The sequence below is a fragment of the Musca autumnalis genome, unplaced genomic scaffold (genome assembly GCF_047663935.1).
Source record: "Musca autumnalis isolate F117 unplaced genomic scaffold, ASM4766393v1 scaffold_2, whole genome shotgun sequence".
NCBI classification, from domain to species: domain Eukaryota; kingdom Metazoa; phylum Arthropoda; class Insecta; order Diptera; family Muscidae; genus Musca; species Musca autumnalis.
Genome location: NW_027411755.1, coordinates 128,456,434 through 128,519,594, shown reverse-complemented (window position 1 = coordinate 128,519,594; position 63,161 = coordinate 128,456,434). Strand labels below are relative to the sequence as shown.

At 34.8% G+C, this 63,161-nt stretch overlaps 1 protein-coding gene across 1 annotated transcript; it reads left to right on the top strand.

Annotated features, from left to right (window-relative positions):
• Nucleotides 1-8,201: 8,201 nt before the first annotated feature.
• On the top strand, nt 8,202-54,605 carry LOC141394634 (sodium- and chloride-dependent neutral and basic amino acid transporter B(0+)-like). The gene is made up of 10 exons (XM_073969357.1): nt 8,202-8,712; nt 18,793-18,927; nt 18,988-19,157; nt 19,233-19,351; nt 47,059-47,194; nt 47,269-47,596; nt 47,672-47,820; nt 47,885-48,013; nt 48,078-48,284; nt 54,058-54,605. The coding sequence occupies exons 1-10, from the start codon at nt 8,550-8,552 to the stop codon at nt 54,340-54,342; spliced, it is 1,821 nt and encodes a 606-aa protein (XP_073825458.1). The 5' UTR covers nt 8,202-8,549; the 3' UTR covers nt 54,343-54,605.
• The last annotated feature ends 8,556 nt before the right edge of the window (nt 54,606-63,161 follow it).

The window sequence follows — 63,161 nt, the reverse complement described above, 5'->3', positions numbered from 1 at the left end:
TTGATAACCGTCGCTGCACCGCAAGAAAATTTACTTCCTCCGAAACTGATTTTGTTTTATCTTACAAAATGTTTTTTATATTATCTTCTAATCAGATCTCTTCATGGACTCCAACTGCACTCCATTAAGATTTTTTTGTGAATTAATTTTAGTTTGTAATTTTGTTATTTTATAACTTGTTTCGCTACTTGTGGGGGTCTACAAATCGAATTGCTTTTAGGGGTCTTTAGAGAAAAAATATGTATTTGCTCCTAAAATCCTAGAACAGACAAGGAAACTTTTATAATATCAAAGAGTGGAGTCCGATTATATCTTTTGCTTGACGACTATCTAGTATATTGTTTTAATAATAAACCAAGACAAATGGATAAGGTAGTGGTATCGACACATTTGAATATATTATCTCAAAAACGTTATTTATGTTGTTGGAGAAATTACAACAATAACATTTTACTACCAAGGAGTTTGACTTTTCATATTCAATCTGGTGGTTTCATACCAGTCCCTTTTAATCTTGACTTGTAAAAAACATTATTTCATGAGTCCAAATAAATTGATAAGTAACCATACCACATTGGGGCAAGATTCAAAAAAACCGAGATTAATTCAGGGAAGCATTTGGGTGATCTAATGTTAATATTTTTCGAATGTCTACACCTCAATCAATATAACGGAAAACAGTTTTGGTGCAAATTAAGGGATCGGAGAGGTATATTCGAAGCCCTCCTAAATAGGTACCATAAAAACTATGAAGTGTTTTTACGGTTTTGCCTACATTTCTTATTCGAATAATCTAAAATCTTCTAATATGATAAATTATTAGTTAAGTTAATATTTGGCTAAAAATTATTAAGTTAGGACAATATTTTAGTTTAGCTCCCATACTAGGGTATCTACCGATTTTTTGTATTTCGTGGGTCTTGACCACATTTTTTACTATATTTATCTGTAAATTAGGATTTATAGTTCTGAATACCTAGGAATTCATCGTGCGAAAATTTTTCAATATAGATCAATATTTTGGTATAGCCCCCATATATAGGTAAGGCAAATTTGGGGGTTTTCGAACATTTAGGCATATATTGCCACTAAACTGGCTCAAATTGTGAATTGTGCATTTTGAAGTGATTGAAAATATTTTTATCAAACATCATCTACATATATTCTCGTTTTGGAATAACCCCCATATAAAATATTCCGCTACTTTTTAACTCTAAATACTTTTCAATAATAGTGAAAAAATGGATACATTTTAAATTAATTTGCAATAAATATATTTTTCTAAGATTCAGATATCTACCTGAAGTTGTCGATTCCATTCTGAAATGGCTACTTTTTGTGCTTAAAAAATATTACATTTTATACACGTGTACACATTGTCTTATGTAGGGTGAACACAGACATTAAGCCAAAACGCGACACATGCAAAAAAAATCTCACGACCTTCTCGACACTCTTTTTTGTTACACTATGCAACACTGAAAATGCAAACAACTTCTAGTATGCATTTTTTGAAAGTACATATTTAGACTACAAAAACCCTAGTAGGGTTTTGTCCTGTCAGATCCAGTTCGGATTTTATGGCCTTTTATGGCCGGGCTAAAACTACACTTTTATGCATTTATGAGGCCTTTATCTTAGAAAGGAATAGGAATTTGGCCTTGCTTGATACGGTGCGAAATGTATAAAAATTGTAGCATTTTTGCATATATTTTGAAATTTGAGGCAATAAATGTAGCTTTTCGAGTTCATTATTTCTCCAAATATTTTATTCTTGTCCTTATCTACAAATTTGCTTCAGAGATCAGAAGAAGATTCGCATTGGTTTCAGAGATATAGCCCCGAATTTCTTTAAAAACTCAATATTTAACCATGTTTAGATGGGGCCATAATATCCGAGCTGGATCTGACACAACAAAACCCAACTAGGGATTCTTGTCGTTTGGGTCTGTACTTTCAAAAAATCCTCAGTTCGAATTGTTTGCACAAGATCACCTTAAAAATGTTGCACAGTGTTATACTCCAATACATATCAAAATTATGTAAAATCTGGACACATTTTGACGATTTTTTTAAACAGATTTCTATAACACTTTTGCCAAAACAATTTTATTCTAAAATATTGGGAACTACCTCTATTTTATATATCCATACTAAAAATCGCAATTTCATATCATAAAAACTACGTTATCACGGTTCACAAAAACTTGAAAAGATTCTCAGCTTTAACACAGTGCAACAAGAAACATACGATATTGCTGTTTTGTGCGTACAATAAATAAATACCCGAATAATTGTTTACTTGCAAAAGTAATTGTTAAAATGAAAATAAAACTCAGATGAAAGGGATCGAAAATGTACATATTGTAATTACGAATACTATGCAAATTGTTATAAAGCAAAAGAAAATATGTTTTCTATTTGGAAACCTGTTTCTTTATGTGGATATTAACGTGAAGTATAAATGAGACCTGGTCGTATGAATCACGAGCTGTACCAGCCGACCAATATAGATATAGCGCCGCCTGTTCCAAAACCTGCAAGAAGCTACTAATCTTTACTAGGAAATTTGTCCTTTGTGCAGTACGTGAGCAGACCAACAGTCTGGATAAAGATGCCCCCGCCAGAAAAGCATATGAATACGAGACATTTGACGGGAAGTCCAAAACTCTGAAAGAACAAGTTGAAGATGACATCACAAAACATGGCACCCAAAGTTGGAGAAGCAAAGTAGAAGATCGGTGAGCTTGGAAATCTGTTCTTAGTTGGGCTTTTGGAACAAAACGTTCTGTATATAAAAGACATCTAAGTACAAATGAGAAACGGCAAAACATGTTAACTATTACAGAATAAGTTGTTTAAAGATAACATAACAGAATTCCAATTATTACTAGATTTCCCAAATGACGAGTCTAGCGCGGAGATTGGCACATAATTGTTCCACAAACATCCCAGATGGGACAACCGAATATTGGAAACGCAAGTTGAAGGAAATATCTTGCAGAGGTCGAAGGAGACCATTATGGTTTTGGCAAACCAATATAAAATACAATCTTGAAAATTAAATAAAAAATAAAAAACAAGTAAGAACGGCGTTAAGTTCGGCCGGGCCGAACTTGTTTTACCCTCCACCACGAGTTGTATTGCAGCAAAATGGTTAGTTTCTTTTCGTTTATGAAGAAGACTAAATGCCAAATTTCAGCAATTTCGATAAATGTTTCATTCACGAAGGATACAAAATGAATCGTTTGCAAACAATTGTTCTGTGACACGTTCAGACACACACATTTGATTTTTTAACAATGCACTAAGCTAACATCAACATACTTGGAACATACTACGGTGGAGGATTTAATCAAGCAGCAAACGATTGAAATATGTATTGTACGGTTTCGTTTTCTATGATTCGTTCTTCAGTTGAGAACTTTTCGCTTTTCGTTTCTATGTTCTTGTCCCTATGGAAAATACGAAACGAAACTATTGCAAACGTCTCATAAAGCTGCTAGTTCCTTTCGGAATAACACAACTGTAACAGTTTGTGTGAATGGAAAACAGAAACATAATAAATAACAACGTCGATCCAATAAATTAGGGCATTGGTTAACTGTTACATACATACATACAGTGCCGGCCAGCTAATTAGGGACAATAAATTCATTTTAATATATTATTCGATTTCATTTAAAAATTTGAAGATTTTAATTAAATAAGGTTTCTATATAAAGTACTGCTACTATCGAGTGATGTCAAAACATGCTGAGATTCCTCATATGCGGGGGAAGGACATTCCGCTTTTCTAAACATGGTCCATATTAGCCAGCTAATTAGGGACATAATTAGTAAAAACAACTTTCATGTTAACTGATGCACATTTTTGTACAACAATTGCTTGTATTAGTTAGTTTATAGTGTATTCAACTGATTTCATGCTTTACACCCACCGCAAGTTCTTTAAGGGGCAGAAGTATTCCTATAATCCCTTATAATGTGATTTAGGCCTTATTTTCCGTAATGCAGCAAAAAAATGATATTTATTTGGCTCTTAATAACAAAAATTATATTTTTAATAACCGCAAACATCATTCCGACCCATACACTGGAATTATCGCTCCATACTGAATGTAGATTTCTTTGGTTTGGATGAGTCATTAGATTGAAAATCCTATTTGAAGGATGAGTTATGAGGCATTTTTAAGACAACAAAATATGGTAATATGGTCATTAGCATGCCGACATAATGTAAAAAAAATATTTTGCCTCTACCTATAAAATGGAGCAAAATTTACAAAGGCTGAAAAACACCCAATATTGATGGAAGCCCCAATGTAGCCAATGTACACCCAGTATGGAGCGGTAATTGCAGTTTATGGTTCGGAATGATGTCTGGGGTTACTAGAAGTATAATTTTTGTTTAAAGAGCCAAAAATATGCATATTCGTGGTGCATTAATGGAAAATAAGGCCAAAAGCACATTATTATAGATTATAATAATACGTCGGCCCTTTAAAGGACTTGCGGTTAACTAACTAAATACAAACAATTCTGGTATAAAAGTGTGTTCCAATAAAAGTAAAGTTGATTTTATTACGAATGTCCATATTTAGCTGGCCAGACTAATATGGACCATTTTTAGAAAAGTGGGATGTCCTTCCCTCACATATTGGGAATCTCAGAATGTTTTGACATCACTCGATAGTGCTTATACCAATACCTTATATACAAAATTTATTTCATAGAACTCTTCACATATTCGAATCAAATCGAGTAATCTATTAAACTGAATTTATTGTCCCTAATTAGCTGGCCACCACTGTATGTTCCCACAACATCACTGAAAGTACAAGGAAGACTTCTGATTGTTAAATAAAGAAATAAAATCCAATATCAATAATATCTTCTTATTATAAAAAAGAGCTAGTGATGACTGAGTGAGTGAGTGACTGACTGGCATATCATCGCCCAGACGTAACCGCTGGAACTAGAACGTAGAAACTTTGAGTGTGGAGTGCTATTGGTGTGTAGTGGTGAGATAAGGCTGGGTTTTTGGAAATTCGAACTTGAAGGGTACGAAAAGTACTAAATATGGTACCCTTTGTATTCGGTAAACGGAAAGAGCTAGATATTTGGAATGAGGGTCACTGATGGAGAGTTAGGAAGATGCACCAAATGGTTTTTCGAAATTCGACCTACAAGTGTACGAAAAGTACTAAAATTTACTAAATTTGGTACCTATTTCATATTTTGAACGGATGTTGCTAGAATCTTGCAATTTAGTATGGGAATCAAGGTTGGGAAGTGGTGTTGGAATAAGGAAATGGTTTTGGAAACTCGTACTTATGTGTATGAAGAGTATGAAATAGTTCTAAATTTAGTATAACTTGGATTTGGGTGAGCGGATAGAGCTAGAAACCTGTAGTGCGATTCTCTAATAATTTTTTGAGTTACCGACAAAAAGCGGTAAAATTAAAATGCAAAATTATGAATGAAAAGTTCAAATAAAAGTTGACAACTCTCTTGCTATCGGTAGAACTTTACGACTGCTTTTTATTCGTCGCTTACTTACCGAAAAACATCGGTAACTACCGAAATTATAAGCATTTTACAGACAATTGTCGGTAACTCAAAAAATGAGTTAGAGAATCACACTACTGAAAATTGGAATTAAAATTACTGTTGGAGTGTAGGATTGAGAAAGTTTTGGAAATTCGTACTCATTGTTTATAAAAAGTACTAAATGGTTCAAAATTTGGTACAATTTGGATTTGGGTGAACAGATAGAGAAGGAATCCTGAGATTAGGAATTAAGATTTCAGTTGGTGATGGCTTTGTAAATGCATACTATGAAAAGTACTAAATGGTACAGACTTTGGTACAATTTCTTATTAAGTAAGTGGGTTAGCAGGAATTCTGATATAGTGGGAGGAGATTTCGGAAATTCGTACATATGTATTTATATGTATGTATATAATTGGTTTTGAAGGAACTGATAGGGTTGAAAATGAGAATCGCGGTTGGTATATTGGGTTGATATAAAAGTAAATTTTTTGAGGGTATACGAAAAGTACTAAATTTCGTACCATTTTTGTATTGCATGAACGATAATTAGACAGCGGAATCCTATGCAAATGCATATATGGTTAGGATGGTCGTAGAGAAAATCTGATTAGAAAAAAACTCGTTTTATCACAAAATAAAACGAATTAGGCCCAGACATTTTTGCATATTTTGCATATCGTGAATATTTTGACATACTTTCACATATTTGCATAAAATGAGCATATGCAAAACAATATGCAAAAATATATACAAGGATTTGTGGTCTAAAAATCCCACTGAAATTGCTGAAATGTGGTATTAAGTCTTCGTTAGGGGTATGAAACTTTACACCTTAAATTTGTCCGCTTGGGTCCACGTCTTCATATAGCCCCCATAGAACGGTACCTCCCGATTTTCGGTATTTTGATAGTTGTAGCCTCAATGTCCCCTTGGGTGCCACCGTGGTACAATGGTATGCACGCCCGCCTTGCACGCAGAAGGTCGTGCGTTCGATACCCCGGCCAGGCAACATCAAAAATTTTCAACGGTGGCAAAATACCCCTTAGTAATGTCGGCGACATTTTCTGAGTATTTCAGCCTTGAAAAACTTCTCCACAAGTGGTGTCTTATGACACGATGTTCGAACTCGGCGATATGAATCGGGGTGCACTTATTGATATGAGAGAAGTCTCCCTTGTCCCGTATGGGTTGGTGTGGAACAATGTGTTGTAATGTAGCCTCAATATCCCACCGAAATGGCTGAAATTTTGTATTAAGTCTTCCTTGAGGGTTTAAAACTTTCAACCTGAAATTTCTCGGTATAGATCCACGTCTTCATATAGCCCCCATAGAACGGTACCTCCCGATTTCCGGTATTTTGAAGGTTTTTGCCTCAATATCCCGACAAAATAGCTGAAAGTTGGTATTAAGTCTTCCTTGGGGGTAAACAACTTTCCACCTAAAATTTGTCTGTTTAGGTTCAGGCCTTCATTTAGTCCCCATAGAACGATACCTCCCGATTTTCGGTATTTTGAAGGTTGAGGCTGTGGTTATACATTTCTCTATTTTATTGACTTGTCTGAAAAGAATTTTAAACAGAAAACATTGTACATATAAACATTTTTGTACCTATTATTGAAATCTTTGTTGCATAATTTTGCATATGTCATATGTTTCGATTGCAATTGAATCAGAAGCCAAAAATATGTCCAGTCCCAAAATTTGACATGAATCGGACCAAAAATAGGGGTTGCGTAAAATTCCGCTGTCTAACGATAATATAAGAAGTTTTTTAAACCCGTATTGGAAATACCTAATATAAAGCTACGAAAGGGTACTAAATGGTACTAAAATTAGTCTTGCGTGTATTTTTTGGAAGAATATTATAACTTCTGAGGACAGAAATCCTTTAATTAAAATACCTCAAAAAATGTGTCTCGATGTTGATGTTTTTTTTAATCGAACTATTGTGGTACTAACAGAACTTATATAAAAATAAATATAATTAACGGTCGTGTTACATATACCAAGGATAAAGAGTTGTAAAACACTTATATGTGGCAATGATTTTGCGAAATTATGAATGGAAATCAATGATGTTACCACATGTTTTCAAAAATTACACGCCTGGGTAAGTGGCACGTAGAAATTACCAAACGTATAGGTAAAGATTACTAATCGGTTACCTACCTGTTTACCTAGACGTTGAAATGACGGGCATTAGTACAACAACATTTTCAGTGTTCATCATTTCCATATTAAATATTGTTTATTTGTCTATTATATCCTTTCCGCATACGACGTAGCGGGCACTTTGCTAGTTTCGTTATATTCACACTTATTTCTGAATGCTTTATTCATAATTGCATTAATAAGAATTTCTCGACTTTCTAACGAAATTGGCAAAAACAAAAACAGAGTACATAAATTAGAAATAAAAATGACTTAAAAAGAATAATTGTATAATTTCCAATGCCATAAAGAAAAATCACGGCCAAAGTGATATGAATTTGCATCCTGATAATGAAGGCGATAACGGTGATCATGATTGAAACCCATCTTCAGATACACAGACATGCATACATATGTATGACATACACGCGCTCTTTCCCAGTAATACAGTGACAATAACATCCATTCTAGCAGCTGATAATAATTACATTGTCGTAGTCGTTGTTTTATATTTGGTCAGTAAATTTAGTGTTTAGGAAATTTGCTCATCAGTTGTTTGCCAGAGCTTCGGCCAATTGTTAGTGCGGAATAAAATTATTAATTGCTTATACCTATCAAGCGTGTCCAGAAAAAAAAAAAAACAAACAAAAAACACGAAACACACAATAAACCCCCGAAACATGAATTTTTCATTTAAACAATGATATCAATTAAGTAAATTTTAATTTTTTTATTAATTTATATACGTGCAATAAAGTGCAAGTGTGGTAGTTTTGAATGTTTTATTTTATTGCGCTGCAATATCAATTTGTGAAAAATAACGTTTGGGAAAAACCAGGAACATGGCCTATGAATCGTCATATGAAACTGGCCGACAGCCGTTTTTGCCGGACCCCAAACGTGGAAATTGGTTAAATCCACAGGATTTCATATACGCCGGCATAAGTTTGGTATTTCGTATTGACATTATTTCAATGTCATTGCTGTCAACATTCGACGTGGGAAGTGAGTTGAATTTAACTTTAATAAAACATGAAATTCATTTATAAAGAATAGAATCAAATAGAATAGTGCTGGTGAAAAATTCAAAGCACAGTGATTAAAAAATAATTAATCTGTATTCTACTAATATTGAACAAATTCAACATTTTTTAGAACTAGTCACATCTATTGATTTCATATATACTATATACTATAATTTATTTGAAAGCTGGTCTTATCCCAAAAAAACTTGGAAACTTAGCAGACCCGATCCGGGTTGCTGGTCCATCGTTGTGAGTTTTAATGACAACTTTGAATGGATTTTATCCTAAAGCGATCTTATTATAAAATTAAATTAAAAAATAATTAAAAAATTAAGTTTCAGTGTTTTATTTATAAATGCACTTACAACTAGAAAATAATTTTTCATGATGGAATCTATCAAATAAAACGCTTGCATTTTAATTAAAAATGGTGCCAAATTTAAACGGCAAGGGCTTTATGTAAGAGATTCCATCATGAAAAGTTACTTTCTAGTTCTAAGTGCATTTATAAATAAAACACTGAAGCTTATTATACCCTACACCACTATGTGGGGAGGGTATTATAAGTTGGTTTTGGCCAAAAAGTTTGTAACGCATCGAAATAATGGTCGTAGACCCATACTTATATATATCAAAATGAATGTCTCGACGAGCTGAGACGATCTGGCTATGTGTGTCCGTCCGTCAGTCCGTCCGTCCGTCCGTCCGTCTGTCCATCTAAATCTTGTAATCACGCTACAGGTCGCAATTTTGATCGGATCGTCACGAAATTTTGGGGGTTCATGGGGGTCCCGGAGGGAAAGAAGCCTATTGATTTTGGTGATGGTCGGATAATATTTAGGGGTCGGAATGGGCAAAAAACTTATGTGGATAAAAAGACAACGTTTTTTTTCCAAAGCGAATATCTCAGCTTCTATATGGGGTATACCAAAAGCAAAACCTGACAATGAAAGCAGAAAATATCGCCTTTCTAACGATGTAAAGTAGGTTCTCGTGGGTGATCAAACAACGAAGATATCACAATAGTCGCAAATTAAACCCAAATTTTCATTTTTGCGATTTAAGTTATAATGACGAATATCACAGCTGTGGTTGGATACTTTGCAAAAGCAAAGCCTTACTAGGAAAGTAGAAGATCCCATCTTTACAATGATGCAAACTAGGTCGGCGTAGGTGACCAAATAGTGGAGATATCACAATAGTCGGTAATTCATCCCATTTTTCCATTTTTTTGGAAATCACGCTACAGGCCGCAATTTTGATCGGATCGTCACGAAATTTCAAGAGTTAATGGGGATCTCAAAGAGGAAGAAGCCTATTGATTTTGGTGAGGCTCGGATAATATTTAGGGGTCGGAAAGGGCAAAAAACTTAGGTGGATAAAAATACAACGTTTTTTTCCAAAGCCAATATCTCAGCTTCTATAAGAGGTATACCAAAAGCAAAACCTGACAATGAAAGCAGAAAATATCACCTTTCTAATAATGTAAAGTAGGTGCTCGTAGGTGATCAAACAACGAAGATATCGCAATAGTAGCAAATAAAACCCCAATTTTCATTTTTGCGATTTTAATTATATTGACAAATATCACAGCTTTGGTTGGGGACTTTCCAAAAGCAAAGCCTGACTATGAAAGTAGAAGATCCCATCTTTATAATGATGCAAACTAGGTCGGCGTAAGTGACCTACCAACGGAGATATCGCAATAGTCGATAATACATCCCATTTTTCCATTTTTTTTTGGAAATCACACTACAGGTCGCAATTTTGATCGGATCGTCACGAAAATTTGAGAGGTTATGGGTTTTTTTTCACAGATGAAGAAGCATATTGATTTTGATGATGGTCGGATAATATTCAGGGGTCGGAATGGGCAAACACTTATTTCGAGAAAGGTCAACGTTTTATTTCAAAGCCAATATCTCTGTTTCTTTAAGAGTTATATGAAAAACAAAACCTGGCAAGGAAAGTAGAAAATATCACCTTTACAACGATGTAAATTAGGTTGTCATAGGTGGTCAAATAGCAGAGATATGGCAATAGTCGATAATGCATCCCATTTTCCGATTTTTTTGTAATCACGCCACTGGTCGCAATTTTGATCGGATCGTCACGATATTTTAGGGGTTAATGGGGGTCCCACAGAGGAAGAAGCCTGCTGATTTTAATGATGGTCGGATAATATTCAGGGGTCGGAATGGGCAAAAACTTATTTGGAGAAAAGGTCTACGTTTTATTTCAAAGCCAATATCTCTGTTTCTTTAAGAGGTATATCAAAAGCAAAACCTGGCAAGGAAAGTAGAAAACATCACCTTTACAACGATGTAAAGTAGGTTGTCGTAGCTGCTCAAACAACAGAGATATCGCAATAGTCGGTAATGCATCCCATTTCCCGATTTGTTTGTAATCACGCTACAGGTCGTAATTTTGATCGGATCGTCAAGAATTTTTTGGGAGTTGATGCTGGTCCCACATAGAAAGAAGCCTATTGATTTTGGTGATAGTCGGATAATATTTAGGGGTCGGAATGGGGAAAAACTCATTTGGAGACAAATTCAAAGTTTTATTCTTTGTGAATATATTGGCTTCTAGTAGGGGTATTCCAACGGCAAAGCCTGTCAATGGAAGAAGAAAATATTACCTTTACATTGGTGCAAAGCAGGTTGGCGAAGGTGGTCGAACAGGGGAGATACCACAATAGTCGGTAATGCATCCAATTCTTCCATTTTTTGCAATCAAGTTACAGGTCGTAATTTTGATTGGATGGTTACGAAATTTTGGTTGCTTATGGGGGTCCCAGAGACAAAGAGGCATGTTATTTTTGGTTGTAGTCGGTTTATATTCCCTAAAAGAAATGTTTACCAGTGAAAAGCTTATGCACAGGGGTAGTGGTGTAGGTATCACATGGTCGGCCCCGTCCCGACTATAGCCTTTGCTCACTTGTTGTACTTGAATTGTAACGACGAATATCCCAGCTTTGGTCAGGTGCATTTCAACAAAAGAACAATCATGACATTCTGAGGTTTAAATTGATCCCAATTGTGTTGCCAAAGTGGTCAAATACTTGAAATATAGACAAAGACGCACAGATATCCCAATTTCTAATTTGTGGAATTGTATTTCCAATGCGGATATCTGGGTTGCCATTGATGGTAAAATATCAGTGTTATTTCAAAATGCACTAAGCTATCCCTATTTTGATATTTTGAAGTATTTTTTTAATGAAAAATACTTCTGTTTCTCTTCTCTTTCTCTTCTTCAAAGCTCTCAATCAGTACCTAGTACAATATCGAAAGTAGTCAAATATAAAATTATTAATTATTTTGGTTCAGTTTCAGTTTCATCTATATATATAAAAGAGTAGTGAGGTGAGTGACTGACTGACTGACTGACTGATTGACTGACTGATTCATCAGCGCCCAGACGAAACCGCTGGAGCTAGAAAGTTGAAATTTTGGGTGTAGGTTGCTGTTGGTGTGTAGGGGTGAGATAAGGCTGGGTTTTTGGAAATTCGACCTAGAAGTGTACGAAAAGTACTAAAAGGTACTAAATATGGTACCCTTTGTATTAGGCAAACGGTAAGGGCTAGAATTCTGAAATTTGGAATGAGGGTAACTGATGGAGAGCTAGAAAGATGTACCAAAGGGTTTTTGGAAATTCGAACTACAAGGGTACGAAAAGTACTAAATGGTACTAAATTTAGTACAATTTTGATTTGGGTGAACGGATTGAACTGGAATAATGACATTTGAAACGAGGGTCACTGATGAAGAGTAACAATGAAAGGTTTTTGTAAATTCGAACTATAAGGGTACGAAAAGTACTAAATGGTACTAAATTTAGTACAACTCGGATATGGGTGAACGGATGGAGCTAGAATCCTGAAATTTGAAATTAGGGTCACTGGTGGAGAGTAACAAAGAAAGGTTTTTGGAAATTCGAACTATAAGTGCACGAAAAGTACTAAATGGTACTAAATTTAGTACAATTCGGATTTGGGTGAACGGATATAGCTGGAATCCTGAAATTTGGAATGAGGGTCACTGATGGAGAGTAGCAAAGAAAGGTTTTTAGAAATTCGAACCATAAGTGCACGAAAAGTAATAAATGGTACTAAATTTAGTACAATTTGGGTTTGGGTGAACGAATAGAGCTGGAATCCTGAAATTTCGAATGAAGGTCACTGATGGAGAGTAAAAAAGAAAGGTTTTTGGAAATTCGAATTACAAGGGCACGGAAAGTTCTAAATGGTACTAAATTTAGTACAATTTGGATTTGGGTGAACGGATTGAGCTGGAATCCTGAAATTTGTAATGAGGGTCACTGATGGAGAGTAGCAAAGAAAGATTTTTAGAAATTCGAACCATAAGTGCACGAAAAGTACTAAATGGTACTAAATTTAGTACAATTCGGTTTTGGGTGAACGGATCGAGCTGGAATCCTGAAATTCGGAATAAGGATCACTGATGAAGAGTAAAAATGAAAGGTTTTTGAAATTCGAACTATAATATACGAAAAGTAATAAAATAAATTTAGTACAATTTGGGTTTGGGTGAACGAATAGAGCTGGACTCCTGAAATTTGGAACGAAGGTCACTGATGGAGAGTAAAAAAGAAAGGTTTTTGGAAATTCGAATTACAAGGGTACGAAAAGTACTAAATGGTACTAAATTTAGTACAATTTTGATTTGGGTGAACGGATTGAGCTGCAATACAGACATTTGGAATGAGGGTCAGTGATGAAGAGTAACAATGAAAGGTTTTTGTAAATACGAAAAGTACTAAATGGTACTAAATTTAGTACAATTTGGATTTGGGTGAACCAATAGAGCTGGAATCCTGAAATTTGGAATGAAGTTCACTGATAGAGAGTAAAAAAGAACGTTTTTTGGAAATTCGAATTAAAAGTATACGAAAAATACTAAATGGTACTAAATATAGTACAATTTGGCTATGGGTTAACGAATAGGGCCGGAATCCTGAAATTTGGAATGGGGGTCACTGTTGAAGAGTACTGAGTTTAGTATGATTTGGATTTGAAGAGCTGGAATCCTGAAATTTGGAATTAAGATTACTGTTGGAATATAGAATTGAGATATGTAGGTAGCTTTGGAAAATCGTACTAATGTGCACGAAGTAGTACTAAATGGTACGAAATTCGCTATAATTTGTATTTGCGTGAACAGATTATTGTTGGACTGTAGGATTGAGGTAGTTTTGGAAATTCGTACTTATGGAAAAGTGCTAAATGGAACTACATTGGAAATCGTGTACGAAAAGTGCTAAATGGTAAAAAATTTGGTACCTTTTGGTATTTGCTATATGGTATAGAATTTTCTACAATTTGTGATTTTGTAAAGGGTAGAACTGGAATTTTGGAATTCGGTATTAGATTAGCAATTGGTGTTTAGAGTGGCGGTAGGGAGGTAGGGAGGAGGTTTTGAAAATTCGTACTTATTTATACAAAAACTACTAAATAGACCCCAAATGGGTTTCAGGGGAACTGGTAAAACTGGAAAAGTGAATTGGGGTTAGGATATATGTTGAATATAAGGAAGTAATTTTTAAAACGTTTACCTATGTGTACGATAATTTGGCTAACATGTTGGTACCAAAACCATTTTAAATAGTTAAGGTACTAAATTTGGTGTTGCGTGTAGGGACAAAACTGGGATTATATAATTTGGAAATATGCTATTTGTACAAAAAATACGAAATGGAAAAAAAATTGTTATGAAGATCGCTCTTCTTTTAAAAAACACTTAGTCGAGAGGTACGTTATATGGGGATATATGAAAACGTGGATTTTTATGGCCATTTTCAATGCCGAACATTTAACGGACCTATTCGGGTTCTGGGAGAAACCGCTAAAGCTAGAAGCTTGCATTGTAAATGTGCGTGATTGTTGTTATGAAGGGGTGAGATAAAATTTAGTGTTTGGAAATACGTGCTGGAAGGGAATGCTGTGTTAGTGAAGGGTTAAAACCAGGAGTCAAATTTGCAATATGGTACGTAGTTTTGGAAATTCGAAATAAAAAATATAGTAGTTGTGTAGGGACGCGATACGGCATTTTTTTTTTTTTTTTTTTTTTTGTAAATTCAGACTACAGTCGAAAAAAATATTGGTAATAAAAATAGGTTTTAGTACACCAGAATCTCCAATATTCACCATTCCCGTATTAAATATTGTTTGTGTATATTTTGTTCCCTTTCCGCATACGAAGTAGCGGGCATTTGCTAGTTTGGTATAAAAGCTCCCTAAAACATGTTTCCATTGAAAAGCTTATGCACAGGGGTAGTGTAGGTCATTACATAGTCGGCCCAGTCCCGACTATAGCTTTTACTCACTTTTTTTTAATTTACGACGTTTACAACATTTTATGCGTTTTATGACGGTATATAACGTTAACGACGTTAACAACTTTTTGACCTACGATAGGTCGACCGACGATAGGACTCGACGCCAAGATCGTACAATCATCTCAATACATTACAATTTCTATGCCGTCTAGTGGGTATGGAACCTCAGGAAGAAAGTCTTCTCTATGTCCTCGAAAAGCTTGGTTGACGGTATTGAAGACCTTCGATTAGTCAAGGGCCACCATGATTTTTCGGTTGCATGGCGTGTTCTGGTCCTTAACTGATGTGTGTTTGTGGATATGGAGTTTTATTTTGTTGTGGTACATTGCATTTTTTTGGAATACGCGCTGTTGTTGGGCAACTGGAAAAGACATTCTTATCATGCGGAGGAGAAGTGCCTTTAGAATCTTCGCTACTGGCTACAGGGGAGAAATCGGACTGATAGCGGGGCAATCCTGCTAATTTGTTAGGTTTCTGAAACAACGTGGATAGCTAACGACAAATTGTGGACACTTGTCAGTTGCTCAACTCCAGGTTGGTTACGATTTCGGGTGAATCCTTATTTTCCGGATTCGAAAAAGATTTATCCGTTGGCCACAATTTAATCAATCCTATACCAATATTATATTACTTCAGGCGATTTCCGTGATCTCCGACACATAAAGTCCACAATTTCGCTGACTTTTTGTGGAGACCGTTGCAATTCACTTGCAGAAATATTGGATATCCGGGGATTTCAACAAGAAAATGGGCATTAGGATGTTCACTTTTTTGCTGTCAGAGAGACTACGGTATGTTTCGTATTCCGACGACAACGGAGCTCAACACAACCAGGAAAATGTTCTGGAGCAGCAAGCCAACATAACATTTATCGCAGCTGCGCTGGAGGCGGACATATGGTGGATGCAGATAACGCAAACGTTACAGATTTATGGAAAGGGGCTCTTCTCCATTCTAGCGCGAATCAAAAAAAAAACTAGAAGCAGGCATTCCGGGATATATTGCAACTCTCATAGTGACAAAATACCCGAACGGCCCCTGGTCGAAGATTCCCCCGAGTCAACCATCCGCCGTTGTATTGAAAGTGAGAGGTAGTTGAATGCTTTACCCAACAGACCTCAAGAAGAAGAATGATTTGTGAATCTATTGGAAGAAGAATTCCACAAATATGCTTATAAACTCTCGTAATCCTACATTAATAATGCCAAATTCAGGCATGCACGAGACATGGCAGACTGCGGTTTCCCTCATTGTGTTCTTCCTCCACATGAGTTAGCCAAATTTTGCTGACCAGCTCAGAAGTATCTTAGCATGTCACCATCGGTCTTGAACAGTGTATCGGGTGACCTTTCAGCTCCAGCTGCCTTATTATTCTTCAGCCGAATAATTACTGTATAGTAGTGTGATTTTATTGGCCTTACAACCTATTGTTGGTGGTTATAAAGGAAGACAGAAAGAAGGTTGGAAGGTTGCTCAATATATTTAGCAAACTCGGCAGACATGACATCAAAATCCCATTATCGTAACCACACAAAGTTATGTCAGCATACAAATCATTTGCTTAATGTTTGAATCGTTGATAGAACTTATTTTATATTCATTTATATCGGAATAACCCTGAATCTCCTCACTCAGCCACCATAATATAGACCGTATAATAAAATTTGTCATTCCGTTTCGAAATATTCGTCGGAGACTCTATAAAGTATATATATATCTTTGATCGGTATAAAATTCTAAGTGTATATAACCATAATATTGATATAAAGATTCAGCTCGCAATATAGAGCCTAATAATTTGGTACATATGTTTCTATTACTCCTAGGATTTTCAGTACTGAAAATGGGCCATATCGGCCTACGTTTTGATATAACCCACATGGACGTGTATTTTATTTACTTTCCCCAAAAAATAAAACTAACCCCCCCCCCCCCCCACCCATTATTTGTCTGTTTAGGTATATTTGTTGATATAGCCCCCATAGAACGGTACCGCTCGATTTTCGGTATTTTAAAGGTTTTAGCCAAATTATCTCACGGAAATGGCTGCAATTTAGTATTTATTCTTCTTTGGAGTTACACGACTTTTCACCAACAAATTTGTTAATATAGGTCTACATATAGCCCTGAAATTTGCCATTTAGTCTTCTTTGGTTGCTACAAAACGTTCTCCCCGAAATTTGTCAGTATAGGGCCACGTGTTGATACAGCCCCCATCAAGCGGTACCTTCCGCTATTCGGTACTTTGAAGGTTTTAGCCACATTATCTTACCAAAATGGCTGAGTTATTTTGTCTTTTTTTGTTGTTACAAAACTTTCCACTAGAAATGTGTATATGTACATATAAGTCCATGTGTTGATATATCCCCCCATTGTACGGTTCCTTCCGATTTTCAGTATTTTGAATGTTTAACAAGGCGAAATGACTGAAATTTGGTATTTAGTATTCGGTATGTTATATGTATACATGACTACTGAGAATTGTGGGTATAGTTGCACGTTTTAATATAGCCCACATCGAGGTTCCCAAATTGGAAAGTACTACGATACCGCTCGATGTGATTTCGTCTAAAGATAAGTTTACTGTGGTGAATGTAACTTGGTATTTCGGATTCTCAATGGGTAGAAAAGCTTCACGAAGAAAATGATCAGTATAGGTTCATAGTTTGGTATATTCCCAATATGAAGGTAGTTCCAGATTTGACATGTTTTGAAGGTTGTACACGCATCTTGCAAATGGTATTTTACATTCTGAATGGGTAGAAAATGTCGATGTTCCATTGGTAAGCGGAAGAGCTTAGTAGTTTCATAAACGAAAGGAAACTAATTGTTTCTGTTTACTTCTATACAACTCGTGGTAGAGGCTGTAAAAAACTCGGCCCGGCCGAACTTAAAGCCTTTCTTATTGTTTTTTTTTAATAGACTATTTTGAGTAATTTGCCCACAAATGTCTTATAATCTGCCTGCAAAAATTCTGCATTCAAAAAGTAGCTACGAAAGAGGGTGCCAACTTTAATATACTCTTGGTATTATGGCATGGGGTATAGACCGTATAATTAATTCACACGCCCTTGGTAACACGTTTACGTCAGTAATCAACTTATTGTTCACTCCAATAGTTGTAGTTGTTAACACCTAAATCGATTTTACAGTTTTACAGTGTCATGGTGTGAACAACACTAATCCAATTTAATTTGTATTTTAATTAATTATCACAACTTGTAATTTTGTAAACACTTGAAATTATTATTAAAAAATAGGGGAGTGAGCATACATACATATATACATATGTAGTTTGCTTAATGTGTTAATATAAACATATAGACGTAATTGTTTTTATCACGCAAATTGATTTGATTGATGTTGAAATTCTTTTAGCTTTGACATATTCATTGAGTGTTGGATTGAGATTTCACTAATGTGAAATCTTCGAAACAAATGCATGTATGAATTGGTGTGTAGTTTTCCACGTACATACATATGCTGTGATAAAACAATTTTGTAAATCTTAGATTACTGAATATCAAATATTATTTGTTTTTGCTATTATCTTCATTGAATCATGCCATAAATCGTTTCTTTATTTTTCTATTTATTTCATTGTGTATTTTGGGGGCGTTTCACTACCATATTATCACAAACCATAAAGGCTGTCTGCATTAAATTAAATTAACTCCCCATAATTACTCTTTTTTTACAGTTCTCATTTTTATTCCCATTTACCTCTTGGGCATGGCAATATACACCGTACCTTTAATGGTACTGCAATCGTATATGGGTCAATTCTCCAGCAGTGGATTTATATCAGCATTTCGATTGTCGCCAATATTTAAAGGTATAAATTCAAAATCTTTCCGTCTTACAAAAAACAAATTAAATCAAATTATCTTTGTAGGCATCGGTTTTGTTTCGCTTCTAACAAACATTTTAATTTTGGCCTATCACAGCTTATTTGCAATGGTACCTCTGCTCTATATGTTTGCCTCATTAAATCCCACCTTACCATGGAGTTGTGATGGATTCAAGTCATGGGCCCACAATATAACCGAAGATGAAGAAAAAAACGTATGTTTGATTTATGTTTTGCTGAAAGTTGGAAAATGTCCCTTTTCTGTTTTTTTTTTTTTTGTCTGTTTCTAGCTCTGTAATGTTTACATTCACAATGAAACCGAACCACAAATTGACACAAATTATACAAGTAGCAATGAAACATCTTTTCAATTTATCAATCATCATATACCCTCGGTATTGTATTTTCAGTAAGTACAGCTTTTTTGAATATACATACATAGTATAAGTAATTTGTTATGAAACTAGTTTGTTGTTGACCATTAAGGGGAAACCCCCAGTTGTAATGCTCAATAAAAATCATTTTTCATGAATTTTTCCAATAAAACTACGAAACTTTTTTGGTATTTTAAGCAGCATTATCCTACCGAAATGGCTGAAATTTGGTATTTGGTCTCCTTTGGTGCTACAAAACTTTTTCCCAGAAATTTGTCAGTATGGGTCCATTATCTGATATAGCTCCCATAGAACGGTACATCCCATTTTTGATATTTTTATAGTTTTAGCCTCATTACCTACAGAAATTGGTAAAATTCGGGCATTTTGAATGTGTTAACCACATTATCTTACCAAAATGGCTGATATTTGGTAATGTGGTCTCTATAACGATACCTTCCGATTTTGGGTATTTTCAAGGTTTTAGCCACATTATCTAACCGAGATGACTGATATTCGGTATTAAGTTGTCGATATAGGTATAAAACATTCCTACAGAAAATGTATCATAGAAGAGGTATTGCGGATTCTTAGATTGGAAGGTACATCGATACTGATCAATGTCTTTAAAAACGTTCGCGAACCCAAAACAAATCTGAGAAGTGCAAAAATTACACCCAAATACTTCAAAATTAGTTACATTGCATTTGTGTATTAATTATAAATATTTTGTGCTTATTAATTAATTTAAATTAATATTTTTTTTTTTTTTATCGAACGTTCCCACGCCTCACTTTCCCACCCCTGCCGACCGAGGGGGCGTCCTCCCCTTTCGTGGGGATCGCGTACACACCATGATCCGCATCATGGTGGCGTATACGAAGGAAATTCGAAAACCAGCTACAGAATCTACTTCATCAGCCAGTTATATATTAAACCATACAAACTACTAGTTATTTAAAGATAAAATTATATTAGATTTTATGACTTCGAAACTCATGCAAAAGTCCACATTATAGTACATGGAATTAAAATCAGTACACATTTTGCTAAGTGGTTCACCCATCGAATAATTGGTTCGGTGAAAATCTATATATAAGAATTGATAATATCTACTAGGTCTAAAAGGAACATTTATTCTAATAGACGATATTAAGAAATCAGACGGCACACTACCATTCAATACTTTTAAAACAAACATAGTATTCAACATAATACGTCTACTTTTTAATGTAGGCAATCGAATTAACCTTAGCCTGCTAGAGTATGAAGGCAATTCAAAATTACTATTCCAATGTAAACCTCTCAATGCAAAAAGTAAAAATTGCTTTTGCACTGATTCGATTTTATCGGAATAGATTCCATATAGCGGATCCCATACGACAGATCCATATTCTAATATAGGTCTTACAAGGGAAGTGAATAATTGCTTAGTTATATATGGATCAGAAAACTCTTTGGCCCATCTTTTTATAAATCCTAAGACTCCATAGGCTTTATTTAACATAGAAATTACATGATTGTTAAAATTTAATTTTGGATCCATCAAAAGACCAAGATCAACAAATGATTCTACAGATGATAGAACAAAATTATTAATATTGAATTGCCTTGTCAAAGAAGATGATCTGGAAAAACACATATGTTTACATTTATTCAAATTTAAATCCGTACAATTTATTTTGCACCATTGAAAAAGGTTATTTAAATCAGTTTGAAGTAAATCAGCTTGCATCAGAGAATTATGAGAAATGAATAACTTAACATCATCAGCGTACATTAGCAATTTGGAGTACATTATTGAACTTGGCAAATCGTTTATAAATAAAAGAAAAAGAACCGGTCCAAGGTGACTTCCCTGTGGAACACCCGACGGAACAAAAATCGACTTTGATAAACATCCCTCAAACAGAACAATTTGAGATCTATTTTGCAAATAGAATGCTATCCACTTGAGTAAATTTGTATTGAAGCCTATATAATCTAATTTTTGTAGCAGAAGCTTATGATTGACTTTGTCAAAAGCTTTGCTAAAATCTGTATAGATTGTATCAGTCTGATAACGCTGAACAAATCCTTTTATTACAATCGATGTAAATTCAATCAGATTTGTTATTGTTGAGAGACCACTACGGAAACCATGCTGATATGGACTTAGCATGGGTTGAATTTTGATGGAAATTACATCCGTGATTAGTTTTTCAAATAGTTTAGGAATTGCACTTAATTTTGCAATTCCTCTATAATTCGAAACATTTGATAGACTGCCAGATTTGTGTAGAGGAATAATGTAAGATTTTTTCCATATAGTTGGAAAATGACCAAATTTAAGGGAATAATTAAACAGTTGTGTTAAAGGAGTTGATAATGTAGCGGAACAAAACTTGAGAATTATACTGGGAATCCCGTCAGGGCCTGGACTTTTTATTGACTTTAAAGTTCGTAAACTTCTGGAAACGTCTTGAGTTTTTAAATAAGGCATACTTATTTGGTCTATCTTGGATAACTTATAAGGGTAAGGGTCTCTAATTTGACAAACTGCACTTGAATAGGTTGTAGTAAAGAATTTTTTAAAACCTTCAGCTATATCAGAGTTATTTACAAATTCTTGGTCATTGAATTTCAGAATAGTTGGTTTAGAGGAAACTTTTCTTTTCAAGTTAACAAATTCATAAAAGGATTTTGGATTTGATTTAAAATTATCCTTAATCTTGTTGAGGTAAAGATTATACAATCTACTGGACTCTAAAGTATACTTGGATCGAGCAAGGGAATAATTGGCATAGTCTCTAGAAGAGCCAGTTTTTTTATATTTCCGAAAAAGCTTATTCTTGGAATTTTTTATGGACGAAAGTTCGGATGTTATCCATGGATATTTACCGGAGTTTTTCATTCTGACATTAGGGACACACTCTGAGACAAATTTATTAAGGATATCATAAAATTTAATTATTACAAATTCAAGGTCTTCGTGACTCTTACATAGACATACTGATGTCCAGTCTACAGAAGAAATAAGGGAGTTCAGCTTCCTAAAATCGGTTTTTTTAAAATCAGGAACGGTTTTCATTAATTTAGAATGAGTTTCTACTATGTTATTATTTATCATGGATATACATAATGTAGGGTGATGATTGTCTTCAGGTGAAGAAATTGGAAAAATTCGGGTTATTTCGAAATATTGTGTAACATTTACAAAAGCTAAATCAAGAATTCTATCATAGCTATTAATTATATTATTTATTTGATGAACATTGAGGTCACAAAAACAATTAACAATCTCAAATGTATCTTGATTTGTATTTGCGTCGGATGTTAAGGGAGTTAACGCTTCAGAATCAGGCAGTTTAAGCCACTTAACAGACGGCATATTAAAATCGCCAAGAACCAAAATTCTATCAGAATCATTCATGTTTTTAATTACTGAGTTTATTGCTAATATATGCTTCTTATAAATATCAAGTTGTGATGACGGAGGTATATAAGAACAAGTGACAAATAACTTATAATTACCTAATTCAATAGATGTGGCAATAAATTCAATATCAGAAAAGTTAGGTTCAATTAAGTTAGCGGAATATTTAGAATCAACTGCAATAAGGACTCCTCCGCCTTTTTATTAATACGATCCTTTCTAAACACTTGATAGTTAGAACATAAAATCTCACTACTTAACACGGATGGTTTTAACCACGTTTCCGAAAATACAATAACATTATAATCGAATCCGAAACTATCAGTAAATAAGCGAGTTAATTTTGTATTTAACCCTCTTACATTCTGATAGCAAATAGAGAATGAACTAATTAGTTTTTTGATAATGTAGACTGTCTTTGAGGCAAATAAGCTACATTATCTGTTCTTTCCACAAATTCTTTCACAAATGCTTTAACAGGCCAAAATTCCTTCGATATTAGTTGCATAAAGATATTTTCATTCACTACAACTTTAAAAGAGGATTTATTTCCTGAAAATGCTGATCTAAGCTTATAGCACTTTAAAAAGTAGTTTTAGTTTAGTAGTTTATTAATTTAATTAGTCGTATTATGTATATTAATTAAAAAAAGTTAGATTTTATAAATGTACATTTCTGCCAATTTCTATCATTCCCATTCCAAAGTTAATATTCTATCTGAGGAAAATAATACCTTCAACCTGTAAGTTAAATAGGGTATATACACTTTCATAAGACCAAGTATATACACTTTCTTAAGACCAAAAGGTGCCTCATCGAAATAATGGTTTCAGGCCCTAAGTATGTTTTCCGACAATTTGGAGACGATTTGGCAATGTCTGCCCATTTGGCTAGCTGCAGCGCACAATAATTCTAAAACAGATCAACCGATTGGGCCCAAAATGTGGTATTTTTAATATTTTTCGAAACTTAGTTAAAGTTCGAATATAGGTCCACTCCTACGGATACTTCCCACACTAAGTTCAAAAATGTTCACTAAAATGGTACGCGCGTTATCTCTTGAACAAAGCACCTTTGAATTTCGCACTATTTTGTCCTCCACCGACAGTCCTTAAGGTAACTCCCTCACAAAAGTTCGGAAAATGTCGATTGTAGATCAGTATCATTTATCGACATGTTTCGAAAAGTTTGCACCTTCTCAAGGCCAAAACTGCCTGAAGGAGCGTTCCAATGCTTTTGCGATGTATTAGAGGTTTCTTAATTTTTGTCTTGGCTACAATTTTTGTGTTGTATCAAAAATCTCTTTGGCTGTTATATGGCAAAATATCCAAAAAAACCTGGATAAGAAACTTGAAGTCAAAATCAGGGGGCTCGATTTTCACTTTAGACATAGGGTCTAGTAGACTTTTTTGCTCAGTACAATCCCAAGAATCAGAAACTCCAGGCGCCCGTGATGGTGGTCAGATCGCCACGGCCTACCCCACATAGCGGAACCTACCGACTTCAGGTATTCTAAAGTTGTTATATAAATTGTCAGTCTTAATTGGCTGTTATTTTGCATTTATTGTTCCTTTTAGGCAACAAATGTTTGCCTACAAATTTTAGACATATTTGGGTCCACGTTTTTATATAGCCCTCATATAACGGTTGCACATGATTTCAGGTAGTTTGACGTTTTTAGCTAAATTTTCGTACCGAATTAGCTATAATTTGGCATTTAAAGTTTTCAAGTAGTCAAAAAACTTGTCAACCAAAAACTGTGGACATAGGTCCAGGTTTTAATATAGCCCCCATAGAACGTAACCTCCGATTTTCAGTATTTTTAAAGTTTTAGTCTCATTATCCCAAAGAAATGGCTGAAATTTGGTATTTAGTCTTCGCTTGGGATACAAGGCTAGTCTCCAGAAATTTATCGGAGCAGGCCCTCGTTTTGATATAGCGCCCATAAAAGGATGCTCTCCGATTTTGAGAATATTTAAGGCTTTAACTGCATTATCTAACCGAAATGGCTAAAATTGGGCATTTAGTCTTCGTTGGGAAATTATAACATTCCCACAGAGAATGGTCGGTACATGGCCACGTTTTGTTATACCTCCCATAGAACGGTATCTTCCGATTTTCGGTATTTGAAGCTGTTACCCACATTATTCTCATACACATTATATAGTCTCCGTTGGACCTATTACACCATCCGATAGCAAAAATTACACATGAGCCGGACTATATACGTCTGAAACTATAGGAAAAATGGAGTAAAATGGCACTTAAGATTTTTCGTTTTCACATTCTGTTGACCTTTTAAAGGACAACATTTTTCAAAAAATATTTTAAATACTTGTACTCTTCGTACGATGCTGTTGTTGGTGTCATATTAAAGAGGAGAATAAATCATCTTTTAAAATAGTGGTGCATGAAAGTATTTTTTCGCAATTAATGTCGAAGGAATTTTGGTCTGCTAAAGCATTTATTAAGGCATTTGTGGAGAGAAATGAGAATTTAGCTCACTTGTCTCCAAGACCAGCTTCATTATCAAAAAACTGAGTAATTCATTTTCTAATTGCTATCAGAATGTGAAGGGATTAAATACAAAATTGACTCGTTTGTTATACCCTCAGCCTTTAGGCTAAAGAGGGTATTTACACTTTGATACGACCAAAAATGTGCCTCATCGAAATAATGGTTTTAGACCCCAAGTATGTTTGAACGATATCCGTTTCAGACAATTTTGAGTAGATCTGGCAATGTCCGTCCGTCTGTCTGTCTGTTTGGCTGGTGCGCACGATAACTCTCGAACGGATCAATCGATTCGGTTCAAATCTTGGGTATCGAAATATTTTGTCCAGATTTGATTTAAGTTCAAAGATGGGTTATATCGGTCCACTCCTTCCGGTACCTTCCCCACAAATATTCAAAAATTGTCGCAAAATTTGTGCGCACGATAACTCTTGAAGGGAATAACCGATTTTGTCCATACTTTGCACATCGTGTAATTTCTACCAAACTTAGATGAGGTTCTAATATGGACTTAATCGGTTCACTCCTTCGGGTACCTCCCACACAAAATGTCGGAAAAGTTCAGTTTAGGACCTGGTCTCGAATCGCTTTGATTTTTGTTTACGCAAGTTGTATTCACTGTCCTCTATACGACGCTGTAAGTTTCATTAGGGGCAAGTCCATACTTCCTGAGAAAATAGTCTTAAAGTTACAAAAAAACCCTATGACACCGTGTGCAGTAATTGGAGCGCAAGATAACTTTCGAACAGATCTGCCGATTCTGTCCAAAATTTGGCTTTCGTAATATTTTGTCCAAACTTAGTTCAAGTTCAAAGATGGATTATATCGGTCCACTCCTTCCGGTACCTCCCCCACAAAAGTTCGAAAATGTTGGGAAAATTTGTACGTACTATAATTCTTGAAGGAAGTAACCGATTTGGTCCATACTTTGCACGTTATGAAATTTCTACCAGACATAGATGAGGTTCCAATATGGACTCAATCGGTAAACTCCTTCGAGTACCTCCCACACAAAATTTAGGAAAAGTTCAGTTTAGGACCTGCTCTTGAATCGATTTGGTTTTTGTGGTAACATCTTGTATTCACTGTCCCCTATACGAAGGTACAAGTTTCCTCAGGGGCAAGTCCATACTTCCTGAGAAAATAGCCTGAAAGTTGAAAAACAAACCCTATGACACCATGTTTATGGCTGGAAGCGCAAGATAATTCTCGAACGGATATGCCTATTCCGGCCATAATTTGGCCTTAGTAATATTGTTTCCAAACTTAGTTTAAGTCCGTAGATAAGCCATATCGGTCCACTACTTCAGGTACCTACCCCACAAATGTTCAAAAATGTTCGGAAAAATTGTGCACACGATAACTCTTGATGGGAGTGACCGATTTGGTCCATACTTTACACATTCTCATAATATCTACCAGATACAGATCAGGTTCGAATATGGACTATAGTTGTCCACTCCATCCGGTACCTCCCACACAAAATTTTGGATAAGTTCACTTTAAGACTTGCTATTGAATCACTTTGATTTTTTGTTGAAGCAACTTATATTCGCTGCCTCAATTACAATGGTAAAAGTTGTTTCAGGGGCAAGTCCATACCTCTTGAGAAAACAGCCCGAAGGGTGTAAAAACCCCCTATGGCACCCCCATGGTCTATGTCGGTCCATTCGTTTAAGTACCTTTTCCGCAAAATTTTGGAACTTTAATCGTAATCAACATTTTTGTCGGTTCATACGACCAAAATTTTGAAACCCCCTAAATACATAAGTTTTTTGTGAAAAAAGTGTTTCAATTTGCACAGGCTGAGGGTATATCTCAGTCGGCAAAGCCGACTGATACTTTCTTACTTGTTTTCTGATAGCTTTCGTTTTGACTATAATGTTATATTGAAATTTTATCTCAAAAATATCAGATATTTAGAAAAGATTGTAAAGATAAAAGGGAGGAGGTGTCCTAATTGCAGTGGACACAATGTTTCCTGCTAATTTGATTGAATTAAGTAATTTTCCTAATATTGAATTTTTAAGCATAATTTAAAAAAATAAAAAATAAATTATTTGTGATTTGCTCCTACATTCCTCCTTCCTCTCAACTCGAGATATATAAACAACATACATATATCTGCAATAAACTCAATTATTAAAACAATGCATGAAACAGATCGAATTGTAGTTCTTGGTGATTTTAACATGCCTTCTCTTAAGTGGCTCTCATTGCCGGATTCTCAAGCTTTGACTCCCTTAACATCTGATGCTAATCTTAACCAGGATACATTCGAAGTTGTAAGTCGATTTAGTGACATCAATATTTATGAAATAAATAATATATTAAACGATTTTGATAGAATCCTTGACTTAGCATTTGTGAATTATACTCAATACTTTGAAATATTTAGAATTTCTCCCATAACTTTTCCTGAAGATAAATATCACCCTACTTTTAGACTATGCGAATTATTCCGTTGCTAGGTCTAATTATACCTTGGAATCTTGTAGATTAAAGATTAATTTTTATGATTTTGTCAATTAAAAAAAAAAAAACATCATCCAAACCCTCTTTATTGTAATTACGAAATGAAGAATTTGTCAAAAACTCAGATATTGTAGAATGGTTTGCAAATTTTTTTTGCCCAACCTATTCTAATTCAACGTATCAATTTCAAGATTCATATCCTTACAAGCTATCTCAGATTGACCAAATTTATATGCCCTTTTTACAAAGTCAAGATGTTTCCAAAAGTCTACGGAAATTAAAATCTGTTAAAATTCCAGGTCCAGACGGTATACCTAGTATAATTCTTAAGCATTGTTCAAATACAAATTATTCACTTAAATTTGGCTACTTTCCCACTTTATGGAAAAATGCATATATGCATAGTACCTCTTCACAAGTCCGGAAGCCTAACAAATGTGTCGAACTATAAAGGAATTGCTGAAATAACTTCTATTCCGAAATTGCTGGAACAATTACTTACGGCTGTAATTTTACAAAAAATTCAACACATGCTAAGTCAATATCAGCATGGTTTTCGCAGTGGTCTTTCAACCGTTACTAATCTGGTACAATTTACATCAACTGTAATAAAAGGATTCCGTAATCGTAGTCAGACTGACACAATCTACTACACACACAGATTTTAGCAAGGCTTTTGATAGGGTCAACCATAAGCAAGTAGTTTTGTTTGATGTATGTCTATCAAGGTCGATAAATGTTCCGTTGGGTGTTCCGCAAGGAAGTCATCTTGGACCGGTTCTCTTTCTTTTGTTTATAAATGATTTGCCAACCTCAATTGAACATTCCAAAGTGTTAATGTATGCAGACTATGTCAAGTTATTTATCACTCATAATTCTGAAAAGCAAGCTGATTTACTCCAAAATGAGTTAAATAGCCTTTTCCAATGGTCTAAGGCAATACAATATTAATGGTTACGCTTTATCTACATTAGAATCATTTGTTGATCTCAGTGTGTTAATGGATCCAAAATTAAATTTTAATGACCATGTAATATCTATGGTAAATAAGGCCCATAAAGTCTTAGGATTTATTAAACGATGGGCCAACAAATTCTCTGACCCGTATATAACAAAGCAGCTATTTACGTCTCTCTCTCTTTTAGAATATACTTCCGTGTTATGGGATCCCCATACCAATATACTATGATAAAATCGAATCCGTGCAAAAACAATTTCTTCTTTTTGCACTAAGGAGTCTTCATTGGAATAGCGATTTTGTGTTGCCTTCCTACACTAGCAGGTTAAAATTAATTGCCTACATTAAAAATTAGACGCATTATGTTGAATACTAAATGGTAGTGAATTCTGAATGGTAGTGTACTATCAAATTTCCTAATTTCGTCCATTAGAATTAATGTTCCTTTTAGATCTAGTAGATAGTATCAAATTCTTTACACAGATTTTTACAGCACGAATTATTCAAAGGGCGAACCAATTAGTAAAATGTGTGCTGATTTTAATTCTTTATACTGTAATGTAGATTTTGGCATGAATTTAGAAGTTATAAAAAATAACATAATTTTATTTTTAAATAAGTAGTATATGTCTCTTTTAACGTTTAACTAACTGGCTGATGAAGTAGATTCTGTAGTTGGTTTTCGATTTCCTTCTCATACCCCACCATGATGCGGATCATGGTGTGTACGCGATATCTACGAAAAGGGAGGTCGACCACTCGGTCGGCAGGGGTGGGAAAGTGAGGCGTGGGAACGTTAGAAGAAAAGATATTGGCTTTATATAATAAATTTCATTTATTGCATTCATGGATAACAATGGCATTAAAAATGTCCTTGAAAAATTAAATACTAAAAAATCCTTTGAAAACATCCTGCACTTTTTTCACAAAAATATGCAATCGACGAAAGTACATATTCAAGGTCAAAATCGTCAAGGTAAAATTTCCTGTTATGTTTTTGTTCCTGTCACCTAATTATATAAAATAAAATCTTTTGTTTTCTTTTTGAAGCATTGTGGCGTTTTTTTTTTTATTGGGATAGCGTTTGCAATTTTGTTTTTTCAAAATAGTCTGGCTTAATCCCATTGTTGTTGTTTTAATATTTTAAAACAACTATTTTATTAGTGGAAAAGATTTGGCATTGTTCGCCAAGGGGTAAGGCAGGGAATACTATAGTTTCGATCCACGCCACTGGATCTCATCAGTTCCCTTGTTTCTTGTTTGTGGATATTCTCCACCGAAGTTATTTTTCAATAACTTCTTCAACAAGAAACTTTTTATACCCAAACATCAATCGTCAGCTCGAAGTATAAAGGTAAGTAAAGAAAAAAGTTCAATGAGAAGTTTTTCCTTGGCAACCTCATACAACTCCGACGAAAGTGTCTGCGAAACAATTCAAACCTCTTCCACTTGTATGTGTCGTCGAATTTTGACGAATGCACACACCAAAATTTGGTTGGTCTGCTTTACAGCAAAAACAACACACGTCGTGCCAGTGTCTTCAATTTGAAGCATTGTGGCGTTTTTTTTATTTTTTATTTTTTTATTGGGATAGCGTTTGCAATTTTGTTTTTTCAAAATAGTCTGGCTTAATCCCATTGTTGTTGTTTTAATATTTTAAAACAACTATTTTATTAGTGGAAGTTGTATGAGGTTGCCAAGGAAAAACTTCTCATTGAACTTTTTTCTTTACTTACCTTTATACTTCGAGCTGACGATTGATGTTTGGGTATAAAAAGTTTCTTGTTGAAGAAGTTATTGAAAAATAACTTCGGTGGAGAATATCCACAAACAAGAAACAAGGGAACTGATGAGATCCAGTGGCGTGGATCGAAACTATAGTATTCCCTGCCTTACCCCTTGGCGAACAATGCCAAATCTTTTCCACTAATAAAATAGTTGTTTTAAAATATTAAAACAACAACAATGGGATTAAGCCAGACTATTTTGAAAAAACGTCTTTTGTTTTCTTTGAAGAATGTTAATATTTATTAAAAAATAACATACAAATATATACACTCCACGTCAGTAGAATAGAACACCTAAATTTCTGTTAATGTTAGCTTATTTATCCCGAAGCGAATGAATCTACGTTTTTAATCTTGTAGCGATTTAAAGCCTATGATATTCCGTATCAAACACAAAAAAAATTATGTTTCTAGCTTTTCGCGAAATGATTTTCTGATCATTTTTCCGATAGTACTATGAAAAATAGGCATTTATTTTCGGTCATCAGGATAGAACAGTCATTTTATTTTCGCGAATTGTGGAAATATTAACGCCGAATTTTCTTTCAGTCGATCAAGCGGGGCTTTCTAATCATTTTTCACCAATAAAACCATATAAATAATTCCGCGGACGCCGAAATAACAGCGTAAACGGGTTTAAATTGACATATAATAGAAACATCTCGGAATATCAATAAGAGTCGCGCAGCTATGTCATATTTCTTCACAATAAGATAGAATATGACACAGACAACATCGACGGATACAATCGAGTGCTTCGGTTGCTGAAAAGATGGAACATTTTCAAAATAATATGAAAAACTTCAAAATTTCTTATTAAAACCTTTATTTTTTCTTCAATAAAATGATTTTTTCGCGAACAAGTCAGCCGTTTAAAGGTTTGGACATGTGCTCCACATTTAGAGGAAGATAATCTGATATGAAAACATCTGCTATTTTAATACACTGAGGGAAATTTTAGCACATTTTTCAAATTGAACACACCCTTTGGACATTGCATTTTATATGTGTTTTTATTTCGGCGTCCGCGACTGTTCTCAATAGTGTTATGTTCCAATAATAATGGACCAGGTTATGCTCTCCATACCGGATTTTACGAATTAGTCGTTTTTTAACTGAACTCGCGTATGTAAAAGCCCCGTTTTCGCGGGAAACACAGTCATGGAAATTGAGGTTTTAGGCTGCGTAAGTTGCTTTTAAAAAGTACTCAAATTTCGCTCAGTGTATTAAAATAGCGGTTGTTTTCGTATCAGATTATCTTCCTCTAAATGTGGAGCATATTTCCAAACCTTTAAACGGCAGACTTGTTCGCGGAAAAATTATTTTATTGAAGAAAAAATCAAGGTTTTTATTAGAAATTTTGACGTTTTTCATACTTATATTGAAAATGTTCCATCTTTTCAGCATCCGAAGCACTCGATTGTATCCGTCGAGGTTGTCTGTGTCATATTCTATCTTATTGTGAAGAAATATGACATAGATGTTGTCTGTGTCATATTCTATCTTATTGTGAAGAAATATGACATAGCTGCGCGACTCTTATCGATATTCCGAGATGTTTCTATTATCTGTCAATTTAAACCCGTTTACGCTGTTATTTCGGCGTCCACGGAATTATTTATATGGTTTTATTGGTGAAAAATGATTAGAAAGCCCCGCTGTATCGACTAAAAGAAAATTCGGCGTTAATATCTCCACAATTCGCGAAAATAAAATGACTGTTCTATCCTGATGACCGAAAATAAATGCCTATTTTTCATAGTACTATCGGAAAAATGATCAGAAAATCATTTCGCGAAAAGCTAGAAACATAATTTTTTCTGTGTTTGATACGGAACATCTTAGGCTTTAAATCCCTACAAGATTAAAAACGTAGATTCATTCGCTTCGGGATAAATAAGCTAACGTTAACACAAATTTAGGTGTTCTATTCTACTGACGTGGAGTGTATATATATGTATATGAGGAAAAGTCAAAATTTTTTAGTTTCCATGAAGCCAAGGTTTGCACTATTATAATACGCGAACTATTGTAGTTTACCAGTAACTATGACTATTGCTGGATTAATTTAGATGTTTTTGTACAAAGCTCAAAAATTTAGCAAAAAAATTTAATTTACGTGGTAGTTACGACCGCGTAAAGGAAAAAACATAGGTAAAAACACGTTGAAGCTAAACAGGTTTTTTACATTGCTATTCGATTTCTGATTAAACCATTCAAATGACGGACATCTGTCCAAAGTAAAAGTAGGAGAATACAAAATGAAGATTACACTTCTAATGTATCACTTTCCAAAATTTCCACTGCATCCACCTTTTATGGATGCTGACATTTTGAAGCCGGATTTCAGGTGTTTTTTGTATTTTTTATGTAACTGGGACGCGCATTCGGATATTTCGAAAAACCAATTATATGATTAAAGAACTCGCGATTTCGCATAATCTGATATGTATATTGAGTATGTAGCCCACACAGCAGCAGAGTAATCTACTGCCAAAGGCCAAAATTTAGTGCCATATTTTTTCTAAAAAACCTATTTTTTGGGTACAGTATTTACAATATCGTTTTGAGTGTGCTGGTACCCCGCGATATTTTAGTTTTTCGACGATCCGGATCATATGAATCACAGATCGTAAAAATCCATCTACTAGAACGGCAGAAATGGCTACTGCAAAAGTTGAAAAATTTGCGAAAAATGTTTTTCAAAATATCGCTGACTAATTCGCGTTTTATGTGGATCGTTTCCATTTCAATGAAGAAAGTGAATCATCACTCGCGTTTGTGCGAAAACAGCGGTTTGAAAAATTTAGTGGCATGGGAGCTGTATCCGATTTATCCAAAAAATACTGTGTGATGCTACATCCACGGTTCTTCATGGATTTTATTGAAATATGTTTAGATCGATGTATTTTTTCGCGGTTGATAGTGAAATCGGATGCGCATAAAAAGTGTATGCACTTTGTGCAAATTATAAGCGTTATACAGTTTGTTGCACACTAAACTGCAGACGAAGCTACATCTTAGCGGCCAAAGTAAATCCTGGCAAATGTGTACAAATTAAAAGAGAAGAATTCGCTATGTTGGTAAACCGCATGCGCATCAAGTGATTTTGAGGATTTCGCGATTTACACGCATTTCAAAATGAACATTACCCGATACAGTTTTATTTCAAGAGTATACCCCATTTAAAGGAACCCAACATTTATTTCAACGATACCCATATCTTCCCCTAGATGTTAGCGTGTATTCGAGAAGTGATTAGAATAAAAAATGTGATTCTTTGCGTGAAAATTAACTAAAATAGAAAAATAACTCTAACCTATTTTTCCTACATTTTCTTCAACTAACTCACAAAATAAATTTTAATAAATATTTTCTCTTACAAAAATTTTATAAATTTCCTCAATATATTTTTTTGTTTTTGCTATAATATGAAAACCACTAAACGGATTTGTATAGTTTTGGTTTCATTTGAATCTTCGCGATGTATAGATTACGTACATATTTTTTATATATTTTTCAGATACATAAACAGGTTGAATTTTATTAAAACAAGTTGCAAATTGCCAATTTTTTTAACTCTTTCTCAATTTCCGCGAAAACTTAAAACTTTTTCACTAATGTTATGGGGCCTCAGTAATCATATATTACGTAGGGATCCCCTAATTAAGAGAGTTTCTCAATATAATGATTAGAGTCTTTTAAAGATTTTTTTCTTTTTATTAGAATTGAAACCGCCATAACTTTTGCGCGCAACAACCAAAATTAGTATCTCGAACAGATTTAAGAATGGGATTTTTTCCCAATCTATGTACCAAAAATCTTTCATGTAGCTTAAAAAAAATTTTTAATTTTTTTTCTTATGGAAAACTAAAAAATTTTGTCTTTTCTTCATATATATATGGCGAATAACAAAATTCCTTTACAATTCCATTTGAAAAAAATTAAAAATTTTTTTTACGAGCACATCTACGATTTTTGGTACAGAGGTAAAGGAAAAAAATCCGGTTTCAAATCTGCTCGCGTTCACGAAATTGGCCAATGCGCGCAAAAGTTATAGCGGTTTTTATTCTCATATAAAGAAAAAATATTTAAAAATATCTTTTTTGTTGTTATGAGAAAATGTATGCATAAATCGTTAACAGCAGTCCATATCTATTCGTAGATGTTTAAATAGTTATTAAATTTATTATTATTTTCGCGGAAAGTCAACAAATAATAAAAAAAATTTTGAAGTAAATCCAAATTATCCTGTCCCAGAATCCGTACAAACCCTCAAAAAATAAATTAAAGAATATATGCGGAATCTAGACAATGCGTAGAAAAATATGATACCAAATTTATAGAGATTGGGTACATAAATTGCATATTATAGCAACAACAAAAGAGAAAAACTTATTGTTGGAAAATATTGTTGCAAATATTTTTTTGGTTTGATTCTAAAAATTAGAAAAAAATATTTGGGAGTTCTCCAACTATTTTGCTAATATCCCATAGAATAATGAATGTATACAGTTAAAACTTCATCAAAACATATGGTTTACCATCGCGAGAGTTTAACTGATTACTGTGATAACTTATAGGGGTAGGAAATTAAGAGTAATATTGAAATTACAATCATTCATTTAATATTATAATTAAAAAGCCTGTTATTCGCGAATTAGTTAAAGTCGGTTGATGCGCATCCGTTTTTGGATACAGCGAATCAATCTCTGTCAAAATTTATGCATATTTCGATGTTTCACTCAGGGGCCATTGTGTGCCACCAGTTGCATCATACACTGCAAAAAACCTTAAAGTTGGTAAAAGTCGCGCAATGTGCATACGATTTTGATGCGCATCCGGTTTCGTCAGCGCCTATCAAAAATACGTCCAAATATACCAATTTTAATTAGATTCTTCAAGAACCGCGGATGTGCCTCCACATTCTATTTTTGGTGAAAAACCCATATTACACGCGAATCTCTGTAATTTATGACACGCGTTTTCGCAAATATTATAATCGCGTATAAAGGATTCCATTTACGTAAAAAAATTTCAAGAAAATCGCGGTTTAGTACGCGGATTTGTCGAAATAATATTTTGCTGCTTTTCCTATTTTCAGGGTATCTATATCCGCGGTTTTAGTGGATGGATTCGATCGCGGAAGGTCTCATTAGATCCGTCGCGTAAAAAAACTAAATTCACGCGGGGTACAAAGGAAATTGAATGGCACTTGTAAATTTTAAACGCAAAAAATAAGTTTTTTTAAAAAAATCACGCATCAAATATTGGCCTTTAGACTCCAATTACTAGGATGCTGTAAGGAGCATACTCATGAAATATGCATTAAACGACATAGAATCACGAGTTTTACAATCCTAATGTGAGTTTTGAATATTATCTTGTTGCGCGTCCGAATTATTAAAACAATTCAAAAAAACCCCGAAATTCCGGCTTCAAAATGTCAGCATCAATTTTAGGTGGATGCAGTGGATATATCGAAAAATGATACACTAGTATCATATTGCCCATGAAGTATTCTTTGAGTCTTTCTTTGGACATATGTCTATAAAATGTAAGGTTAAGCCTAAAATCGGAAGGGAGCGCAAAAAAACTTGTTGGCTTCAACCCATTTTTACCTATTTTTCTACATTGATGCCAACACAGCTCCCACGTAAATTAATTTTAATGGTCGACCTTATGGGATTCCTCCTAAAACACTTCAGTTTATAGAATGTATATCATACTATATAGAATATGTTAACAGTTCGCGAATTCTGAAAGGGTGAAACTCGGATTCATCGATTGTAAAAAATTTTTGTTTTTCGCCATATATATCACCAATATTTTTGAAAATTTAACATAGCTGAAGCCAAGGTTTACCCTTTTATTACACGCTACTCGTGATTGTATATTATACAAATTTAATACTTTTGGATAAAATGAAATATTTTTGGACGAGGCAAAAAATATTGGCCTTAAAAGATAATTTGCGTGGAAGCTGTGGCTATATTTATGTTAAAAAATTGGTGAAAATGGGTTGAAGCCATCATGTCTTTTTTTGTTATCTCTCGATTTGTGAGTAAACCACACTTCTCTCGAGTTTCCTGTCAAAGTAAAAGCAGAAGCAAACTAAATAAGGATAATCTCACTAATGTATTACTTTTCAAAATTTCGTCTGCTTCTACCATTAAATGATGCTGACATTTTGAAGCCAGATTTACAGTGTTTTTTGAAATTTTCTTCTAATTTCATTCCGCAAGCAGGTTTTTCAAAAAACCATATTTGGGATTGTAGTACTTGCGATTCTGAATTAGTTGATACAAATATTGTGAATGTAGTCTGCACAGCTTCATAGAAATCTACATTCAAATGCGGAAATTTTGTGCGAACATTTTTGTAAAAAACATATTTTTCGGGCCTATTTTTTACAATTGTCATTCGATTTCCTCGTACTTGACTGCACATTTTAGTTTTTTACGTTCCGGATCTAATAAATCATTCCTCGTAAAAATCCATCTACTAAAACGCGAGTTACAAGAAAGTCCAAAGTAGAAAAATCACCTAAAATTGTTTATGGAAATATCGCGTATTTTATCGCGTTTTTTGCGGTTCGTTTCCACTGCAATAAAACAACTAATAAAGCATCTTCGTTTTAGCGGAAACAGAGATTTGAAAACTTCACTGATAAGGGAGCTAAATTCATTTTATCCCAAAAAATAGTGTGTGATGCTACATCCACGGTTCTTGATTGATCGCCTTCAAATAGATATATATCGATGTAAATTTTCATGGTGGACACTGAAATCGGATGCGGACAAAAATTGTATGCACTTTGCGCAAACTAGCGATATTTTATAGGTATTTTAATGCTAAGATGCAGCTGATGCTACATCTTAGCCACCAAATTAAATTTTGAAAACTATATTCAAATTAAAAGATATGGTATTGCTGTACATGAAAATCACATGCGGACAAACTGATTTTGATAATTACGCGATTTACACGTATTTTAAAATGCACATAAATAAAAATGGGTTATTTGCTCTCTATTTCCATTTCAGAAGCTTTGACATATATCCCTATCAACCCTATTAGCTTTCCTAATGGGAAAGCTTTAATATGAATGTCAATAAAGCAAAAACCGTCTAGTTTGTTGGGAGATTTAAGCAAAATGAAGGAAGTATTCCTATACATTTTTACAATATTTTCTACTACATAATGCATGTGAAAAAATATTTTTTTAAACAAAAAATTATTTTTTGACCAAAATATGTCCTTATTTTGGCTGTAGCATCCAAACTATAACACCAATCTGTATGATAGTAGTCTCATTTGATTTGCCGTGAAGTTTGGAATCACAAGAATTTTTTATGTAATTTTATGACCACTAAATAGACCTTAATTTTGAAAAAAGTAGACTTATATTCAATAATTTATCAATTTTATGTACATTCCGCGAATTCTGTGTAACATTTTGCAGGTATTATGCAATCTACTCGATGAAGTCACTTCGAAAGAACTTTTTTGTAACAATTGTGCTCATTAAAATAATTAGCGTTTTTATAATATTTTCTTTCTTAAAAAGCGAAATAAAAGCGCCATAACTTTTGTCCGCAACAACCAAAAATTGGCTCGCGACCAGATTCGTACTGGGATTTTTTTCTTAACCTACGTATCAAAGATCGTTGATGTAGCGTGAAAAAAATTTATCCTTTTTTTCTGAAATGGAATATGAAATAATTGACAATATTCGTGATATATATATATAATAACCGAACATTGGTGGCGTCGTTTTTTATTGGGATAGCTAATACAATTTTGTTTTTTCAAAATAGTCTGCCTGCCTTACCTCTTGGCGAACAATGCCAAACCTTTTTCCACTTATAAATTAGTTGTTTTTTTTTAATAATAAAACAACAACAATGGGATTAAGCCAGACTATTTTGAAAAAACAAAATTGTATTAGCTATCCCAACAAAAAACGACGCCACCAATGTTCGATTTGAGAAACACTGGCACCGTTTGTATGGTTGGCAGCGACTAGCTACCAGCAACATTTTGTTATGTGCATTCGTAGAAATTCTACGACACATAGCAGTGGGAAAAGGTTTAGTTTGTTTCGTAAACACTTTCGTCGGAGTTGTGTTATGTTGCTTTTATACCTTTACTAGCTGACCCGGTCCGCGTTGCTGGCCTGTTGTTTGGGTTCTCCGTGTAAACTTTAGTTATCTATCCAGCATTGATACAGCCATAATTAGGCATCCATCTAGAAACTTCATAATAGAAATCAATGTTTTGACATAAATTCCATGTAATGGTATCCCCCAAATTTAAGATATAAAATCTCTTTTATTATACCCTTCACCATAAATTGACAGTTTAAAGCACTTTGTGACCCACATATAATGATCGGTGCACGTCAATTAACATTGCTATATATTGGATTGTTGGTCTCGGTTGGGGTCGTAATTATTACTGCAGAGAATTGTCAGTATAGGTCCACGTTTTGATATAGCTCCCATAGAACGGTACCGGCTGATTTTCGCTATTTTTGAGGATTTAACATCATTATCACACCGAAATGGCTAAAATTTGGTTTTAATGTAATTTAAAGAGGAGAGCATAAATATTCGTATCGACCGAAAGACACGCCTTTTTATTTGCGCTCGGTATGCAACAGTTATAGGTTCACGTTTTAATATAGCTCCCATAAAGCAGTACCTCCCGATTTTCGATAGTTTGGAGATATAGTCACTTTTGGGGGTCGTAACCAGTCTTGCAGAGAATTTTCAGTATACGTCCTCGTTTTGATATAGTAGCTCCCATAGAAGGGTGGCGCCTGATTTTCGCTATTTTTGGTGGATTTAACCTCTGGATAGTGACATCTCAAGTTATCGGGATTTTACTGTATTCCAAAATGTGGAGTTGATCGCGCTATCCCACTTATTGTTTAGTTTTCAGCGTTTATAGCATTTTTTAGGCACGCAAAATTATGTTTATTATCTGAAATAATAAATGTTTGAACATTTTGTGACCGCGATATTTCACTTCCGCGAAGACCATTCAGGGCCAAGACGGTAATTACAGTAGTATTGCAAACAATCTGTAAACAATACGTTCAAAAATATCATGGACTTTAAAAAAAATTGAAGGAGAACCTCCGGTCACTACACTTAGCCATATTAAAATAGCTCACGACCGCGCTATCCCACTTGTTCAAGCTAGTGTTCATATCATTTTTGTGTCACGCTTACTAAAATTATGTATATTAATTGAAATAATACATTTTTGAAAAATTTGTGATGACGGCGATCATTCAGGGAAAACAATCTGTAAACAATACGTTCAAAACTATCAAAGATTTCTGATTTTCTTAAAAAACATTGTGGGGAGGACCACCGGTCACTATTCTTAGCAGTAAAAAACAGCTTACGACCGTTCTAATTAATTGAAATAATACATTTTTGAAAATTTTGGGATGACCGCGATATTTCACTTCTGAGGGAGAACCTCCGGTCACTACACTTAGCCGTATTAAAATAGCTCACGACCGCGCTATCCCACTTGTTCAAGCTAGTGTTTATATCATTTTTGTGTCACGCTTACTAAAATTATGTATATTAATTGAAATAATAAATTTTTGAAAACTTTGTGATGACCGCGATCATTCAGGGAAAACATCTGTAAACAATACTTTCAAAAATATCTAAGATTTCAGATTTTCTTAAAAACATTATGGGGGAGGACCGCCGGTCACTACTCTTAGCCGTATAAAAACAGCTCACGACAGTTCTAATTTATTGAAATAATACATTTTTGAAAATTTTGGGATGACCGCGATATTTCACTTTAGCGACGACCATTCAGGGTCAAGACTGTAATTACCATAGCATTGCAAACAATTTGTAAACAATATATTAAAAAGTAACTTGAATTTAGCGGTTTTCTTAAAAAAAATGTGGGGAGGACCACCGGTCACTACACTTAGCGGGATAAAAAAATAGATTATGACCTATTCTTAAGCTGAAAACAGATACAACGTTTGATTAAAGTTTTGCGTTGGGCGTCGAGAAAAAAACAACAACAACAGGGCGACGACGATACCAAAGTCCAGCGTTTATCTGTTTGTCCGCATATATTTCAAATGAATTTGAATTTTTCGGCATCATGCCCAACAGTGTAAAAACGGCCAAAACGACACAAAACTTTAATCAAACGTTGTATCTGTTTTCAGCTTTAGACCTAAAAACACCACATACAAAATTTCATAAGATTTCCCAATCGATTTTTCGGAATTTCTATATATTGACATCTCAAGTCATCGGGATTTTACTGTATTCCAAAATATGGCGTTGACCGCGTTATCCCACATATTGAAGCCAGTGTTTTAGCGTTTTGTAGTCACGCTTACTAAAATTAGGTATATTATCTGAAATAATAAATTTTTGAATAATTTGGGATGACCGCGAAATTTCACTTCCGCGACGACCATTCAAAAATATATATAGCCTATTTTCACCACCGGTGTTCCCAATACATTATCTGAAATTTTCAAGAAAATCTATTCAGCCGTTTTTGAGTCTATTCGGAACATACAAACATACTAACATACACACATTGCCTTTTATATATTAGATAGATACTTCGAGCTGACGATTGATGTTTGGGTATAAAAAGTTTCTTGTTGAAGAAGTTATTGAAAAATAACTTCGGTGGAGAATATCCACAAACAAGAAACAAGGGAACTGATGAGATCCAGTGGCGTGGATCGAAACTAGTATTCTCTACCTTACCCCTTGGCGAACAATGCCAAACCTTTTTCCACTAATAAATTAGTTTTTTTTTTAAATAATAAAACAACAACAATGGGATTAAGCCAGACTATTTTGAAAAAAAAAAAAAAACAAAATATATCAGGAATATTGTCAATTATTTCATATTCCATTTCAGAAAAAAAGGATAAATTTTTTTCGCGCTACATCAACGATTTTTGATATGTAGGTTAAGAAAAAAATTCCCAGTACGAATCTGGTCGCGAGCCAATTTTTGGTTGTTGCGGACAAAAGTTATGGCGCTTTTATTTCGCTTTTTAAGAAAGAAAATATTATAAAAACGCTAATTATTTTAATGAGCACAATTGTTACAAAAAAGTTCTCTCGAAGTGACTTCAGCGAGTAGATTGCATAATACCTGCAAAATGTTACACAGAATTCGCGGAATGTACAAAAAATTGATAAATTATTGAATATAAGTCTACTTTTTTCAAAATTAAGGCCCATTTAGTGGTCATAAAATTACATAAAAAATTGTTGTGGATCCAAACTTCACGTCAAATCAAATGAGACTACAATCATACAGATTGGTGTTATAGTTTGGATGTTACAGCCAAAATAAGCACATATTTCGGTCAAAAAAATAATTTTTTGTTTAAAAAAATATTTTTTCACATGCATTATGTAGTAGAAAATATTGTAAAAATTTATAGGAATACTTCCTTCATTTTGCTTAAATCTTCCAACAAAATAGACGGATTTTGCTTTATTGACATTCATATTAATGCTTTCCCATTAGGGAAGCTAATTGGGTTGATGGGGATATATGTCAAAGCTTCTGAAATGGAAATAGAAGTCAAATAACCCATTTTTATTTATATGCATTTTTAAATACGTGTAAATCGCGTAATTATCAAAATCAGTTTGTCCGCATGTGATTTTCATGTACAGTAATACCGTATCTTTTAATTTGAATATAGTTTTCGAAATTTAATTTGGTGGCTAAGATGTAGCATCAGCTGCATCTTACCATTAAAATACCTATAAAATATCGCTAATTTGCGCAAAGTGCATACAATTTTTCCGCATCCGATTTCAATGTCCACCATGAAAATCTACATCGATATATATCTATTTCATGGCGATCAATTAAGAACCGTGGATGTAGCATCACACACTATTTTTTGGGATAAAATGAATGTAGCTCCCTTATCAGTGAAGTTTGCAAATCTCTGTTTCCGCTAAAACGAAGATGCTGTATTAGTTGTTTTATTGCAGTGGAAACGAACAGCAGAAAACGCGATAAAATACGCGATATTTCCAAAAACAATTTTAGGTGATTTTTCTACTTTGGACTTTCTTGTAACTCGCGTTTTAGTAGATGGATTTTTACGGGGAATGATTTATTAGATCCGGAACGTAAAAACTTAAAATGTGCAATCAAGTACGAGGAAATCGAATGACAATTGTAAAAATTAGGCCCGAAAAATATGATTTTTAGAAAAATGTTCGCACAAAATTTTCGTATTTGGATGCAGATTTCTGTGAAGCTGTGTAGGCTACATTCACGACACATATATCAAATAACTCAGAATCGCGAGTTCTACAATCCTATCTATGATATCTTGAAAAACCTGTTTGCGGAACGAAATTAGAATAAAATTGCAAAAACCACTGTAAATCTGGCTTCAAAATGTCAGCATCATTTAACGGTAGAAGCAGTTCAAATTTTGAAAAGTAATACATTAGTGAGATGATCCTTATTTAGTTTGCTTCTACTTTTACTTTGACAGGAAAATCGAGAGAAGTGTGGTTTACTCACAAATCGAGAGAAAACAAAAAAAAGACATGGTGGCTTCAACCCATTTTTACCCATTTTTTAACATAAAGATAGCCACAGCTTCCACCCAAATTATCTTTTAAGGCCAATATGTTTTGCCAGGTCCAAAAACATTTCATTTCATCCAAAAATATTTAATTTGTATAATATAGAATCACAAGTCGCGTATTCTAAACGGGTAAACCTTGGCTTCAGCTATGTTAAATTTTCAAAAATATTGGTGATATATGGTAATATTCAAAAAAGTTTTTCAATCGTCGAAGTTGTGGTTCACCATTTAATAAGTCGCGAACTGTTAATATATTTTATAAAATATGAATATATTTATAATAATTGGAGTGTTTTAGCCACGATCTCATAATAAGGACCATAACAAATAATTTTCGTGGAAGCTGCGTTGGAGGTAATATAAAAAAATGGGAAAAATGTGTTGAAGTAAACATGTTTTTTTGTGTTCTTTTTTTATTTCTGGCCAAACCACGCAAAATTCGAAACTGTGCTCAAAGAAAGAACTAAACAATACCCCTTGGGCAACATGGTTCTAGTGCAGACGTGACCAAAAAGAGAACAGCCCAAAATGTGAATGTATTCAAACTATTGGCAACTTATGACTGTGTGTTAGTGTGTTTTTATGCACGCACGCTACAAAACAAAAACAAATCAAAACATTATCTCTTTTTCGTACGCTCTTTCTATGCATTCGGGTCGTATGTGTGTAAATTGCCGAAAAACTTCGGCACCGCTGTGTCAAAGAAGAACACATTTGTTCTAGTGTATGACTTTTGGATATATACACTGCATCCCCCTAAAATCGATGCTGACATTTTGAAGTTTTGATTTCAGTGTTTTTCGAATTTTTCTTATAATTAGAGGGTGCAACTAAATAATAATCCAAACCAGTTTAAAGGATTGTAGAACTCCACGTCGTTCGATGTATATCTCATGAGTGTGCTCCGTACAGCTTCCTAGTAATAGGAGTCCAAAGTCGAAAATTTGGTGCGTAAATTTTCTGAAAAACCCTATTTTTTGGCTTTAAAATTTACAACTGTCGTACAGGTACCCCTGAACCCCGCGTGATTTTAGTTTTTTTTACGTGCCGGATCTAATGAGATCTTCCGCGGTCGAATCCATCCACTAAAACGCCGGATATAGATACCTTGAAAGTAGGAAAATCTGCAAAAATATATTTTGACAATTCCGCGAATTGAACCGCGATTTTCTTTGATTATTTTTTGCATAAATGTAATCCTTTATACGCGATTTTAATATTTGCCAAAAATGTGTGTCACAAATTACAAAGATTCAGGAGTAATATCCCTATTTATCCCAAAATAGAATGCGGTGGCACATCCGCAGTTCTTGACAAATCTGTCTAAAATAATTTATATTGACGTATTTTTAATAGGGGGCCATCGCGTAATTTTTGCCCCCTTGAAGGTTTTTTGAATAGTAAGTTGTCGGGTGCCACCGTGGTGCAATGGTATGCACACCCGCCTTGCACACATAAGGTCGTGGGTTCGATTCCCCGGCCAGGCAACATCAAAACACTTTTCAACGGTGGCAAAATACCCCTCAGTAATGTTGGCGACATTTCCTGAGTATTTCAGCCATGTAAAACTTCTCTACAAAAGTGGTGTCGTTGACACGCCGTTCGGACTCGGCAATAAACTGTAGGTCCCATATCATTGAGCTAATATGAATCGGGGTGCACTCATTGATATGAGAGAAGTCTCCCTTGTCCCTATGGGATGTTGTGGAACAAATATATAAGTTGCAACTGATGGCACACTTTGGCCGCTGAATGAAACATGGGAAAATCCATACATATTGATAGACATGGACTCCCTGTATCCGAAAAGCACATGCACCTCAACCGATTTAAACCAATTCGCGAATTATACGGTTTTTAACTTCTATGTTTTTTCTTTGATAGTAATTTCAATATTACTCTCTACTTCTTATTTCTATTGCTTATCACAGAAAGCAAATCGTCACCATAAATGCCCGAAGACGTAACCCACATGAAAATCGAAATTCGTTTTTTGATGAAATCCGATACATAAAGCTGAAATAGATGCTCTTGCAAAATTTCAAGCTTCTACGTTCAAAAATAACGATCCTATTCAAGAAATTACATTTCGGAAAATGGGACAACATTGCAGATATTGTTGTAATGGAGGATCCCCAAATCAAGCGCTTCAGCAGTTTGGTCTCACTACATATTCCCATTCCTACAGGATTGCTAATATCCAAATATTCGCCCTTATAAGATTGATATTTTATAAAACAGGTTTTCATTTTATAAGGTTTTTTGCTTCTCCTGTAAAGTTTTGGATTTGTGGGTTACGTCTTCTGGCATTTATGGTGACGAAATATACTTTCACGATGACTAATTACTTTTCTCGTAGAAGTTAAAGCAAAATACTTCAGGATTTGGATCGAAATTTGACGAAATAATAGAATAACTCCCAACATTTATTTTTCTAATTTTTCGTATTTAACCAAAAATATATTTTTCAAATAATTTCCAACGATAAGTTTCCGTTCTTTATTGTTGCTGTAATATGCAAGTTATAAACGCGATCTTTATAATTTTGGTCTCACATTTTTCTACGCGTTGTCTAGATTCTGTACGTATTTTTAAATTATTTTTTTAGAGATTTTTTGGACTCTGATTTAGAATAAATAAAATTTATTCCAAGATTTCTTCAATATTTTTTGATTTTCCGCGAAAATAAAAATAAATTTAGCAACTATTTTAGCATCTACGGATAGATATCAAATGCTGCTAACGATTCATATATACATGTTCTTATTACAACACAATAGGAATTTTTAAATATTTTTTCTTTACAAGAGAGTAAAACCGCATATAAATTTTGAGTGCAGCATCCAATTTTGTGAACGCGAACAGATTTGAAACCACGATTTTTTTCGTAACCCATGCACCAAAAATGGCGGATGTGCTCGCCAAAAAAGTTTTTAATTTTTTTCTATGTAATTGTAAAGGAAATTTGAAATTTACCATATAATAACTTGTTCGAAAGATATTATTAACCCCTTTAAAAGGAAGAAGGATCAATAGAAATCCGTTGTGAAAAAAGAAGATATGTCCGTTTAAATTTGAAAATGTAAAAAACTCAGATTTTCACTACTTTTACCGTTATAACAAAATAAAACGAAGTGACACAAACGAACTCAAGGCATTGTCGTTGTCCATGGATCCCAACACGATATAATTTTGCATCAGAACGTTTGAATATTTTTCTGGTCAACTTTTGTAGAACAGTGCCACTTATCGACATTTTTCGAAAAGTTTGCACTTTCTCAAGGCCAAAACTACCTGAAGGAGGTTCCAATGCTTTTGCGATGTATTAGAGAGTTTTTTTGTCCTTGTGTTGGATCGAAAATCTCAATGGTTTGGCTGTTGCCAAAATGTCTAAAAAACGTGGATAAAAAACTTAAAATCAAAATCGGGAGGCTCGATTTTCACCGTAGACCTATGCTCTAGTGGACTTTTTTGCTCAGTTCAATCTTAGGAATCCGAAACGCGAAGTGCCCATTAAGGTTTTTTTCCATACAAATCGCCAAGGCCTAATATATATTTATATATACCGGCCAAGCCAGGGTTAATATCGTCCGACAATTTCCAAAAAATTGCGTTACACATGAACCGGACTATATACGTCTGAAACTATAGGAAAAATGGAGTAAAATGGCACTTAAGATTTTTCGTTTTCTCATCTTGTTGACCTTTTAAAGGACATTCGAATTTAGAAGGACACAATTTTTTCAAAAAAAAAAAAAAATGTTTGTTATACTTGTACTTATCGCACGATGCACTTGTTGGTGTCATATTAAAGAGGAGAATATTGGCTTTATATAATATTTTTCAGTTATTGCATTCAAGGACAACAAGGACATCAAAAATCTCCTTGATAATAAAATACTAAAAAATCCTTTTGATCAAAATTTATCATCCTATCTTATTTACAGATATCTTTTCCATGACTTTCAACTTTTTCGTTACGACGACTTTCAATTTTCAATGAGTTGGCAATTGATATTGTGCGCTCTTTTGGTTTGGACCATCATAGGGGTTATAGTATACAAATTCTTTCAGACAGAAGTGGTAAGCAATTGTATCTGAGTATGGATTTACTATATTTAAAAATCTACAATAACATCCCTTTGCTCTTTTTCCAGATAGGAACCATAGTCCGTTATACGGTTTACATGGTCCTTGGTCTAATGTGTTTCTTCATAATTGGCTTCAGTTTTCTACCAGGATCAGGGCATGTATTTCGACACTTATTTACTGTGCGATGGCGTGATGTTATGTTTGGTATTGTGACAATACCGATGCATGGAATGTCAGCCTTCGGACCTGGTTGGGGTATATTTCTGACCATGGCCAGCTTTAATAAATTCCGAACAAATGTGATCAAACAAAGTTGTTTAATTGCTTTGGGACAATTTATGGTTATGATTGGCTTGGATGTTTTGACCAATTTAAGTGAAACCTTTTTCAATGGTGGGTTTAGGCGATCAATCATTTATTTGTGAATAGTTTGTTTTGATGTGTTTGTTGTGCTTTTATTTCTTTCAGAGGTCACAAATGGTGACTATTATGCCCAAGTGGAGCACGTGTGGATTTTGTATTTATCCAGTGGAAGTGTTTTGGCCCATTTTCCATGGGCTAATCTATGGTCGATTCTATTCTATTTTATGTTGTTTTGGTCTAGTATGACATTAATGGTAGTTATTGCAGGTTAAGAAAACAAATATAATTTATTACAAACAATTATTTCGTATTTGTTAGATCCTCCAGCTGCATTCTATAATAACATCAACGCTTGATGAGTTTATTTTTCTGCGAGAGAAAAAACTACAAGTTGGATTGGGCTTCGTAGGCTTCTTGGCAATGACTTCATTATATTTCTCTTCAAATGTAAGTAATGCAGTTGGATGAAAATGCAATCAATCTCTAATTTATTTATTTTTGTTTTTACTAGCACGGCATAACATATTCCACGGCATTGACTATCGATACCTACAACACCCAAACTGCCATAAACTTACTGCTAATTTTAATCATACTGTGGATCTATGGCCGAGAACGATTCCAGCGAGATTTTGAATTTATGACAAGTCACCGATTTTCCACATGGAATGTCTATATTTTAAGATTTATTGCACCAGTGGGAATGGTTCTATCATTGGTAAGATTAAAAATTTGTATACCCCACACCACACTGTGGTGTATGTAACATGCAATAGGAAGTGAGATAGACCCATCTTTCCTTTCAGGCATATATCTACATAGAATCACATTCTAAGTCGATTTATGCATGTTCGTCCGTCTGTCCATGTATTTTTGTAATCAGAGTACAGTTCACATAAAAGTTAGAGAAGATCATTTTTTGGCCAAAGGCCAAACGCTATTGATTTTAGAAAAATCGGTTCAAATTTGAATATAGCCTCCGTATATATTTTCGCTCGATTTGAGGTATTTTGGTGCACCAAAAAGCAAATTTTGTTCGATTTCGATGAAATTTGAAACGTGTAATGGAATTTGGTCTAGAAAGATGTTTGCCAAATTATATTGAACTCGGTTCATATTTGGATAAAGCTCTCATATATATTTTCACCCGATTTGAGGTTTTTGGTTCACCAACCACGCAAATTTTGTCCGATTTCGAGGAAATGAAATGTGTGAACGAATTTCGTCTTAAATTTAGTTTACCAAGTTATATTGAAATCGGTTCTGATTTGTATATAGCTACCATATATTTTCGCCGATTTAATATATTTGATCACGCAATGTAGGTATCTTCAATTTTGATTAAAATTGGAATGTGTGACAGAATTGTGACTAACGATAAGGTAACAAAATTTAATTTAAATCGGTTCGAAGATAAAATATAAATAGCTGCCATATATTTTATTATGAAATTCGGGCAGATAGTGAGCGGTCTATAGCAATACAGGCCTATTAAAATTTTTATACCCTCCACCATAATATGGAAGATATAATTAAACGTTTGTAACACATCGAAATATTCATCGGAGACCTTATACAGTACATACATTTTTGATCAGGGTAAAATTCTATGTCCGTCTGTCGATCGGTCCGTCCGTCCGTCTGTTGAAATCAAGATACAGCTCGAACTGTTTAAGATAGAGCTTTATAATTTGGTACAGAAGTTTCTATTACTCCTAGGATGTTTGGTATTGCAAATGGGCTATATCGATCCACGTGTTGATATAGCCTCCATAGAACGGTACCTCCCGATTTTCGGTATTTTGAGGGTTGTGGCCACAATAACCCACCGAATCGGCTAAATTTGGTATTTGGTCTTCATTTGGGGTATTAAATGTTCCAAATAAAATTTGTCGGTATAGGTTCACGCCTTAGTATAGCCCCCGTAGAACGGTATGTTGAAGGTTGTGGGCTCAATATTCCATCGAAATGGTTGAAATTAGGTATTTGGTCTTCATGTGGTGCGTTCCATATGAAATATGTCGGTATAGGTCCACGCCTTAATATAGCCGCCCGATTTTCGGTATTTTGAAGGTTTTAGCCTCATTCTCACACCGAAATAGCTGAAATTTGGTACTTAGTCTTCGTTGGGGGTACAAAACTTTCTCCCAGAAATTTGCGTGGTATAGGCCACGCCTTCATATACCCCCCATAGAAGGGTAGCTACCGATTTTCGGTGTTTTGAAGGTTGTGGCCACAGCAACTCACCGAAATGGCTGAAATTTGGTTTTTAGCATTTCTGACTGAAATACGTCGGTATGGGTTCGCGTTTCGATATAGCCCCCATAGAACGGTACCTCCCGATTTTCGTAATTCTGAAGGTTGTGACTTCAATTTCCCACTAAAGGACTGAAATTTGTTATTTAGCCTTCCATGGGGTTATCAAATATTCCAGAAGAGAATTATCATTATAGGTCTGCGGGTTCCTATATCCTCCATAGAGGCGTACCTCTTGATTTTCGGTATTTTGAAGGTTTTACCGAAATGTCGAAAATTTGGTATTTAGTCTTCTTTGAGTCTGAAAACTTACAGCCAGAAATTTGTAGGTATAGATCAACGTTTGGATACAGCCCCAAGGAACGGTACCTCTCGAATTTTGGTATTTTGAAGGTGAGCCGCATTGTCTTAACGAACTTGCTGACATTTGCTATTTAGTCTTCTTCATAAACGAAAGGTAACTAATTGTTCCATTTTACTTCAACACAAACCGAACTTAACGCCTTTCTTACCTGTTTACCAACATTATTGGGAAGCACCAGGGACTTGACAACGCTTTTATTGATCTTGCGTATTTTGCGTTTATGCATATTTCACAACACTTCTTCACCCATATAACGGTGCCTCAAGATTTGCGGTATTTTAGGGGTTGTAGCTACATTTTATGGACTGAACTACCAGTAGTTTGACATTCCCTGCAGTAACGAAACTTCCCCACCGAGTCAGGGAGCTGACACTGCAGGTTAACAGGCTGGTCGGCGAGCATAAGCGGAACAAGTGGTTAAATCATCTGAAGAGTTGCAACATTGGATCCGGTATAGGTGAATTGTGGGCAACGGTTAAGTCACTTTCGAAGGGAAGATGGGACCTCAGTCACGTTTGGCGACGTTACGTTGACTGACCCGAAGAAGTGCGCAAGTTATTTCAATTGACAGTTTGTCGAGCACCCCGAGAGTGACAGGACGAAGAGAAGAGTATTACGTCGCATTAGATCTCTTCCTGCCAAGGATGAACCACCACAGTTTACAATGGATGATGTTGCCAATGCCATCAGGAACGCTAAATCATCCAAAGCGTTGGGCCCTGATGGAATCTCCATGGTAATGCTGAAGCAGCTGGATGAGTCGGGAGTGGAGTATCTCACTAAAGTTTTCAACTTTTCGCTAGCCACCCTTATTGTTCCGAAGTCTGGAAAATGGGCAGGGTGATCCCACTATGGAAGCCAGCCAAGGATGCCAGCAAAAGTGAATCGAACAGGCCGATTTCGTTTTTGTTGCCCGTAGCAAAGACCTTTGAGGCCTTATTCCTCCCCAGTATCAGAGATAGCTATCATGTTGCCGATCATCAGCATGGATTCCGTAAGCAGCACAGCACGACAGCAGCGCTGCACGTCATTACCACCTACATTTGTCAAGGACTCAACCAGAGACCACCGTGAGATAGAAGAGTGGTGGTGGCGCTTAATTTATCAAAAGCTTTTGATACAGTTCCCCAAGATGGGGTGATATCTCCAGAACTGCTTAACCTCTACCTCTCCTGTATTCCGCCCCCTCCAGACGGCATTGAGATCGTAACGTATGCGGATGATTGCATGACCCTGGCGTCAGGTACCTTCCCTGATGACATCTGTGAGAGACTGAACACCTATTTAACCGATCTTACCACCTTTTTTCAATCGAGGAATATGCAGATTTCGGCCACAAAATCTAAAGTTACTCTGTTCACCACATGGACAGCACAGTTTGGACGAGAGTTGAATGTCATGGTCTACGGTAGCAGAACTCCGACCACAAACTGCACCAAAATGTTAAGGGTCACATTCGACACTTCCTTTAAATCGTGCGCACACGCGACAGCTATCTGTGACAAATTGAAAAGCAGGAACAAGGTCCTCAAGTCCCTAGGCGGCAGCACTTGGGGTGCAGATAAAGAAACCTTGTTGACCACATATAACGCGATAGGTCGGTCTGTGGTAAGTAATGCGGCTCCAGTTTTGTCCCCGAGATTATGTGATACGAATTGGAAAAAGATTCAAACCTGTCAGAATGCCGCCCTGAGAACAGCAACAGGGAGCCTCCTCAAGTCTTCAGTGGACCATCTACATGAGGAGGCTAAGATTCTTCCAGTACAGCAACACAATGAAATGCTTTCGTTGCTGTACTTGTTGGGTGTTGCCCTGAGAGCCATCCCAATCACCATCAGGTGGGTATGCCCGACACATTCAGGCGCATTAGGAATGATATACACGCTCTAGAGGGAGAGGTCCAACGATACACAAGAGAACACTTACATCAACATGCATATCAATCACGTTTAAGTAGCATTCACACGGATGCAGTTGCTATGGCCATAAGCAAATATATTGTGAATAAAGTTCTCATAGTGCATCCCCCATCTATCGCTGCTGAGGAGCGTCAGCTGCCATGACAAACCAGAGTAGTTTTGGATCAACTGCGCTCGGGATATTGCAGTCCCCTAAATTCTTATTGGGCGGAAATCGATCGCGCCGTGCAAGACATCTGCCCAGTATGCGGCATGGGCCCGCACGACACAAAGCATTTTAGGATTTTAGGTACAATTTTTAACCGGAGTAGCTGTAATTTGACATTTGAAGTTCTTAACTTCTACACTAAATATTAACGGTTCCTCCCGATTTTAGTTTTTTTTTAACGATTTTATCTAATTTTTTTGATCGAACTGCCTGTTACTTTACATTTGAGTTTCCCAGCGGCCACAATTGTTCTACAAAAATTTTCAACATAGGGCCAAGTTATGGTATAACCACAATATAATGCGTCCACCCGATTTTCGGTATTCTGAACTTTTTTGACTGAACTACCCGTAACTTGATATTTCAGGTTCCCTGTAGTCACGAAACGTAGGCACATGTTTAGTTATAGCCCCCATATGACGCTACCTCACGATTTTCGGTATTTTGAGAGTCTCACCTACATTTTCTGACTGAACTAATAGTAACCGATATAGGTCCATGTTTCGGTGTAGCACCCATACAACGGTACCTCCCTAGTTTAAGTAATTTGAGTATTTTAGCTACATTTGTTGACCGAACTACCTGTAATTTGGCATTTGAGGTTCCCAGTTGCCACCGAAATTTCCCAGTGACCCAACAAAAATTGTCAACATAACGTTTTAGTATGGCCCCATAAAAGAGTAGCACCGATTTCAGGTTTTTTAGTTTTTATTCATATTTTCGTGCAATATTGGGTGTCCTTTGGCATTGGCCAGTGGTTAAAAACTTTTCTATCTAAATTTGTGGATATTGACCCGCGTTGGAATACAGCCCCCATATAATGACAACGTCCGTTTTTTTAGCCGCCCGAATTAGCTAAAATGAGGTATTTTAGGTTCCTAGTGCTCAAAAAAATCTCCACATGAAAATGTGAAAATTAATTATTCCATATAAGAATTGCATGTGGAGGGTATAAAATGTTGGGCCGAACTTGTTGCTTTTTTACTTGTTAGTTTTCGTTTGTGAAGCAATATACAGTTTTTTAGTTGTTTTTCTCTTTCGAGATGAACTGAAGAAGATCCGAAGATTTTTGCAAATCAAAAAGGATGCAAGAGAATTTGTCACACTAACCACTAAACGTTTCGCACTTGATGCCTAGTGACTAATCTTTCCAATTTTATGTCTTTGTTTCCATATATCACAATATGAACTATTTGATTTCTTGTGAGTTGATATAATGACAACCATACTCAGTATCATTCCGTTGTTGAATGTTTTATTGTGAGGCATAAATTTCCGACTGTTGCGCCAAGCACATATCGCTCATTTACTCAAAGAGTGGCGTTTTCAGAGTTAGCAATTTCTATTTTTCGACGACTTCTACTTTATCTTGTGTCAAATTTTCATGCTGATATCGACGAGTTACAGCTCATTCATTACGAGTTGCCAATAATTCAACACAAACGTTTTTCGAGGTTATGAAGCACTAAAACACTTCAAATCATGATTGATCTTGCACATAAATATCTAACTAGCTGTCTGCAAAATATGGTCCATAGTTTATAGTTTTTGTGTAATAATATTTGTAAGTTGGGAAGTCAAATTCTTAAAACGCGTTTTTCTCGAAACTGTTTTTTTTAGATGTGTTACTCTTTTAGTAAGTGAGCGATATGTCCTTGAAATAGGATTTTCTGTGATTTTTGTTCCATGTCAATTTATTCACTTACCTCCAATGCCTGTAATAATATTTTTGTATTTCTTTCAGATTGGTGGCCTATTTATATCCCATTATGAACACGCAATAACTACCCTCTTCTTTGATTTGTGTGCCATATTGTTTATAGCCGTTCCATGGCTGGGTATACCAGGTTTTGCCATTTATCTAATGTCCCGTTCCATGGGATCGATCAAAACCCGATTCCTAAGATGTTGCCGTCCGAATGATTGGTTCCCAATCGAAGCTGAAGAGAAACAAAAATATGAACAACTTGTTGGAAGTGTGGAAATAACTCAAACACTGAGTGAGCTGAAGGATGAAGAAGTCATTTGAATTTAATAGCCCTGTTCCTTTACGTTCAATAATCTTCAAGTTTTTCCACTTTTTACTCGAAAAGCGTTCCTTTACTTCAGACACCATACAATTCATATGAGAGCAGTTTACAACTTTTCCTACTTTTGCCGGTTTTACCACTTTCTAAAGTAAAGGAACAGGCCGAATGTTGGAGTTGTTGTTTATTCCTCGTTTTAGAAATTTGTTATTATTTTAGTTTATAATTATTGTATGTTTCTTAAATATATGGTAATATTCAAAAATGTTTTACAATCGTTCAAGTTGAGGTTCACCATTTAATAAGTCGCGAACTGTCAATATATTTTATACAATATGAATATATTTACATTAATTGAAGTGTTTTAGCCGGGGTCGCATAAAATGAACCATAACAAATAATTTATGTGGAAGCTGTGTTGGTGGTAATATTAAAAAATGGGTAAAAATGTGTTGAAGTTTACAAGTTTTTTTGTGTTCTTTCTTGATTTCTGGTCAAACCACGGAAAATTCAGACCTGAGCTCAAAGAAAGAATTGAAGAATACACCTTGGCCAACATGGTTCTAATGTATGACTTTTCGATATATACACTGCATCCCCCTAAAATCGATGCTGACATTTTGAAGTTTTGAAATCTGGGTTTTTTGAATTTTTCTTATAATTGGAGGGCGCAACCAGATAATTACCCAAACTATTTATTGGATTGTAGAACTCGTGATTCCACGTCGTTTGATGTATATCTCATGAGTGTGCTTCATACAGCTCCCTAGTAATAGGAGTCCAAAGTCGAAATTTTGGTGCGTAAATTTTCTTCAAAAACCTATTTTTTGGCTTCAAAATTTACAACTGTGACTCAGGTTACCTTGAACCCCGCGTGATTTTAGTTTTTTTACGCGCCGGATCTAATGAACCCTTCCGCTTTCAAATCCATCCACTAAAACGGCGGTTATAGATACCTTGAAAGTATGAAATTCTGCAAAATTATATTTTGATGATTCCGCGCATTGAACCGCGATTTTCTTTGATTATTTTTACATAAATGGAATCCTTTATACGCGATTATATTATTTTCCAAAACCGTGTGGCATAAATTACCGAGATTCTGGAGTAATATTCGTATTTCGTATAAAATAGAATTTGGTAGCACATCCGCGGTTCTTGACGAATTTGTTTAAAATTTGTTATAATGACGTATTTTTTATAGGCGGTCACTGAAATCGGATGCGCCTTATAATCGTATGTACATCGCGCAATTTTTACCCACATAAAGGTTTTTTGAACAGTAAGATGCAGCTGACGGCACACTTTGGCCGCTGAATGAAAAGTGGAAAATCGCTACATATTTATAGAGATGCACTCGCTGTATCTGAAAAGCGCATGCGCCTTAACTGATTTTAACGAATTCGCGAATTATACGTTTTTTAACTTTTATGTTTTTTCTTTGGTTGTAATTTCAATATTACTTTCTCTTTCATAATCCTATTGTTTATCAAAGTAAGCAAATACACTTTCGGGTTTGTCATCGCATTTTCCCTGAAGAAGTTCCAGGGAAGTCCGTCAGTCCTTGCATCAAAATTTAGCGAAATAGTAGAATAACTCCCAAAAAGGTTTTTTTCTATTTTTCGTATTAAACAAAAACATATATCTTTGAAATAATTTCCAACAATAAGTTTTCGTCTTTTGTTGTTGCTGTAATATGGCAGTTATAAATCCTATCGTTAAAATGTTGGTCTCATATTTTTCTACGCATTGTCTAGAATCTGTACGTATTTTTAATTTATTTTTTCGAGTTTTATTAGAATAAATTAATTTACTCCAAGATTTTTTCAGTATTTCTTGATTTTCCGCGAAAATAGAAATACATTTAGTAAATATTTAGGCATCTACGGATAGATATTAAATGCTGTTAACGCTTTATATATACATTTTCTTATTACAGCAAAAATTTAATTTTTAAATATTTGTTCTTTATAAGGGAATAAAACCCCCCATAACTTTGGAGCGCAGCATCCAATTTTGTGAACGCGAACAGATTTAAAACCACGACTTTTTTCTTAATCTATGTTCCAAAAACTGCGGATGTGCTCGCAAAAAATTTTTTAACATTTCTTCCAATGGAATTGCAAAAGAAATTTGAAATTTACCATATGTATATTTTTAATAAAACATAAGCTATTTGTACGAATTTATTCTACGGTATTTGGACCATAATTTTTTTCGATAAATCTATATATATAAAAGAGTGGTGAGGTGAGTGACTGACTGACTGATTCATCAACGCCCAGACGAAACGGTTGAAGCTAGAAACTTGAAATTTTTAGTGTGGGTTGCTGTTGGTGTGTAGGGGTGAGATAAAGCTGGATTTTTCGAAATTCGAACTGGAAGGGTACGAAAAGTACCAAAAGGTACTAAATATGGTACCCTTTGTATTAAGCGAACGCGTAGAGCTAGAACTCTGAAATGGAACGTGGGTCCCTATTTATGTGTACGATAGATGTACCAAAGGGTTTTTGGAAAATCGTACTATAAGTGTACAAAAAGTACTGAAATGTACTAATTTTGGTACCATTAGGTATCATGTGAACGGATAGAGCTAAAAGCTTGAAATTTGGAATGATAATTAAGGTTGAGAACTAACGATTATATAGGGAGTTGTTTTCTGGTTGTGAACTCATGTGTACGAAATGTAATAAATGGTACTAAATTTGGTACAATTTCGATTGAGGGTGAACGAATAAAGCTGGAATCATGAAACTGGAATTTAAGATTACTGCAGGAATGTAGTCTTGAGATATGGAAATACTTTTGGAAATGGATACTTATGTGTACTAAATGGTACTAAATTTAGTACAATTTGGATTTTAGGTGAACGAATGGAGCTGGAATCCTGAAATATGGAATTAAGATTATTGTTGGAGTTTAGGATTGAAATGTGGAGGCAGTTTTGGAAAATCGTACTTATGTGTACGAAAATTTGGATTTGAGGGAACGAATAGAGCTGGAATCGTTAAATTTAGAACTATGATTACTTTTGGAGTATAGGATTGAGATATGGAAATAGTTTTGGAAATGTGTACTTATGTGTACTAAATGGTACTAAATTTAGTACAATTTGGATTTGAGGTGAACGAATGGAGCTGGAATCCTGAAATTTGGAATTAAGATTATTGTTGGAGGGTAGGATTGAAAAGTAGAGGTAGTTTAGGAAAATAGTACATATGTGTACGAAAATTACTAAGTGGTACTAAATTTGGATTTGAGTGAAAGAATAGAGCTGGAATCATGAAATTTAGAGCTGCGATTACTATTGGAGTGTAGGAGTGAGATACGGAGGTAGTTTTGGAAATTCCTGGAATCCTGAAATTTAGGAAAAAAGATTACTGTTTGAGTGTAGCATTGAGATATGGAGGTACATTTGGAATGTCGTAATTATGTGTACTAAATTTCGTACAATTTGGGTGAAGTAATAGAACTGGAATCCTGAAATTTTGAATTAAGATTTCTGTTGGAGTTTAGTATTAAAATGTGAAGGGAATTTTGGAAAATCGTACTTATGTTTACGAAAAGTACTAAAAGTTACTAAATTTGGATTTGAGTGAACGAATTGAGCTGGAACCATGAAATTTTGAACTATGATTACTATTGTAGTGTAGGATTGAGATATGGAGTTACTTTTGGAAAGTCGTACTCATGTACTAAATGGTACTAAATTTTGCACAATTTCAATCTGCGTGAACGGATGGAGCTGGAATCCTGAAATTTAGAACAAAGATTACTGTAGGATTTGGATATGGAAATAATTTTGGAAATGCGTACTTAAGTGTACTTAATGGTACTAAATTTCGTACAATTTGGGTGAAGTAATAGAACTGGAATCCTGACATTTTGAATTAAGATTATTGTTATAGTTTTGTATTAAAATGTGAAGGCAGTTTTGGAAAATCGTACTTATGTGTACGAAAAGTACTAAAAGGTACTAAATTTGGATTTGAGTGAACGAATTGAGCTGGAATCATGAAATTTAGAACTATGCCTACTATTGTAGAGTAGGATTGAAATATGGAGGTAGTTTTGGAAAGTCGTACTCACGTGTACTAAATGGTACTAAATTTTGCACAATTTGAATCTGGGTGAACGGATGGAGCTGAAATGGCACGAACTTTGGTATAATTTGGACTTGGGTGAACGGATAAAGCCGGAATCCTGAAATTTACAATTAAGATTACTACTGAAGTTTATGATTAAAATAATTTGTACTCATTTGTAGTAAATGGTACTAAATTTGGTACAATTTGGATGTGGGTGAACGGATGGAGCTGGAATCCTGAAGTTGCAATTATGCGTACTAAATGGTGATAAAAATTTGGATTTGGGAGAACGAATAGAGCTGGGCGTGTTGGATTTGAGATATGGAGGTAGTTTTAGCAGGTGATACATATGAGTACTAAATGACACTAAATTTGGATTTGAGTGAACCAATAGACCTGTAATCCTGCAATTTAGAACTATGATTACTATTGAGTGTAGGATTAAGATAAACGGTACTAAATTTGATACACTTTGGATTTGATAAGTGAATATAAGAGCTTGAACACTGGATCTGGATTGAGAAATAAAGGTAATTTTGAACATTCATATGTTGACGCGTTATATACGGTCTACATTCCCATGCACATTAAGTACAATTTTTTGTTAATTCTTTTTTCTAACCTTTCATGCCACAAATTTCGAATTTCGGTTGGAAAATGTGCAGAAGATCTTCAAAATACTCTAAATATTCAAAATATCTTTTCTAATAAACGTGGATTGAAGTGGGCATTTTTATACCCTACACCACTATGTGGGGAGGGTATTATAAGTTGGTTTTGGCCAAAAAGTTTGTAACGCATCGAAATAATGGTCGTAGACCCATACTTATTTATATCAAAATGAATGTCTCGACGAGCTGAGTCGATCTGGCTATGTGTGTCCGTCCGTCAGTCAGTCCGTCCGTCCGTCCGTCTGTCCGTCTGTCCATCTAAACCTTGTAATCACGCTACAGGTCGCAATTTTGATCGGATCGTCATGAAATGTTGGGTGTTGATGGAGGTCCCAGAGGGGAAGAAGCCTATTGATTTTGGTGATGGTCGGATAATATTTAGGGGTCGGAATGGGCAAAAAACTTATGTGGATAAAAAGTCAACGTTTTTTTTCAAAGCTTATATCTCAGCTTCTATAAGGGGTATACTAAAAGCAAAACCTGACAATGAAAGTAGAAAATATCACCTTTCTAACGATGTAAAGTAGGTTCCTGTAGGTGATCAAACAACGAAGATATCACAATAGTCGCAAATAAACCCCAAATTTTCATGTTTGCGATTTTAGTTATAATGACGACTATCACAGCTTTGGCTGGGGACTTTCCAAAAGCAAAGACTGACTATGAAAGTAGAAGATTCCACCTTTACAATGATGCAAACTAGGTCGGCGTAGGTGACCAAATAGCGGAGATATCGCAATATTCGAGAATACATCCCATTTTTCCATTTTTTTTGGAAATCACGCTACTGGGCGCAATTTTGATCGGATCGTCACGAAATTTCGAGGGTTAATGAGGGTCTCACAAAGGAAGAAGCCTATTGATTTTGATGATGGTCGGATAATATTTAGGGGTCGGAATGAGCAAAAACTTTATTTGGAGAAAAAGTCAATATATATAAAATATCACCTTTACAACAATGTAACGTAGGTTGTCGTAGGTGGCCTAACAACGAAGATATCGCAATAGTCGCTAATAAAACCCAACTTCTCATTTTTGCGATTTTAATAATAATGACGGATATCACACCTTTGGTTGGGGACCTTCTAAAAGCAAAGCCTGACTAAGAAAGTGGAAAATCCCATCTTTGAAATTATGCAAAGTAGGTTTGCGTAGGTAGTCAAATAATAGAGATATCGCAATAATCGTTAATGCATCCCTTTTTTCCACTTTTTCTGCAATCACACTATAGGTCGCAATTTTGATCGGATCATCACGAAATTTTCTTACAGAGATAGAAGCCTATTGATGTTGGTGATGTCGACAGTAGTCAAATATAAAATTAAATATTAATTATTTTGGTTCAGTTCGCCTTAAGTCATTTGCTTTAAGGGCCAGATAGGTGAAAACTTTTGTATCGCCATAAAAGAAATGTTTTCGAGTGAAAAGATTATTCACAGAGGTAGTGGTGTAGGGTATCACATAGTCGGCCCCGTAACGACTATAGCCTTTTCTCACTTGTTTAAATTAAACTTTTATATCCTCTGAGTAATCAAGATTTGTTCTTCTTTTAAAATACACTAGGTCGAGGGGTGCCGTTAAATGAGGATATACGAAAACGTGGGTTTTTATGGCCATTTTGAATGCCGAAAAATTTACGGACCTATTCGGGTTCTGGCGAAACTGCTAAAGATAGAACCTTGAATTGTGAATGTGCGTTATTGTTGTTATGAAGGGGTGAGATAAAGTTTAGTGTTTGGAAATTCGTACTGGAAGGGATGCTGTGTTAGTAAAGGGGTAAAACCAGGAGTCAAGTCTGAAATTTGCAATATGAGTCGCTGTTGGTATATGTCTCTGATATGAGGTCGTAGTTTTGGAAATTCGAAATAAAAAATATGATAGCTGTTTAGGGACTACAGTGTACAGTACTAAAAGGCATTAAATCGAAAAAATATTACTAATAAAAATAGGTCTTAGTACAACAGAATCTCCAGTGTTCACCATTTCCATATTATGCTTATATATATTTTTTTATATATATTTTGTTCCCTTTCCGCATACGAAGTAGCGGGCATTTGCTAGTCCTAAAATATAAAAAGAAGCAAATAGAGGAGATATTTGTTATTAAAATAAAAATTTAATAATATTAAAATTGAGATACCTTAGCATCATTTGCAATAACTTAGACTTTACAGTTGGTACTGATTTAAATCCCCACATTGTCATTTTCAGGTTTTTCCTTTGCAATACGCCTAACAGAAGCATAGACATCCGGTACAGTAATAAAATCCACAAATTGGAAATTGGGATAGCTGAGCGTCCTTTCCTATAAATATAGTATTTGAGGCCTTTTGATAACATAATTGGAATCAATTTAGAGCTCTGAAGTTCATATATAATGTTTGTCACTTTTGACGAAAATCCCCCAAACAAAGCTGGGATATTCGGCAATAAAATTAAAATCTAAAAATTAAAAAAATTGGATGCATTAGCGCCTATTGCTATGAAGTTGGTTGCTCATTCCAACCCCCTGTGTATGATCCAAAATCAATTTCGTGGCGATCCACACTGGTCGAAACCACTGATCTAGCGGCGCGAAAGTCAAAAAATCAAACTATAAAATTGTGAAATATTTTCCATTGTATAGGTAGATTACAGACACTTTGCTGACAAAAATTTAGATTTTCAGATTTAAAAATAGAAATTTTGCTTAAAAATTAACTTGATATTTGTTTAAATGTTAAATAAATTCGTAATAAAACTGAACAACGTTTATTTTTAATTGATAGCGGAGGGTGTGATTTAAATTATAAAAAATAGTTTGGGGTCTGGAGGCACATAGTTATATAGCAATAATTTTTCAAAAAAAAAAAAAAAAACAATTTTTATAGTGTTTTTATGGGTTATTCCATAAGTGCATCTTGTAAACTTCACCGAACTTGGGTTCGATTATTTAATGGGGAATTAAATTGGACTCTCTCGATACGGAATAACCACATTAGGGCCGCAAATATTTTCAAATCTTCTGATAACTGCACTTTTAAAATATGGGATTTTGCTTGAAATTAATACAAATTTAGCTGTGTATTTGTATGGGAGCTATATCAAAATATGGACCTATCTTGAAAAATTTTTGCCAGGAGGAGTTCTATCCCTAGAGACACTAAAATACCATATTGTAGCTAAATTTGTTAATAAATATGGGATAACGAGTAAAAATTCAAGGAATCGGGGAGTACCATAAAAAGGGGCTACATTGAAACATAAATTCGTATCGAAAATGTTTTGTAAGAAGATTTTACACGCAGTGAGAACACGGAATGCCACGGAATTACAGCCACGTCGGTTGAAAAATGTGGTCATGATATTCAAAATACACCTTTAATCGGGAGGTACGGTTACATGGGGACTATATCAAAACCTGCACCTATGTCTATAATTTTTGGTGGAAATATTTTGTGACCTATAGGAACCCTGAGTACTAAATTAAAGCTAATTTGCTACGAAAATGTGGCTTAAATCCTCAAAATACCGAAAATCGGAAAGTACTGTTATATGGGGGCTTTACCAAAACATTAGCCTATATTCTTCATATTTGGTCCATTATTACCCACAGACACAGGCTGAGTTTGTGAAAATTTTCAGTTACAAATCTCAATTCGTTTGCAAGTTATTAATTTCGCGCCGCCAGATCGGTGGTGTTGACCACTGTGCCATTCGACCTGTAGCGTGATTTACACACATAGCCAGATCGACTCAGCTCTTCAAGGTATTCATTTTGTTATAATAGTGAGAAACGTCACCATCGTTCAGTGCTATGCCCCAACCGAAGCGAAGGACCTCTTATATAGGCAACAAAATGCAGTCTATGATAAAATTCCCCGTGGATATATAATATGCACCATGGGTGATTTAAATGCAAAGGTTGGCTCCGAAAATACCACACTACACCATCCCAGCAAAAATTCGTATCCGTTAGTAATTATGTAACCTATTACAAAGTAATGTAAACAAAAATAACTACTTAAATTACTCCTTATTAAGTTATGAGTACGGTGGCACAGAGCTAGTGTGTCCGATACA

What these genes read in the sequence shown, in the direction of transcription:
- LOC141394634 (XM_073969357.1), top strand. Translation starts at nt 8,550, where the DNA reads ATGGCCTATGAATCGTCATATGAAACTGGCCGACAGCCGTTTTTGCCG. An exon ending in GTCAACATTCGACGTGGGAA is followed by an intron (nt 8,713 to 18,792) that starts GTGAGTTGAATT and finishes CTTTTTTTACAG; the next exon opens with TTCTCATTTTTATTCCCATT. An exon ending in CCGAAGATGAAGAAAAAAAC is followed by an intron (nt 19,158 to 19,232) that starts GTATGTTTGATT and finishes GTCTGTTTCTAG; the next exon opens with CTCTGTAATGTTTACATTCA.